The sequence below is a fragment of the Salvelinus sp. IW2-2015 genome, linkage group LG8 (assembly GCF_002910315.2).
Source record: "Salvelinus sp. IW2-2015 linkage group LG8, ASM291031v2, whole genome shotgun sequence".
Lineage (NCBI taxonomy): Eukaryota > Metazoa > Chordata > Actinopteri > Salmoniformes > Salmonidae > Salvelinus > Salvelinus sp. IW2-2015.
This window is the reverse complement of record NC_036848.1, coordinates 40,196,442-40,266,441: the sequence shown is the minus strand read 5'-3', so window position 1 is coordinate 40,266,441 and position 70,000 is coordinate 40,196,442. Positions and strand designations below refer to the sequence as shown.

At 43.5% G+C, this 70,000-nt stretch overlaps 2 protein-coding genes across 2 annotated transcripts; one reads left to right on the top strand and one right to left on the bottom strand.

The window, feature by feature from the left end:
* Window positions 1–4,249: 4,249 nt before the first annotated feature.
* Window positions 4,250–8,218, bottom strand: foxj1b (forkhead box J1b). The gene is made up of 3 exons (XM_023993357.2): window positions 7,918–8,218; window positions 7,088–7,749; window positions 4,250–6,336 (listed from the first exon to the last, which is right to left on the bottom strand). The coding sequence occupies exons 2-3, from the start codon at window positions 7,676–7,678 to the stop codon at window positions 5,491–5,493; spliced, it is 1,437 nt and encodes a 478-aa protein (XP_023849125.1). The 5' UTR covers window positions 7,679–7,749; window positions 7,918–8,218; the 3' UTR covers window positions 4,250–5,490.
* Window positions 8,219–24,135: 15,917 nt separating this feature from the next.
* Window positions 24,136–61,271, top strand: ubald1a (UBA-like domain containing 1a). Its single transcript, XM_023993356.2, has 3 exons — window positions 24,136–24,400; window positions 25,043–25,102; window positions 59,262–61,271. The coding sequence occupies exons 1-3, from the start codon at window positions 24,293–24,295 to the stop codon at window positions 59,598–59,600; spliced, it is 507 nt and encodes a 168-aa protein (XP_023849124.1). The 5' UTR covers window positions 24,136–24,292; the 3' UTR covers window positions 59,601–61,271.
* The last annotated feature ends 8,729 nt before the right edge of the window (window positions 61,272–70,000 follow it).

Below are 70,000 nucleotides of genomic sequence, written 5' to 3'. Positions count from 1 at the left end.
CTCGTGTGTGTGTGTGTGTGTGTGTGTGTGTGTGTGTGTGTGTGTGTGTGTGTGTGTGTGTGTGTGTGTGTGTGTGTGTGTGTGTGTGTGTGTGTGTGTTGTGTGTGTGTGTGTGGTGTGTGTGTTGTGTGTGTGTGTGTGTGTGTGTGTGCGTGTGTGTGTTGTACGTGCCTGCATGTGCATGCGTGTGTTTGTACATAAAGTGTGTGTGTGCATGAGTGTCTGTGTGTGCTCTCTCAGGCAGGCTCTACCTGTCATAGCTTAGTCATCTAATCAGCTCAGCCCAGGTTTGTCATCATGCAACCAGAGTCCTGCAAACCACCTCTGCTACAATCTTCTAACTCTCCAAGACCATGTTGATGTGGTTACTGTAAGGTAAGCTGAGGGAAGACACCTGATGTTTGGCACATGGCATATTCACACCCCACACAGGTGACCAGTCAGTTCATGCATATTTAACCAACAGGTGATTAGTTTAACTAAGGCCTGACAGATAGAGTTACACACTACACAGTCACCCTTATGTAATCAGAGGTGCTTTCCCAACAATGGAGTGAGATCATAGAGGTCATGATCAGGGTCAGAGAGATGTAAATGATTTAGACTGGCCTGTTTTTTGTTAGGAGCGCTTCTTATGCTACTGATGATGATGGTGGGGATGGATTGTGTATGTATATGTGTTACGTGCCTGCGATGTGTGCGTAGGCAGAGCCCAGTATAAGGTGTACCGTAGCTCTCCTGGTGTGCCAGATGCCAGGCTTGACAAAGCAAAGCCCAGCCAATCAAATAAGAGCCCTGAGCAGTGTATGTGTAATCTGAGAGAGAGAATGGAGTGTGTGTGGATGGCGGGGAGAGAGAGGCTCAGTGTAGGGCCTTCAAGAGGATAACACAGTTGGTATATAGAAATACAGGCACACACATTGAATCTTTATTGAACTAGGCAAGTCATTTAAGAACAAATTCTTATTTACAATGACGGCCGACCCCAGACAACGCTGGGCCAATTGTACACCGCCCTATGGGACTCCCAATCACAGCCAGATGTGATGCAGCCTGGATACAAACCAGGGACTGCAGTGACGCCTCTTACACTGAGATGCAGTGCCTTAGACCGCTGCGCCACTAGGGAGCCCCACACATACACACATTCTACTGAATTTGTATTTTGCAAGAGACTTAAGAAGTATTATACAAGCATTCATTTCATTGTCTTGATAATATCCACCATGACAGTCTCCACTATGACAATCTCCACCATGACGATCTCCATCATGACAATCTAACCATGATTGACAATGTATCTCTGTGAAAAGCCAAAAGAAGTGTCTCAAGAAAGGCGATTTGACCAGTCTGCTACTGCTACACTCTCCAGTCAAAGCCCATCTACATCAGTTCTCATGGTCTACCTGTTTAGTTTTACATTATTCCTTCATTTAGAATGTTGGTTGCTTTGATAGTTTTGTAGTGCAGAGTTCATTCCGTGAATAGATTGAGAATCTGAATTCCAGAGGGACAGAGAGTGAGAGAAAACCTCCCAGGAGATGTATGTCTGAGGAGTGGAGAACGAAGAAACTATACAGCAGACACAATGCGGGATTTGGACAGTCTGGGCACAGACTTGTTCTCTGCTCTGCTGCTTGGCATGGGGCAGTGTGTGTGTTTGGCATGGGGCAGTGTGTGTGGCAGAGGTCCAGGAGGACTGTGTCCCTCTGGTCCCTCTTGTCCCCCACGCCTGTGCCCAGTTTACCCACCCCAGACATGCTGGCCTCTGGCTGGCCTCCTCTCTAAAGCCAGCAGCCTGTAGTCTCACAGGCCCCCCGCCCTTCTCTCCCCTGAGCAGCCAGTTTAGTCCCATAGTACCCAAAGATCATAGTGACCACAGGGAACAGAAAGGAATGCCTTTCACTGACATAGGCAGTAGCAACACACACCAATACCCTCTGGAAAACAGTCCGGGGGACTCCCTGGAAAATAGTGGCAATTTTTCCTGAGTGAACATCAGTTCACACACTCAAAAAACACCAACCACCAATACACACATCACTAAGGCACATACCAACTCCATCCTACACCACAGTCCATTGCACTGCCTCATCAGACTATAGGCCAGTTATGAGACCTGACTGGACTGATACTTTGCACAATTTGATAGACAGAGAGGATCTTCTACAATGAGCGAGCACTATAAGCTATTCATGAGATTCATGAAAATAAATGTCATGTCTCTCATTTCAAGCTCTCGGTTCTGCAGCATATAGATAACCCCATAACTACTACTATACAGTGGTTCAACGGTGGTACCCAATTCCAAATCGACCCCCAGTCCCTAACTGCTAGGCACTTGAGTAGACCTGAAAGTATTTCATAGGTATATTCATAATATGTTAATAGTTTCACCTTGACCCCTATTATACTAGTTGGTGTTTTTTTCACCATTTTGCTTCCATCGTCTATATCCTATAGTTCAGGTGCCTAGAGTAGCTAGGGGTTGATTTAGAATGGGTGGTTGTCCTCTTTGATCGAAGAAGAAGTTATAAGACACAGCCCTTGTTAATCATGGTCACATAGACAGAATGGTTAATTGCTTCAGGAAAGCTTTTGGGTTTAGCTTAACAATAACATCCCTAAACCCCATTCAAAACAGGCTGCTGAGAGTTTTACATGTAATGTGTTCTGGACAGACAGACACATGGACACACGTAGACATGTAGGCACACACACACACACACACACACACAAACACAAACATACACTCTGACTACAATTTTGGACACAACGACCTTGTAAGAGCACGGTCTTTCATAATGTAAATCATTGTATCACAGGAACACAGCAAAGCACATGGATGAAAAGAGCAAATATTGTCAAATGGAACAAATGGAACCTAATTTACATGTCATACATAAACATCAACCTATTAGAAAGATCATTGAGGTGTATTTCCTATCTTAGCCACTCCCCCCACTTCTCAAATTCCCTCCTCCTGTCCTGTATGTGTTAGGGAGGTCTGTATGCAGCCCGCTAATCAGGGTTTGTCCATGGAGTGCCAGGGGGGCTATAAAAACACACACACACACACACAGTGCCAGAGAAGCTATAAAGTAGCGTAGCATTAGCCCACTGTGACAGGCGAGTCTTGTTCCTGGTCTTGCAGTCACAGCGTCCGCGTGCTGGGCAGCGCTGGTCTCAGAGCCAGGGTGAATAGAGCTGCAGAATCCTGCCTCCATAGAGATAAGGTTATCTATTCAAACATGGGAGCCAATATTTAAACCTCACACACACACACATTTACAAACCCCCCCACACACACACACATACATACACATAGACACACACACACATCAAGGCACACACACAGCCTCACCACCATCATCATTATCATTAGAATAAGCAGGACTCCTGGGAGACTGGAACATAATAACTGGTACAGGCTGGTATGTAACTGATATAGCATAGTTATCATCAGCTCTCAGGAAATTGTGAAATCACGTAACCTCACGATTCTGTCTCTTTGCACAGTCCCTGCTGTTTCTAGGAATCTGAGATATTTGGCTGATCCCAAAAGATCTTTACTCCTGACCTCCAACTGCAGGGAGGGAGAACCAATGGGATTGGATAATCCACATTTTTCTCCCCTTTTTTGGATTTTTCAATTAAAAAGAGATTTGAAGGGAGAAACCATGTGTGTATGGCACAGACGTAATATCCTTGAAAACTGTTGCTCTTAGTTCAAACCAACCTGGTTTGAGAGAATGTTCTCTGGATATAGACTTGATCGACATAACTGCTGAGAGACATTCATCTTTCAAATGAAAGAATACAGCAAAATTAGACAGCTGGAAATAGAAAATAACCTATATGCCGTTCTTCATGCTCCAACTGCAAGAGACTTCTTTGTTTAGCATCTGAACTGAGAGAGCAAGGTTTCCTTTCACATTATATTCTATAAACTTTCCACCTGTACATAATGCTCCTGTACAACCTCTATTCACCAGCTCATAACCTAACCTAGCACTGATCCTGGCCAGATCACATCGACCTACCATACTGGCAGAGACCCAACAGAGTTATAGGTATTTGTTCAATGTGATGTTGCAATTCTGAGAGACCAGGCTAGTCTGGGCCTGAGCAAGAATTAGATATTATGTATCGTCTCATCTATGAACAAGCTGTTCTTGACCCTTATTGACCAATGGATTGCATCTTTGACTTTCACATGCAATATGGCAAACGAATGAGATAAAACATCTAAATTGACAACATTTATTGCATTGAGGCATGATTGCATTTTTAACAACTTATAAGAGTARAAATAAAAACAACAGAATGACATTGAAGACATTGTATAAAGGTTGATCTGATCTTCACAATTGACTCAAGAAAAGCAACCCTTTCTAGAGCACAAGCCTTTTCATTGTTTCATCTGTGTTCCCAAACAACATACCATTTTAAATGAATCATCTTTCAAAAAACWAAAACAGTCCATTGTTGTTCATTTGTATATTTATCGTAGTTTGACGTAATAAATCAAAAATCTGTAATCATTATCACAAAATGGAAGCCAATCACCCAGTGAGAGAATTCAGATTTCCTCAGTATATCCTGAACAGACTCATTAACAGAGTTCAATCAAATGTAAGATTGGCAGAAAACTTGAAAACTTGAACAAAACCGCAAGTGCCTACGAAGGCTGTGGTGTTGCTGTCAAATGATGGTGTGTGCACGCTGAATCTGTGACATTGCATGTTTTATGGAACAAGGGCAAATAAGCATTCTGATGCACAGCAGAAATATTTTCTATCCTCAAACATACCTGTTGTRACTCAAAGTGCATATGCTTGGGTATTCTGATTGAGGCATTTCAGTTCATTTCTGTCCCTCTTTCTGCTTTGCCATAGCCTATGACTCAAGACACATGGCCATCTAGGCTCTTATCGCAGACTCTAATCGATATATATATATATATTAAATTGATTAGTTGAAAAACACATTGAAATTGGATCAATAGGTTTGACTATGACCCAACACWAAGTACTGCATTTGACTTCATTGCCTTCTCTAGTCAGCGATCAAACCAGAAACATAGATATTCATAAAGTCATAAACATACAGCATAGATCTCTCAAAAACATAATGCAAAAACAAACAAGAAAAAAATACATTTTATGTATATAATATTTCATGATGCTAATGTAGAAAAATAGTAGTCTGTATGTAGGTCTGCCCCACAAGCCAATAGAGTGCATATCTGTTTGGAGTGTGGAGCACATAYCAGAAGGTAACACCAATAGTGTTTCATTGTCTTGTGAAACGAATACAACATGCTCCTTCAAACCACAACAGTCTGAAGGAACTGCATGGACAGGACATGAATGACCAGCAGTCTCCTGAATCCACTGTCCCAGCATTTACTATAAGGAAATCGTGGCTAGGGCCTGAATCGCTTGGTTAAGGGCTGGCGTAAGCATTGGTTCAACAGTGGTTGGTCTGTCACAGGTAGGCCTCAGCCCTCTCCCAGGGTTGTATCTCTGAGAAGAATCCTTCACACAGACCAAAGTCCTGATCCAGAGTCTGAGGGATGGCCTGCACTTCCTCCTTCATCTCCTCCCAGGGGTGCACCTCCTGCTGRTCTGGGAACAGAGTCACCTCCTCAAACTGGTGCAGGTGGGTCTGTAACAACTGATCCTGGTTCAGCTGCTGCTGTTGAATGTAAATGTTCCCTATGTTACTACTATTACATCCCACTGAGCCACTCAGCTCCATGTAGCCATAAGAGTCATGGGTCTGGGTCTGGTTGTCCCCCTCTCCACACCACCTCCCCAGCCCGACAGAGTGCCTCTCCTGCAYGGTCAGATCCAGCTCGCAGCCCAGGGAGCTCAGAGCAGTGTTGATGTCCAGGTCTTCGAATGTACTGCAGTTTCCACTGAGGACATCGTCAAACACAGATACAAGGTCAAAGTCTCCCCTCAGAACTACATCTGCGCTGTGTGCCTCCGTGGATAACAGTGGGGATTTGGGTGTCCGCGCCATCTTGCTGTTTTGCTTTGGAGAAGGTTGTTTACGCTTGTTGCCGGCTCCAGCTCCTTGGTAGTGGTAGCCATCTTGGCCCCGCTGAGTGGCTCTGTGGTAGCCAGTTTCCTGGTTGTGTAGGAGCTTGCTCTGCCTGTCGGTGTTGTAGTGGCTGGAGGACATTCTCCTTCTCTTGAAGACTCCGTTGACGAACATGTCAGCGTACTGAGGGTCGATCTGCCAGAAGCCTCCTTTCCCTGGTTCATCCTTCTGCCGCGGAACTTTCATGAAGCACTTGTTGAGCGAGAGGTTATGGCGGATAGAGTTCTGAGAGGGCGAGGGGAAAAGAAACAAATGTGTTAAATCCATGTTAAATGTGTATCTAATTTAATATAATGTATGAATGATGTGTGTCAAATAGAGAGAGGGAGAAAGAGATAGAGAAAGGCATTTAAGGGAGAGGCGGAGGAGGTATTGTTGTTGTTTGTGTAGGAAAGCAAATGCACCTAATGAGGCTTTCTAGTGTAGAGTTCTGTGCATTTCAAACATGATCAGCCGTGCTTGGCTGCCAAGGGAGCTCTCACAGGGATCCTCATTAACACACACACACACACACACACACACACACACACACACACACACACTACAGGCAACAAAACACACCAGCCCACACCACACCCCACACACAACACACCACGACCCTCCCTGGAGCAGTATAGCACTTGTGCTTGGCCCCCTGAGAAAGAAGCCTGACAGAGATTTCTTGGAGGGTAGAAATTGCAGAGATGTTCTGTGATTTGAAATGTAAATCAAAATGAATATGACTAGGCTAGTCAAGCTGTGTCATACATAATAGAATACAGTGCAAGTTACTGTTAGACTGGATGATTATGAGAAATAATAGGATAAATGTGTTTTAAATGTATGTTGTATAAGTGCATTAATACTCTTACAACAAAACAACAGGTTTAATATGCATGTGGCAAACCTTCTTCTCCCCCTTCTCCCTCTCTCTTCTCTCCCTGTCACCATTTAGCTAATCAATAATAGAGAGACAGAGGAGAGCCGGGTCATTTACCTGCCAGCTGGGCTCAGCATGTCTGTAGTAGCAGAAGTTGTCTGTGATCCAGTTATAGATGGTGGAAAGAGTCACCTTGGGCTTCTTGCTGGCCTGCATGGCCATACAGATGAGAGAGGCATAGGAATAAGGCGGTTTGACTTTGGGGTTCGTTTTAAAGTCAATCTCCTCTGGTGGGATGATCTGCGTGATGTGGTGGTTGAGGTGAGGGTATGTTGTGGTTTGGTGGTGTGGATAATTCACCAAACGCGCATCGGTGGAGTTACTGCCAGAGGTAACGGGGCTCCCGAGGCAGAGAGGCATCCCGGTAGCGGCCGTGTCTCCGGCTGGAGGGCTAGACGGGGAGTCGGTGCCCGGGGGGTACAGGCGCTGGTGGTAGGAGACCAGGTGCTGTGAGGGGCAACCGGCGCCGGTGCCGGTGGATCTTTCTGAGTTAGTGCTGAGGATGGAGAAGTTCTGAAGCCAGTGGAGGCTGGTCAGGCTGTCGTCCAGGTGCACTGACCCGGCTGCGGTGTCCTGGTTCTCTGGCTGTAATTTCAGCCATTTCTCCTTAAACTTGGAGGCGATCTCCGGACTCATCAGGACAGGCATTCTGAGCGTGACGCACGAGACGGTCACCCGCAAAAATGTGAAAATTTTGTAGGACTGTTCAATGAGATGTCCTGCACAAAACAAATACAAATTTGAATTTGATCCACTACCCCCATTACAGTATTAAAAACACACCATAAAAAAATTGACTATTTGGCTCAACATGCCAAACGTGTCAAAACGTGATTCGAAAATGTAATAAAAAGGATCATAGTACAGCAGATAGCCTATATCCTTACCTCAATGACAGGTCAGCGATGATGCTCGGGAACAGTTTGCACCTGTTGCAACCGTCTGTCGATCGGTCCCTGTGCTCTATTCTCAAAGGACTCCAGCAAAGCACTATCCTCTGAGCAACAAGAGTAGAGGGGGAAGGCTCACCAAAGTAGGATCCAGCTGTTCATTTAAAAATCCATCAGATTATTTCATCCATTTCAGTCGTTTTTGCATAATCCTAATGATTTAATTCCCGGCCAGTTGCTTTACGGAATGATACATGAAAAAGTCTGGGTGCTGTTAGGTTTTTCGACGCTCATAATAAAGGTGGAGAGACTGCCCACAAGCCCTTTAAACGTCTTGGAAGTCTCTGATTGGCTGTTTCCTTTCTCTCCAGGTTTCACTTGGCTTGTCAGACACGGCTGACGTTCATGGGGATATGAGGAGCGCGCTGAACTGCATATTCAACCTCGGAATTAATGTAGCATACGCATAATTATATKCACAGTAGGCTAGCCTATGTTAAAGGGGGAATCTGAAGTTGCTATATCAATTTGTGGACGTATAAATGATATGTAGGCCTACCCATGGATTCTAAAAGTATATACATACATGCCTCATGAGCTTAGTTCAACTGTAGTAGCCCCTCAGAACCAAAAATATAAGCTTGTTTTACTCCAATGTTGGTAAACAAAGTAAATGTTAACAAACGCTATATAGCCTCAAAACATGGTTAAAACTATAATTGTGATATCATGGATGGTCAGTCCTTGCATCCATAGCTCTGTCTATGAATTTGAGAGTGGTTTCATTTTTCTGCCCAAGCTTTTTACCGAAACAGGGGCGGGGGAAAGCTTTCTTGTAGTTCTTGTAGTTAAAATTGATTATTGCCCCTTTAAGGTTAAATCTCGGAATACAAAAATAACCACAAAATCCACAACACTTGGCCATCTCGTTCTTCTTTCCTAAAGGCTATTGTCCCGACCCCAAACGCAATCCATAACCTGTTGAGAGCGATTTGGCGCGACAGTCCTCCCATGGAGCGCTGAAACGTCGCGCCACAAGTCCCGCGCTTGTGCTGCACTTTACCCTCAGCATTCCATACATTTGGTCCACATTTAACTAACCCCTTGTTTACTGTAAGCTATCAAATAGCTCCATTCAACTGCAGAGGGAAATATGAGAAGAAATTCCTACACAAGTGCATCAAAATATAATAAAGTATAGGAATCTGTTTGTTTTTGTTTAGTTTAATTTACATACCATGTATATTAGTCTTCAAACAACATCGTGGTTTTGAAATAAAATACAAAATGACTCAAGTTGTACAATTCAAATTGTATTTGTTACCTGCTTTGTAAACAACAGGTAAACTAAAGGGAAGTGCTTAGCCTACTTACGGCCCTTCCCAACAATGCAGAGAGAGATTAAGATAAATAATAGAAGAACAAGGCAACAGTAAACCTGTCATCCCCAACGAATGGGCAAATTGAGATACCTGAAATGTGTCAGTGTGTGACTAGAGATTATCCTTGACATTGACCAGATACTCAAGTGGCCTCTCTAACAATGAAAATAAATGTCTTTAAAAATGGAAGGCAGTTACCCTGGGTACCAGTCTCTTTAGCTAATCCACCCCCTGTACTCCATGTCATGTGCCAAAGAGACTGGCCTTTTTGCCATCTTCAAATATGAACATTTTCATTAATGAGCTCGATGAGAACAGAGGATTTGATTAAGCAATAAAGCTTGAGGGGTTGTGGTATATGGCCAGTATACCACGGCTAAGGGCTGTTCTTATGCACAGCGTAACGCAGAGTGCCTGAATACAGCCCTTAGATGTGATATGTCGGCTATATACCACAAACCATAAGGTGCCTTATTGCTATTGTAGACTGGTTACCAACATAATTAGAGCAGTAAAAATAAATGTTTTGTCACACCCACGGTATATGGTCCGATATACCACGGCTGTCAGCCAATCAGCATTCAGGGTTCGAACTACCCAGTTTATAATCAATTGAGTGAAATCTGTGGTATATCAGACCGTATATGGGTATACATCAAGGACCATTTCCATTTGATTTGGTCTTGTAAAGGTTCGGGTTTGAAGGTAGATATACACATAATATCTGTCTTGGAACAATTGACTTTGTAATAAGATAGTTTACCAAACTCTTCAAGCAATGACAGGAGGACTGGAATTTAGTATGAGGGGTCTTGGAGATAGAGCAAGACATCATTTGCATATAATGATGCAATATGGTATTCTTTTCCAATTGTAATTAATTTAATTTGGCCATGTGCTCTAAACATGGCGGAAAGGGGTTCTATGACCATAGCAAAAAGTCCTGCACTGGCCAGACAGCCTTGCCTTGTCCCTCGAGACAACAGGAAGGGGGGTGAATATTGGCTGTTGTTTTTTACTACAGTACTGCCATTGGTGAATTATAAAGATTTTGAATCCATGAGATAAATAAGTGGATTAAAATTAAACCTTGACAATACAGACATAAGGTAATTCCATTCCACTCTCAAATGCTTTTTCAGCCTCAAGGGACACTACAACATTTGGGGTCTTAAGATCATTAGCATGAAAAAGAACTTAAATTTAAACTTAAATTATCAGAGGAGAGACGACCCTGCAGAAAACCAGTTTGGTCTGTGTGGATGTGACGGTAGGCGCAGAGTTAATATTTTAGCAATCAATTTATAATCAACATAAAAGTGACTGGTCTATGGGAGAAGCACAATGTATGATCTTAATCTTTATTTTTTCAGTAAAGTAATAGCTGCAAAATGTAAAGTATGAGGAAGCTGTTTTTTACTCTAGACAGACCTTGATCATAGGGAGAAAAAGAGGCATCAACCACTCAGAGAATTGTCTATAGAATTCTATAGGTAACCAATCTAATCCCAATGCCTTTCCATTTTGGAGGGAACCCATAACATCTGATAGCTCCTCAGTAGTAATGTCTTGATCTAAATTTAGCCTTGCTTCTTCAGGGCTAGGCCCCTTTTTTCTCCACTTCCTGTCTGAATGACATGCCCAAAGTAAACTGCCTGTAGCTCAGGCCCTGAAGCCAAGATATGCATGTAATTGGTACCATTGGAAAGAAAACACTTTGAAGTTTGTAGAAATGTTAAAATAATGTAGGAGAATGTAACACAATAGATATGGTAGGAGAAAATCCAAAGAAAAACCAACTAGAATTATTATTTCTTTGAGACCAACCTCTTATAAATTCAAGAGAAAGGTCATATTGAAAATTAGCTCCCTGGATGGAATTCATATGGCTTCCACAGGGTGTCAGCAGTCTATGTTCAAGGTTTCAGGCTTGTAACTTAAAAAATGAATAAGAAATATCAGTTTTAGCAGAAGGACACAGTCTTGGAAATTCGTGTTTGCGCGCGCTATGAAGACATTACGCACCTGCTAAAATCGGTTTCCTATTGAACATACTTCTTTCCGTAAGAAATATTATAGTTTCATTACATTTTAGGGTATCTGAGGAGTAACTGGAAATGTATTTTGACTTGTTGAAACAAAGTTTAGGGGTAGAGTTTCGGATTCCTTTCTCTGCGTGTTGAACGAGTGGATTACTCAATCGATGGCGCCAACTAAACTGACTTTTTGGGATATAAAGAAGGATTTTATCTAACAAAACGACACTACATGTTATAGCTGGGACCCTTTGGATGAAAAATCAGAGGAAGATTTTCAAAAAGTAAGTGAATATTTAATCGTTATTTGTGAATGTATGAAACCTGTGCCAGTGGAAAAATATTTTGATTTGGGGCGCCATCCTCAAACAATCGCATGGCATGTTTTCGCTGTAATAGCTACTGTTAATCGGTCAGTGCAGTTAGATTAACAAGAATGTAAGCTTTCAGCCAATATAAGACACATATGTACATAAATGTTTAAAAACCATATTATTTACGTGAAATGCGCACCCTCCAGTTTCACCGGAAGTTGTCCCGGGACCCCTAGCCCTAAGTTATAAAGTTGGTATATTGATATCTTTCAGGAAGGTATTAAAGAGTCTAAGTTACATTGCAAACTAGATGAGTACAAGTCTTCATAGAATAGTCTAAACGTTTCATTAATTTGAAGTGGATCTACTGTTGATTCTAACACTGCCATTTTTTTTTAACACTGCCATTGTAATGAACACGATGGGAGACAGAGAGTTGGTTTCAAGCGCAGGGCTCAGCAGGTGTTTATTGCAAAGGACCACAGGAGGAGGCAGGTAGCTGGGTCCAGGGGCAGGCAGAAGGTCATACACAGGGGATCCAAAAAGGCAACAGTACAGGCAGGGAAAAGGCTAGTAACGTCATCCGGGAGGTCACACTGTAGGTTGATAACAGGAAATCCGATAGACTAAAGTACAGGCAGGGAATAGGCAAAAGGCATCGTTAGTGAGGCAGGCCTAAATTACAATACACAGGAGGATTAAATTACAGTTACATTTTTTTAAATATATAAAAAATATTTTAAAAAACAGATCTCCGAATAGAAGTGTGTCACAAAACAACAATACCTCACAATGATGGGATGCAAAGAACTGAACTAAATAGTGTGTGATAATGACATACAGGTGTGTGAACAGGTGATCAGAATTCAGGTGATTGGGATCTGGAGAGTGAGCTGCGTTCAGGGGATCTACATGATTGAGAGTGTGAGTTGGAAGCAGACGTTACAGCCACCCTTTCTTCTGTTTCTTTCTTTATTTGCCAAGCCAGTAACTTGCCAGCCATTTCACCTTGTTCTACATATCTTTGTTTTGTTTTTAAAATAGATAGTTCTATAGAGTGAGTATTTCAAGGTGTTGTATCTCATATTTTAATTCTCTAGTTGGCGAAGTGTGATAGATTCTTTAGTAACCGAATGGAGATTCTCCAAGTGTTTTATCTCCTTTTCAATGTATTTGAATTCATCTTTTGTTTTCCTTTTTAGAGAAGAAGCAAATGCTATGTTGTTCCCTCTAAAGTACGCTTTCAGGGTATCCCAGACCTTTCAAGGCATACTGCTGTGTTCCTGTGCACTTCAAATGAACATAATCAATTAATTCATGATTTGCTAGTAGTGATATGTTGAATCTCCAAGACTTTGGTGTCACAGGAGGTTCGGCAAATTCAATTGCAAAAAACAGGACAGAGTGGCCAGATAGGATTCTAGGATAATAAACACAATTTGAAATCTTGGAGAAAAATGTTTTATGGAACAAAGAACAAATGTATTGTTGAATAGGATTTGTGTACACTAGAATAAAAAAGACCCTTTCATTAGGATGTTGTGCTCCATACTTCTTGAAGTCCCAAATCTTGAGACATATTGGACAATGATTGGACATTAGTTGATGATTTATCAAAATTGGCATCCAAAATACAAATAAAATCCCCCCCCCACACACTTGGGGTCATCCTGATTAGGGAAGTAGCAGTTTAGTAAGATGACCTCAGACTTAATTTATTCTGGGGAAAAATACATATTTTGTCTAATCAGGATGGCAACACCTCTAGTGTCGGATGTAAAAGAGGAATAGAAAACTTTCAACCCATCCAAGTCAAAGTTGCTCATGAGCAGGTGGTAAGAGATGAGTCTCTTGTAGAAAAGCTGTCTACTCTCTTTTTATTCAAATAACACCACATTTTTGTATTTTTCAAAGTGCTATCCAAACCATTGACATTATGGCTCACAAAGTTGTATTTGAGCATTTCATTTTCAACTTCATAATCATCTTAGGAGTGACATAATAAACACAGGAAAGACAAACAAAATAACAACACAAGACAACATAACACAATAAGCACATATAACAAGCAAGACATGAGGGGTAAAAGTGTCCCCCCCCCCCACTCACAATTGCAGCTCTCTAAGAATGTCCCCCCTGTACAGATGCAGGGTTGTGGCATAACAAGGTGCTTAGCATCCGTCTCCTAATGTAAAACATGAATTAGTAGAGAAATTAGCAGTCTAAATAAAAACATTTGTATTTTATTTAAGTGCTATATTATTAGCGAATACAAAAAAACATTATGCACAAATGCTGATCTTAGGCTGGCTGCTTGAGATGTTCATTCATGTCAGTGTTCTTACGAAGCATCCCAATGAGCAGCGCCTGCATGGCTTAATTCAATATTTTTAAAAACTCGGCAAGGGAAAATTGTCAATTTACTTTCCCAGTTCACTCCCACCCCATTTGTATAACGGCCAATTAGCAAAAGGGAAACTCTACTAGATATTGTATAGGCCTAGATTATTTCGATTGTTATAACCATACACTTAACAGGGCTCCAAACAAAACAAAATGATTTCATTCTTGGCAGATCATCCGTTCAAACACAACACGTCTCAATGATTAGACCAAATCTCAGTCCATTAGAACAAGTCGGAGTGGTCTGCTCTGCTTGATTCCACAGAGCGGCGCAATGTTCATAACCAGAGAATTGATTGTCCATTATGGCCCCCCCAAATTATAATAATAGCAACCAAAAATAGAAATAGCTTGTTGATCATTTGGCCCTATCAACAGACAGTCGGCTCAGATTGAATCTACAGAATAATTAGATCTATCGTCTGATAGGTCATTAGCCTAATTAGCTAATACAACAAAAGAAAAAGCATTTATGCCGAACACAGCCAGTGGCAATTTTAGCATGTAAATCTTGGTTGGGCAAACTCAATTTTTTTGTTGTTGCTGTATGACAGCAAAGTCACTACACAACACAACGCAACACAACACAACACTAAACAATACATGAATTGCACTATAATGTGAAAAATGGTGCCCACAAACTGTTAGGGCCTACATAAAGCTGTCCCAACAGCAGAGATTTCTTTTCAGCACCATGGAGTGAATCCTTACCACCGCTACACCTGCCTAACAGCGCAGCTAAGACTAACATAGTCAGCATAACTATTTGTTCAGCACTTTTGAAATGTACAGCGACAGAATTCAGAACATGGACTGTTCTTACAGTATTCTCCCTGTACACCAAGTCAGAACTGTAGGATATATAAAGGAGGCATATAAACAGACAATGAAAGCTCTTACAATATTCGATGATTACATTTCTCTAAACAGGCTATATGCTACATGTGCACCACCAAATTAGAACAGTAGGCTAAGTTATGAGGGGGAAAGGGACCAAATTATTAGGGTGAGGCACATGGGCTACTAACAGCTTACTACACAACATACACTTAGTATTACTTTCTTAGCTACAGTATACATATCTTCCTGGCATATTACATAATTTATGCAGCAGCATACAATACATTTTTGGACTCACCATTGTGCTGTACTCACTTGTACAGTACTCACTTGTACAGGAAGGTGGTGCGGCGGTCCTTCTTGTGGCCAGATTTTGTGATGCTACTTGATCATCAAAGTCTGGCATTCTCTGGATTTATGGGGCTTTCAAGACAACTGGGAACTCTGAAAAAAACAAGATTGAATCACGACATCAGTGATCTTCAGGTCGGAGCTCTAGAAAGACGCCCGAGTTCCCGACTTGGAATTCCGAGTTGGATGATCGTTCAAAATGTATATTCCCAGTCGGAGCACATCTCTTCCCGAGTTCCCAGCTGTCTTGAACTCCCTGAAGTTTGAGATTTCCCTGTTCCGAGTTTCCAGTTGTTGTGAACGCGCAAAAAGGCATGCTGGATTGACAGCATGGCCAATATATTCAACCTTTTCTGGCCCATGGGGTTGCGTGTGAATATTTATCCTTTTAACATGGAAAATAGACCAATTAAACCCAGACTTGGACCACACAGCCTCTCCACTGAATAGCAGGGGAAGCAAAACAGTGATTGCTTTGCAATGTTTGCAGTTAGCCACTGATTCCTTCCAAACCACTCATTGTTGAATTTGCGATTTCGTACTTGTTGTGTAATGTTTATGTCCAATGGCCGATGAGCACCGATACGTTAGTTTTATCTGTGGCCAATGACCTTGAGCCTTCTTGGATGGACACTTCTAAATGTAAATCTATGGCAGCACCCAAGGGGGCTTAAACTTTCTAGCTCTCCCTGTAGATTTTGTGGTGAGGTAATGTCCCCATGAGTGACAGAACACTGAGCCAATCACGGCACAACTAGAGATGTACCTACCCCTATGCTCTGTATTTTCCGCTGACTGCCTCTCCACCACAGAAAGCACAGAGCTAGGCTGTTTGTATGCAGCTTTATTAACTCAATATATWTTTTTTTAACATTATTTGCAAACTGATATGTGACACGTATTAATTCCAAAATAACATGCAATAACAGGCTCAGCCCATTCTGCCCTGAATGACGGGTCGCCACTGGCTGTAGCCGAAGCCTACTTGAATCTTAAGAAGCTGCATAACCCACAAATGAGAGCACCCAAAAATAAAACACATATTTTCATCAGACTGGAAGTGGAGCTAGGCTAATGTCCAAATTATCAGACGGGAGATGGACGGAGCTGTTGCTCATTGGGCCAAGAATTGGTTTGAATACAATAGTGATTCTTGGTGTCTTTGGAGTCTCTGAAATATATTGTGATGTCCCGGAAAGTGACAATCAGCCTGCAGGGAAATAGCAGCCCATATCTGACTTTTGTATCCCGCAGGTGGGTACGCACTTTGTTGAACGATGCCCGGTTTTTCATCAGTTCAGCAGAGACATCCGCGTAGATGTGCACTCTCTGGCCCTGGTACTTCAGATTGCCAGCAGCCTCACTAGCCAGCCGCACAATGGTCCGCATCGTCTGACGATTTCCTCTGAGAATTTAGCATGTTTAGAGTAAATGGAATGTCATCACGTGACCAAAAAGTGGTCCACACACACACCAACACAGTCGTGAAGAAGGCACGACAACGCCTCTTCGCCCTCAGGAGGCAAAAAAGATTTGGCATTGGCCCTCAGATCCTCAAAAAGCTATACAGCTGCACCAGTGACAGCATCTTGACTGGCTGCATCACTGCTTGGTATGGCAACTGCTTGGCATTCGAGCACAAGGTGCTACAGAGGGTAGTGCGTACGGCCCAGCACATCACTGGGGCCGAGCTCCGTGCCATCCAGGACCTCTCTACCGGGTGGTGTCAAAGGAAGACCCTAAAAATTGTCAAAGACTCCAGCCACCCAACTCATAGAATGTTCTTTCTGCTGTCAAACGGCAAAAGGTACCATGCACCAAGTCTGGAAGCAACAGGACCTTGAACAGCTTCTACCCCTAAGCCATAAGACTGCTAAATAGATAACCAAATAGCTACCCTGACGATCTGCATTGACCCTTTTTTAACTAACTCTATTGACTCACCACATACGCTGCTGCTACTGTTTATTATCTATTATGTTGCCTAGTCACACATACAGTTGAAGTCGGAAGTTTACATACACTTAGGCTGGAGTCATTAACACTTATTTTTCAACCACTCCACAAATTTCTTGTTAATAAACTATAGTTTTGGCAAGTCGGTTAGGACATCTACTTTGTGCATGACACAAGTCATTTTTCCAACAATTGTTTACAGACAGATTATTTCACTTATAATTCACTGTATCACAATTCCAGTGGGTCAGAAGGTTACATACACTAAATTGACTGTGCCTTTAAATAGCTTGGAAAATTCCAGAAAATTATGTCATGGCTTTAGAAGCTTCTGATAGGCTAATTGACATAATTTGAGTCAATTGGATGTGTACCTGTGGATGTATTTCAAGGCCTACCTTCAAACTCAGTGCCTCTTTGCTTGACATCATGGGGAAAACAAAAGTAATCAGCCAAGACCTCAGAAAAACAATTGTAGACCTCCACAAATCTGGTTCATCATTGGGAGCAATTTCCAAACACCTGAAGGTAGCACGTTCATCTATACAAACAATAGTATGCAAGTATAAACACCATGGGACCACGCAGCCGTCATACCTCTCAGGAAGGAGACATGTTCTGTCTCCTAGAGATGAATGTACTTTGGTGCAAAGAGTGCAAATCAATCCCAGAACAACAGCAAAGGACCCTGTGAAGATGCTGGAGGAAACAGGTACAAAAGTATCTATATCCACAGTAAAATTAGTCCTATATCGACATAACCTGAAAGGCCGCTCAGCAAGAAAGAAGCCACTGCTCCAAAACCGCCATAAAAAAGCCAGACTACCGTTTGCAACTGCACATGGGGACAAATTTCGTACTTTTTGGAGAAATGTCCTCTGGTCTGATGAAATAAAAATAGAACTGTTTAGCCATAATGACCATTGTTATGTTTGGAGGAAAAAGGGGGAGGCTTGCAAGCCGAAGAACAACATCCCAACCGTGAAGCACGAGGGTGGCAGCATCATGTTGTGGAGGCGCTTGGCTGCAGGAGGGACTGGTGCACTTCACAAAATAGATGGCATCATGAGGGAGGAAAATTATGTGGATATATTGAAGCAACATCACAAGACATCAGTCAGGAAGTTAAAGCTTGGTCGCAAATGGGTCTTCCAAATGAACATTGACACCAAGCATACTTCCAAAGTTGTGGCAAAATGGCTTAAGGACAACAAAGTCAAAGTATTGGAGTGGCCATCACAAAGCCCTGACCTCAARCCTATAGAACATTTGTGGGCAGAACTCAAAAAGCGAGTGCGAGCAAGGAGGCCTACAAACCTGACTCAGTTATAGCAGCTCTGTCAGGAGGAATGGGCCAAAATTCAACCAACTTATTGTGGGAAGCTTGTGGAAGGCTACCCGAAACGTTTGACCTAAGTTAAACAATTTAAAGACAATGCTACCAAATACTAATGTAAACTTCTGACCCACTGGGAATATGATGAAAGAAAGAAAAGCTGAAATAAATCATTCTCTCTACTATTATTCTGACACTTCACATTCCTAGAATAAAGTGGCGATACTAACTGACCTAAAACAGCGAATTTTTATTGGGATTAAATGTCAGGAATTGTGAAAACTGAATGTAAATGTATTTGGCTAAGGTGTATGTAAACGTCCGACTTCAACTGTATCTACCTCAATTACCTAGTACCCCTGCACATGGACTCGGTACTGGTACCTAATGTATATAGCCAAGTTATCGTTACTCATTGTGTATTTATTCCTCTTGTTATTATTGTCCCCCACGATGAAATCGGTGAGGGAACTGTGGATCAGTCTCTGTCTGTCAGTTCGTACATTAGTCACACACGATATCTCAGACAGCACTGGCCCGATTTTGAACAAACTTGGGTAAATGATGCGTCTTGCCATAGAGATCCGGCATTTACAAAATTACACAGATTGGCCCAAGGTGAGAGCTATAGTAAATAATTTATTTGTCACACCAGACAGGAAGACACGAAGCAAGAGGGATAACTGGGCCCAACATCTCTCTTCCACAGCATGTGGCGTTGTTTCTTTTTTTCGCTTACCAAGCAAGGTCAATGAGAGTGCCCGAATATGGTAAACAAACATTTGTGGCTTATTTGATGGAATAGAAGTTTTGTAGTGCTTAGGTTGTTATGAATGTAGTGATACTGATAAGTTTACAATTTACAAAAAAACAGAGGAAAAACCCTGTTTCCATCTATTGCCTATTGAAAACTACCTCAGCTCCTCTCATAGAGATGCACTGCCACTCTGTGGAAATAAAGTGTACTGCAGCTGAGACTCACTTATTGATTATTTTAATTTGAGCCAGTTTGCCACAGCAGGAAAATAATCCTGTAGAGACAGGAAATGTGAATTATTATGTGGATAATAAATTAATGTACATTTTTGTAGGGCTTGATACATTTTTCGTAAGGGAAGATTAAGTCTAAAATTTCAAAGTGGAAATTACAAACTTCAGAAGCCTTTTAAAACCTCAAATAAACTTCAAGTATTATATTTCCTGTTGCAGGACAGTTCTCCTGCAACAGGGTGATCAAATTAAAATCCTGCACCTCTACCCAGAGAGATGAATCAATCTGTATTGATATGAAAGAACTGGACAGGTGAAAGAAAATTCCTGGCTTGTACAGTGCATTCGGAAAGTATTCAGACCCCTTGACTTTTTCCAAATGTTGTTATGTTCAGTGGTGGAAAAAGTATCCACATGTAATTCTTGAGTAAAAGTAAAGATACCTTAATAGAAAATTACTAAAGTAAAAGTGAAAGTCACCCAGTAAAATACTACTTGAGTAAAAGTCTAAAAGTATTTGGTTTTAAATATACTTAACTATCAAAAGTAAATGTAATTGCTAAAATATACTTAAGTATAAATAATTTCAAATTCTTATATTAAGCAAACCAGACGGCACCATTTTCTTGTTGTTTTTAAATTTACGGATAGCCAGGTGCATACTCCAACACTCAGGCATAATTTACAAACAAAGCATTTGTGTTTAGTGAGTCCATCAGATCAGAGGAAGCAGAGATGGCCAGGGATGTGCGTGGCCATTTTCTTGTTCTGCTAATCATTCAAAATGTAACTAGTACTTTTGGGTGTCAGGGAAAATGTATGGAGTAAAAAGTACATGATTTTCTTTAGGAATGTAGTGAAGTAAAAGTAAAAGTAGTCAAAAATATAAATAGCAAAGTAAAGTACAGATACCCCCAAAAAACTACTTATGTAGTACTATAAAGTATTTATACTGAAATACTTTACACCACTGGTTACGTTATAGCCTTATTTTAAAATTTATTAAATTGTTTGTTTCCCCCTCATCAATCTACACACAATACCCCAAACTGGTTTTTAGAACATTTTTCAAATGTATAAAAAAATATATATCTGAAATATCACATTTACATAAGTATTCAGACCCTTTACTCAGTACTTTGTTGAAGCACCTTTGGCAGCGATTACAGCCTTGAGTCTAATTGGGTATGACGCTACAAGCTTGGCACACCTGTATTTGGGGAGTTTCCCCCATTCTTCTCTGCAAATCCTCTAAAGCTCTGCAAATCCTCTAAAGCTCTGTCATCAGGTTGGATGGGGAGTGTCGCTGCACAGCTATTTTCAGGTCTCTCCAGAGATGTTAGAATGGGTTCAAGTCTGGGGTCTGGCTGGGCCATTCAGGGACATTCAGAGACTTGTCTCAAAGCTACTCCTGCATTGTCTTGGCTGTGTGCTTAGGGTCGTTGTCCTGTTGGAAGGTAAACCTTCGCCCCAGTCTGGGGTCCTGAGCGCTCTGGAGCAGGTTTTCATCAAGGATCTCTCTGCACTTTGCTCCGTTCATCTTTCCCTCGATCCTGACTAGTCTCCCAGTCCCTGGTGCTGAAAAACATCCCCACAGCATGATGCTGGCACCACCATGATTCAGTGTAGGGATGGTACCAGGTTTCCTCTAGACGTGACGCTTGGCATTCAGGCCAAAGAGTTCCATCTTTTGGCAAACTCCAAGTGGGCTGTCATGTGCCTTTTACTGAGGAGTGGCTTCTGTTTGTCCACTCTACCATAAAGGCCTGATTGGTGGAGTGCTGCAGAGATGGTTGTCCTTCTGGAAGGTTCTCCCATTTCCACATAGGAACTCTGGAACTCTGTCAGAGTGACCATCGGGTTCTTGGTGACCTCCCTGACCAAGGCCCTTCTCCCCCAATTGCTCAGGTTGGCCGGGCGGCCAGCTCTAGGAAGACTTTGTGTTTCTAAAGGTATGTCTATTTTTATTTTTAATAAATTGGCAAACATTTAAAAAAATCTATTTTTGCTTTGTCATTATAGGGTATTGTGTGTAGATTGATGAGGATTTAATTTAATTTAATCCATTTTAGAATAAGGCTATAACGTAACAAAATGTGGATAAAGGGAATAGGTTTGAATACTTTCCAAATGCACTGTACGTGCATGTAGATCAATGCAAATGAAGTATAGGGCATGAGCAGAGGAAACCACGTTAGACTATTGAGATGCTCCCTATTGTGGTTTCAGCACCTTCAAACAGATGGCCCCAGACCACAGCCAGCGATAGATCAGGCATTTTCTAGAGGTTCACACAGATTACGGATCATAACCTGACCTGACCCAACTCTCCCTCATGCACTTGACGGCTTTACAGTGACCTGTCCTGTAACCCTGTGACCCTGTTGCTCAACCCTGGACCATGTGTACACTCTATGGCAGTTTCCCTTTCTTAATCCCTGGACTGGTTACACAACATACACAATCTTTGCACTTTCACAGACCTAATTTAGCCTCTGATGTAGTTTCTCTGAATCTCTGTATGTTGGCCTTAGAATCCTATACTAATGCCTCTCCCAAGAGTCTGGACCTTATGACACAGAACAGGGTGGTTGGAACCCCGAGCTGGCTGTTCCCCCTCATTTGTTACATTGGTGGCAGTGGTGGGATAATACTACAGTCTCTTAATCATTACACTATTAATAGTGGACATTCATGTACTAAGGAGCCTTTGGTCCATGCACCATCCAGGACTGTATAAGACTGGATAGCAGAGGGGGTTCACAATCAGTAGGCCTAGCTGCCTGTACAGATCTGGGGCAAAGTAGAGCCCTGAATGCTGGGTCAAAGGAGAAGTGGGTCACATCACTGCATGTAAAAACTGAGATAAGCCAATCCAGCTGTCACATGCTGCTGTCTGTCACGGAAGGAAGGAGGCATTACATGGTTTCAAAATGCTTCCAGGTTCGTTTCAGTTCATTCACAAAGGGCACTGGTGAAACAGGGTAAATGTTTGACCAGCTGCTCTTATTGTTGTGAGAAGCAGCCGCAGTGTTTCTCAAGAGAGGCCTATGGCATACAGTACGTGTACAGTGTACAGACAGGGGTCTATTGTAATAGATGTCTTATAATCTATCATTATGCACCTAGTCCTGCATGATGACTAGCCCACTTTCTTTCAGGAAACTGAAATCATGCCAGGGTGTTTAATTATGATGTCGTCAAAGGGTCTTCATAAAGGTAAGCAGATCAAACAAAAAGGGAATTACAGTACTAAAAGAGGCAACATTTTCCATATTCATAGAGAGTCCAAAACTTATATTTTGGGGTTTGGCTGTGCTCTAAGGATGGCTACAGAGTAATAGAAATCTATTTTATTTTGAGCTCTGACCTAATGCACTGCTCAAAAGGACCATTTCACCAGCAGGTGTCTCTATTCCAAAGCCTAAATCGTGCGCACAAAAACACACACACACACACACACACACACACACACACACACACACACACACACACACACACACACACACACACACACACACACACACACACACACACACACACACACACACACCACACAACACACACACACACACACTTCTGTTTTAAAGTCCCCACAGAGAGACTGCCCATAAGCACACGGCCAATAACAGGATGTTTACAGTGTCCAGTTTCCCACAATCCTTGGCAGTTTATTGATGGTATTGAGGATTCTATTTACACACAGTCTACTCCCTGTGGCTACAGTGCTATTTTCCTTTCACTCTGCATCCCCATCAATGCAATTTTAAGTACAGGCAACAGGGCCTGTTGTTATTGAGTATTCTTACGAGAGCTAAAGGGGTCAGCCAACTAGAGGCTCAATGCATAGAGTTGCATGGTGAATGGACAGAGAGAGAAAAAGCAGTAGGCCAGTGGAAACACATATTATAAACACAAATTATTCATAGCACACAACACTGAGAGATTAATTTCAAATGACAGCAGGATATTAAACACATTGTTTATAAACATGCCATAAATTATTTAGTGAATGTATATTGGTAATATAGCTTGTGCTGTGTGGTTTTGGCTGCAATATTGACCTCACTGCGCAGACATGACGCGTCTGAATATACTTTAAATACACCCGCCTGGAGACTGTCGATAATGTAACTCCGTGAAATGTAATTGGTGGTGGAAGTTTTGTTTACCATATTTGGCCAGATAGCGACACAGCGCGTATGGGAATTGGACAGGAGTGGCCGTCATTCACAAATTCAGTCCCCTAGGACCACTGTATGTGCTAGAAATTTACAAACAAAGCGTTGGCTCACGGGACTTGTAGTCCAAAACAAATAAAAATAAGACATCCTTATTTTGGGGGACATGGTAATCCTCTCCTATTTGATATTACTTAATATAATTATTCTATATTATATTTTCATGAACATGTGAACTGTCTAAATTCCAAGCTTTTCCATATTGTTTTTGCACTGTACTGACCATCTTGTCTTGTGATTCGAGAGAATGGAATCATTTCATCAGCGGCGCTCGTGTTGTGGCAGGACTTTTGTGGCATACATATCCCATTTGCACGGCTCTGTCTTCATTGGCCACCGACTGGTGTCACTCAAGGGGGCGCTACTTACACTACTGATCAGTGCTCTTACAGTAAATATTTGTGTTTGCTCAACCGGCTGTAATGGTGGATGACTGAGACAGAAAAGAGAGGAATAAAACCACGAAAACGAAGTCCAGACGCAACACTACGAGCCGCGAGTAGGAATAAATCTTCGTCGCAAAATGGAGGAACTCAAACACCAAGTAATGATAAACCAGTTCGTCTTGACAGCAGGTTGTGCGGCAGATCAGGCGAAGCAGCTTTTGCAAGCGGCACATTGGCAATTTGAGGTAAGGGGTTTACGATCAGTAGCGAGATGGCTAGCTAATGTTTATGTCTGACTGCCACTGTGACAGACAGTACTTTTAGTTTTGACTGTGCTGCGATGTTCGTTATTATCATGGCTGACATTTGATGTTGCATAAGAACATTAGAAAATAGAGATCAGTATCAACACTTTTAAACTCAACTTCTAGCGTCTATTTATTTGTGTTATATATAATTGTTCTGATGTATGTATGTTATAAATATCCATAGTATCCATGAAGTAAGGCTGGACTGGGAAAAGTTTACCCGTTAGAATTTACTCTATAGAGATTAAATATACTAGCTATAGCTAATCCTGTTCCCATGCAGCGGCTAGGTGAGGCTAGAAAATGCTATTATGCAATGAAGATAAATGTTCGTTTGTATTGACTGCACGTGATTGTTTAGTCTGAACATAACAGTGGAATATATTTTTCACATCAAATTTGATTCAGCTCCATTGTTTATGTGCTGAATGTTTTGTAAACACAAACTGTTGTCTTACCTATATTACACAATTCTCTACACAATTTGTATTTGTATATATTTATTATTTAAATACATTTTCTATGTAGTAAAGGCTAAATATAATTGATCAAATTATATTGTATTTTTGTATGTTTTAGACTGCCCTCAGTGCCTTTTTTCAAGAAACGAATATTCCATACGGTCACCATCATCAGATGGTGAGTATGGGCTCTCTATTAGAATGCAGTCAACTCTTCACCCTAATGTTTTTTAATATGATGGTGTTATTACAATATTATTACTAACTGTGTCAATAGTACCGATACGCCTTCTCTTAGTTCAATAATTACTTAGAAAACGATGCGTAAAGACCCATAATTATGATGATGTAGAAACAATAACAAAGCACATGTCGGCCATGTTGTGGAGTCGGGGTTTCCATAAATAAACACATGAGGCAAGCGTTTAGCAGCAGCAGCCACGTTTGGTTCAGCCAGCACAGCCTGCGTTCGATTAGAATGTTGATGATTTTGGAATGGAAAGAGGGATGTTGAAGATGGATTCGAAGAAGATGTCAGTGATATGTGTACTGCATAGTGGTGGATACACGTGAACGGATTCCACATTCTGTGTGCCCCAAACACCATGTCCTTGTGTTTCTGGGGAAATATTTCCCGTTAAACGAAGGCTGATGTTGTATTCCATTTGTCTGCCTATTTGATTACATCATTATGAGTTGTTATAACGGTATTACATACATAATGTAGTGCAGCTGTGATGTTTTAGGAATAGTGTAAACAAAATATCAAGCATAAAATTGGCAGTCAGTCTGTCAACATTGCCTGAATATTATAGAACACTTGTTATGGTTTTGCACGCCCTGCACTGCCTACTCAGTGGCACATACGCCTTTGTGTTGAGCTGCATGGCATGGCAGCATCTAGCAACAGCTGCATTCTGGAACACACATATAGGCTAAATAAAGGATTTGGGGAAATGTTGATCAGTTTGGAGCTGAGCGGAAACTCATTCATGTGTCTGTCCAGATTCTCTCGTGTCAGGTGGCCTCACCATGCTAGTGGACATTTTAGTGTTCATGCTGGTCTGTGAATGCAATGATTGGTTTCAGATACGTTTTATGTGGGCGCATGTTGCTCAGAGTACAGTGTATTCATACAACATTGTTCAAGCTGGAGAATATAGTGTTTTACCTGCAGCTTTTGTGATTGAAAATAAAACACTGTAAGAGTGATAAAATCAAGACTTGATCAAATCAAATCAAATCAAATTTTATTAGTCACATACACATGGTTAGCAGATGTTAATGCGAGTGTAGCGAAATGCTTGTGCTTCTAGTTCCGACAATGCCCCCCGCCCCCCATAAGTATAAAAAATAACCAACAGTAATCTAACCTAACAATTCCACGCTATACCTTACACACACACACAAGTGTGAGGGATAAAGAATATGTACATAAAGATATATGGATGAGTGGTGGTACAGAACGGCATGGCAGATGCAGTAGATGGTATAGAGTACGGTATATCATATGAGATGAGTACTGTAGGGTATGTAAACATAAAGTGGCATAGTTTAAAGTGGCTAGTGGTACATGTATTGCATAAAGATGGAGATGCAGTAGATGATATAGAGTACAGTATATACATATGAGATGGGTAATGTAGGGTATGTAAACATTGTATTAAGTGGCATTGCTTAAAGTGGCTAGTGGTACATTTTTACTAAATTTCCATCAATTCCCATTTTTAAAGTGGCTGGAGTTGAGTCAGTATGTTGGCAGCGGCCGCTAAATGTTAGTGGTGGCTGTTTAACAGTCTGATGGCCTTGAGATAGAAGCTGTTTTTCAGTCTCTCGGCCCTGCTTTGATGCACCTGTACTGACCTCGCCTTCTGGATGATAGCGGGGTGAACAGGCAGTGGCTTGGGTGGTTGTTGTCCTTGATGATCTTTATGGCCTTCCTGTGACATCGGGTGGTGTAGGTGTCCTGGAGGGCAGGTAGTTTGCCCTGGTGATGCGTTCTGCAGACCTCACTACCCTCTGGAGAGCCTTACGGTTGTGGGCGGAGCAGTTGCCGTACCAGGCGGTGATACGCCCGACAGGATGCTCTCGATTGTGCATCTGTAGAAGTTTGTGAGTGCTTTTTGGTGACAAGCCGAATTTCTTCAGCCTCCTGAGGTTGAAGAGGCGCTGCTGCGCCTTCTTCACAACGCTGTCTGTGTGGGTGGACCAATTCAGTTTGTCCGTGATGTGTACACCGAGGAACTTAAAACTTTCCACCTTCTCCACTACTGACCCGTCGATGTGGATAGGGGGGTGCTCCCCTGCTGTTCCTGAAGTCCACAATCATCTCCTTTGTTTTGTTGACGTTGAGTATGAGGTTATTTTCCTGACACCACACTCCGAGGGCCTCACCTCCTCCCTGTAGGCCGTCTGTCGTTGTTGTTGTGATCAAGCTCCACTGTAGTGTCATCCGCAAACTTGATGATCGAGTTGGAGGCGTGCATGGCCAGCAGTCGTGGGTGAACAGGGAGTACAGGAGAGGGCTCAGAACGCACCCTTGTGGGGCCCAGTGTTGAGGATCAGCGGGGTGGAGATGTTGTTACCTACCCTCACCACCTGGGGGCGGCCGTCAGGAAGTCCAGGACCCAGTTGCACAGGGCGGGGTCGAGACCCAGGGTCTCGAGCTTGATGACGAGTTTGGAGGGTACTATGGTGTTAAATGCTGAGCTGTAATCGATGAACAGCATTCTCACATGGGTATTCCTCTTGTCAGATGGGTTAGGGCAGTGTGCAGTGTGGTTGCGATTGCGTCGTCTGTGACCTATTGGGTCGGTAAGCAAATTGGAGTGGGTCTAGGGTGTCCGGTAGGGTGGAGGTGATATGGTCCTTGACTAGTCTCTCAAAGCACTTCATGATGACGGAAGTGAGTGTAGCGAGGGCGATAGTCGTTTAGCTCAGTTACTTAGCTTTCTTGGGAAACAGGAACAATGGTGGCCCTCTTGAAGCATGTGGGAACAGCAGACTGGGATAAGGATGATTGGAATATGTCCGTAAACACACCAGCAGCTGGTCTGCGCATGCTCTGAGGACGCGGCTGGAATGCCGTCTGGGCCTGCAGCCTTGCGAGGGTTAACACGTTTAAATGTTTTACTCACCTCGGCTGCAGTGAAGGAGAGCCCGCAGGTTTTGGTAGGGGGCCGTGTCAGTGGCACTGTATTGTCCTCAAAGCGGGCAAAAAAGTTGTTTAGCCTGTCTGGGAGCAAGACATCCTGGTCCTCGACGGGGCTGGTTCTTTTTGTAATCCGTGATTGACTGTAGACCCTGCCACATACCTCTTGTGTCTGAGCTGTTGAATTTCGACTCGATTTTGTCTCTGTACTGAGACTTAGGCCTGTTTGATTGCCTTGCGGAGAGAATAGCTACACTGTTTGTATTCGGTCATGCTTCCGGTCCCCTTGCCCTGGTTAAAGGCAGTGGTTCGCGCTTTCAGTTTCACGCGAATGCTGCCGTCAATCCACGGTTTCTGGTTTGGGAATGTTTTTATCGTTGCTGTGGCGACATCGTCAATGCACTTCCTAATGAACTCGCTCACCGAATCAGCATATTCGTCAATATTGTTGTTGGACGCGATGCGGAACATATTCCAATCCGCGTGATCGAAGCAGTCTTGAAGCGTGGATTCAGATTGGTCGGACCAGCGTTGAACAGACCTGAGCGCGGGAGCTTGTTGTTTGAGTTTCTGTTTGTAGGCAGGAATCAACAAAATGGAGTCGTGGTCAGCTTTTCCGAAAGGGGGGCGGGGGAGGGCCTTGTAAGCGTCGCGAAAATTAGTGTAGCAATGGTCCAGTGTTTTTCCAGCCCTGGTAGCACAATCGATATGCTGATAGAATTTAGGGAGTTTTTGTTTTAGATTAGCCTTGTTAAAATCCCCAGCTACGATGAATGCAGCCTCAGGGTGTGTGGTTTTCCAGTTTACAAAGAGTCAGATAAAGTTCGTTCAGGGCCATCGATGTGTCTGCTTGGGGGGAATGTATACGGCTGTGATTATGATTGACGAGATTCCCTTGGTAGATAATGCGGTCGACATTTGATTGTGAGGAGTTCTAGATCAGGTGAACAGAACGACTTGAGTTCTTGTGTGTTATTATGATGGTCACACCACTTCTCGTTAATCATAAGGCATACCCCCCGCCCCTCTTACCGGAAAGATGTTTGTTTCTGTCGGCGCGATGCATGGAGAAACCAGCTGGCTGCACCGACTCCGTTAGCGTCCCTTGAGTTAGCCATGTTTCGCGTGAAGCAGAGCACGTTGCAATCCCTGATGTCTCTCTGGAATGCTACCGTGCTCGGATTTCATCAACCTTATTGTCAAGAGACTGGACATTGGCGAGTAGTATGCTAGGGAGTGGAGCGCGATGTGCCCGTCTCCGAAGCCTGACCACGAGACCGCCACGTTTTCCCTTTTTCGGCGTCGCACAGGGTCGCCGGCTGGGATCAGATCCATTGTATTGTGTGGAAGGCAAAACACTGGATCCGTTTCGGGAAAGTCATATTCCTGGTAGGAACGATGGTGAGTTGACGTTAATCGTATATTCAGTAGTTCCTCCCGACTGTATGTAATGAAACCTAAGATTACCCGGGGTACCGATGTAAGAAATAACACGTAAAAAAACAAAATACTGCATATTTTCCAAGGAACGCGAAGCGAGGCTGCCATCTCTATCGGCGCCGGAAGTTGATAACATCTATTAGCTGTGCAGAAACAATATGTCTACCCTCCAACCTTTATTTAGCCTATATGTGTGTCACCTGAAATGACTTTAATTTAGTAAGTCAACATAGGCTCAGATATGGGTGAACCTGGGTTGTACACACGTCTTTGTGTACAGTAGCCTGTATCATATCAGTGGAGGGTATTTCATATCGCTGTATCCATAGAGACAGAATAAAGAACTTTTCAATTTCAATACAAAACAGCTTGCCCTCTGTCTCTGTGTTTCCCTATGTAGGCCTGTGTAAGACTGCTAAACAAGACTGCTATATAGCCAATCAAATGGCTACCCAGACTACCTGCATTGACCCTTTTTTGCATTAACTCTCTTGCACTGACTCTATGCACACATGCTGGACTCTACCCACACACTCACACATACTTACACTGACACCCCAACACACACACTACATACACTAGTGCTGAGTGATTAGTGCTTTTTGAGGTTGGGTTGGTTTTTGTTCGATTATTTTTTTAAATAAGAATGGTTTTCAATTTTGGTTTCAAATAATTTTTTTGAACATTAAATGCATTATGAAATAATGACTTTAAAGGATTTTAGAGATTTTTTTATTAGGGATGCACGATATATCGGTAAGCATATCGGAATCGGACGATATTAGCTAAAAATGCCAACATCGGCATCGGCCCGATGTCTAGTTTAATGCTGATGTGCAAAACCGATGTGAAAGCTGACGTGCATACCTGTATAACGTAGGTAGATGATGCAATGACGCCACAAAAAATACAGAGCTACACGTGCAACACAGCATTCCTAACCCAGCCCACAATGTCTTCTGTGTGGATCTATTTTGAAATTTCAAAGGAAGATGACAAAAAGGCCATATGCAACGTTTGTGCTGCTATTATTTCCAGAGGAGAGGCGAAAGTGAAATCTTTCAATACCACAAACCTAATTAGTTATTTGAAAGTGCATCACCCCCAGACGTTCAGAGACTACCTATAACAAAAGCAGAAAAAAACGAAGCAAACACTTCCAACAACTAAACAAGTTCAAGTTGAACTTAAGAAAATTTCAGCAAGACAACTCAAAGGCGAAATCCATTAACGCCAAGATAATGGAATTCATTGTCCTTGACAATCAACCGTTCTCTATCGTGGATGATGTTGGCTTTCGCCAACTGGTCGAGCACCTCGAGCCCCGGTACACACTACCAAGTAGGCGCTATTTTTCAGATGTTGCCCTACCGGAGTTACACAATATTGTTGAAACCACATCCATGAGCTACTTGCTATGGGCGTCACTGCTATTAGCTTCACGACTGACATTTGGACCAGCGATTTCAGCCCCATGAGCATTCTGAGTCTGACAGCATAGTGGTTCAACGAGGATTTAGTACTGAGGAAAGCCGTATTGCATGCTTAAGAATGTGCTGGTTCTCATACAGCTGCTGCCATTTCAATGGCATTTAAGAACATGTTTGAAACTTGGAAACATGAACATACTCCTAGCTCCATTCGATCAACTGACTCCAGAAATAAGCTCAATCAACTGTGTCTGTAGCAGACGTGATACCCCCTGTCATGGCATTGAAACGCCTGCTCAACAAAACTGCAGACACAGACCGTGGGGTTAAAACTTGCAAAAGTACTCTACTAGAGGCTGTGAACAAGCGATTCGGTGGCCTTCCCTCTGAGACTCTTTACGGTGTCGCCATCATGCTCGAAGCTAGGTACAAGGACCGCTACTTTGATGCAGACAAGAAACAGGGTTACGTGAAATCTTACAGACACAGCTGGACAATATGGAAACAGACACTGTGACCGTGCGCACTGAGGAAGAGGACCCACGACAGAAGAGGTCACGGACAGACAGAGCTGAAACTTCACTGCTTGACATGTATGATGAAATCCTGGTTGAGAATGAAACAACTGATCAAAAACCACTGAGCAAACGAAACAGCACAGCAAGTAAGTGAAAGAAATATGTTTTGATTATGTTTTACTGGTAATGGGGACATACATACTGTAAATGCCAACAAAATAATTTTTGGGTCAGTGTGTGTGTATGTGTGTGTGTGTGTTTCAACTATTTAACTGTACTAGAATGCTTGAAAGGACTCAAGAATTTTAAATATTGGTTATCGGTATCAGGTTTTTTGGCAAGGAAAATATTGGATATCGGTATTGGCCTAAAATATCGACATCCCTATTTTCACGAACTGTCTCTATTCCCTCTCTCCTTGTTGTGTTGTGTACATTCCCCTCTCATGCGGCCTATGCAATCTGTGTTTATCTAACCTAATGCAGCTGGCATAAAAGTGTATCCATTTTTGTTCGAGCCGGAAAGAACAGGCGCAATGGATTATGGTCATTGTGGTACCACGTTTCTGAGCTAAAATAGGTTGAATATTTGCTCAGTAAAAATGACAACTCCCTTCATCCCAACATACAACATTGTTCTTGACTTTCTATTGTGAATTATTTGATTTCTCTCTAGAAAAACTCACAAAAAAATGACATTTTGGTTCATCGCACAGCACTAGCCCACACACACATAACATGCACACACATGCATACTGACGCCACACACTCACACACACTCACACTCACAGGCTGCTGCTTCTTTTCGATTATCTATCGTGTAGCCTACTTTACCCCTACCTATATGTACATAGCTACCTCAGTTACATCATACCCCTGCACATCAATACTCCCTTTATATAGCCATGTTACTTTTACTCGTTGTTGTTATTCGTTATTCACTGTGTATTAGATCCTCGTGTCACTATTTCTGTATACATATATCTTTATTTTTAACTCTGCATCGTTGGAAAAGGACCATTATGTAAGCATTTCACTGTTAGTCTACACCTGCTGTTTACGAAGCATGGATCAAAAAGGGGCTTAGGTGTTGGGCATGGCAAGGTGAGCGATCGGCCCACCTGCGCGGCTGAATGTTAGAGATCATTTTAGAGGCCCCCCATCTTGGCAGTGTAGAGACATTTTTCAATTTTTAAGCCAATTTCCTGCAATTGTACATATTTCTCCATGGAGCTGAGAGAAATTTTTGCAGTTTTAATGCAAATTTCCTGCAATTCCACACATTATGCCATGCAGTTGAGAGAAAATGTTGTCGTTTTAAAGCAATTTTCCATGGCTAATTGCTGTATTCTAGATATACTGCTAAATTCATTGTTTTTGGAATTTACAATTGTACATTCTCAATAATTATATTATAAAAAATAAATAGGTCCATTATCTTTTCTACATACTTTTTATCTGGTTTTAGTAATTTAAGTTTACACTGAAAGCTTTTTTCCATCCCAAAAATGAATTTCACTGTTTGGACTTAGGTGACTTGGAAAAAACGCCCGCCCAAGGATTTCAATGGCAGAAAAATCCCAGTGTGTGTGTGTGTGTTAGTCTACTTCATGGCAGGCTGCAGCCATTGCCAATGCCAACTCCCTGGAGCTTATCAGCGTAGCTTGGCTATAGAGACTTAATCCACTTTGCTCCAGTATTTCCTCCGACTGGCACATTTTATTGTGATTGACAGACCTGATGGATGCAGGAAAAGCTCAGCGCCATACATTTCTTTAGTCTATGCTCATGAATTCCCCTAAAATGTTCATCCTCAGTATAATGAGATGATAACTGTTCCAGACTATACTATAAAATATTCTCCTTATCAAGTCTAAATTGTATTATGATTTACCCTAGAATCAACACATTCTACCCATGAGTTTTTTCAGCCAGAGATGACCAATTTAATATCAACCATCTCCAGTAGCGGAATGCAGCTCCCCCCTCTTTCTTCTTGCATTATGTTGTGAAACATGGTAGATTTAGCCTAGCGAAGAATAAAGAAAGCCAGAGGAGTGCTGCAAAGCCCTGCCTGTTCCCTGGCACAACATAAACAAACGTTAATCTTTGCACAGACACGTATTTGAGGTGTGTGTGTGAGAGAGGGAAAGGGATGGTATGTGGGAGTATGTGTGCTTGTGTTTGTACACAATATTATTTTAGAGAGCATGACAGGCTTCAAATGAGTCATGTGGCTATGGGTAGAATACTAATGAAGCATCCTCTAATTGACAACACAAAGACTAAAGGCCGTGAAGCAGAGCCTTTAATGTGGACTTTCTCTTCTCTGAGCCTGTTCATATTGATATAAAGGGCCTAGGGACAAGCATTGTGTCTGTCATTAAAGTGAGAGTTAGCCTAGCCATGGTGGAGTTAGGAGCCGACTACTCAGTGAGGAGCTTGCATGAGTAATGGGCCTAAGTAGGATCAGCTTTCCCTCCCTAAATCCTAACCTTAACCATTAGGAGAACTACAGACCTTCCAGATCAGTGGCGAGGGGAAACTTACTCCTAAACTTGCCATACTCTTGTCTGGGTAGTCCCCCTGCCCTCCATGCTGCCCTTCCTACCCTCCTTCCTGCTCCCCCCTGCCTCACCTTGGCTGTCTCTTCCCCCCGGCCCAGTGTTAATTTCATCAACAATAACTATGACAAAAAATACTTGTCAATAACCTATTTTTTTCTGACTAAAACTATGACGATAACGAGACACGATGCCCTGGGAAAAAAACAGTAACTATTACAAATGACTTTTTATTTTAGTTGATGAAAATGTGATGAGATGAGAATTCCACGTGAGTCTAATGGACATTTCATTTGACGTGAAGCTTATTTTCGTCTGTTTTGTCCAGTCCTAAGCAGGCATGCAGAATATTTCATGCAGTCTCCTCATTGGCAGGATTTACATCTTTCAGTTGCGCGGTCTGATTGAGCTGATCTGCCCTGCTCCCCCGCACAGCTCCCAGGCAATCTTTTGAACTGATGCGAAGCCTGGACACTTGTAACTAACCTCAACTAGAAACAATGTTTACTCTCTTTTACTTTCATGTAGTCTATTTTTGCTTTGATCACATTAGAAGCTCTATATAACTAAAACTAAAGAAGGATGAAATTACAAAAATGTGACTAAAACTAAAAAGGTATTTTTAGATTGAAACAAAATCTAAAATAGCTGCCAAAATTAACACTGCCCCTGCCCCTCCTGACTCCTAAGCAGCCGGCCTGTGCTCGGCCATGTTTAGATTTGCCTCTTTGTTGTGTCTCGTCGGCTCTCCCCTCAGCGGTTTCCCTCTCCACACACTCTCTGCCCATACAAACAGTGCCACCGCAACACATTCCAACAGGAAGCCAGGCTCCGGCTTCCCCAAAATGGACTCTTTCAGAGCAGCAGGGGCCAGTTAGGCTGCGGACACAGAGCTAACTATCTGGCTGTGTTTTGGTAGAGCCTCGACAGAGGCCATAGTGTCGGGAGTATGAGAGTATGAGCTGGGAGACTTTCTGAATGGGAGGTGGTCAAACCACTGACTCAGTGAAGTGTGTGTATGTATGTGCACGTGCGCATTAATGTGTGTGTGTCTGCTATTCAGAGCGAACGCTATTTGTATTCACACGAGAAACAAAATCACATGCATATAGTTACCAGAAACTACTCCTCATTCCTCCATCCATCCCTCTCTCCCCCCCCATCCCTCCATCCCCTCCCTCACAACCTCAGAGTATGCATAGTGCCAGGAAATAATCTTTCAACTACTCTTAACATGCTCTGCTGTCCAATCCTTTCTTGACTACGTCACTGTATCCAGACGATAGTTAGCCAGCAACTGTGAATGCCAGCATTGTAAAGAGTGGTTCATTTGACCTCAAAATGACATATGGAGCCTATCGGTTTGTTCATTGATCATCTAGACCTGCCCTAGACCAACAATATCACACCAGACATGAATGAACAATGACATCCTTGTCTGCACACTGTATATTTGTGTTTGAGTGAGTCATTTCCACTGGTAGTCAAATCCACAGGCTTATGTTGTTTTAGTATTAGCCTTTATAAACTGTATTTCCTGGTTGTAAGTGTATCTAGTTGTCTAGGTTAGTTATCGGTCACATGGGTTACATGTGCTGTAGTGGAAGTCAATCCACTTCCTCTTCCCAGGTCATATGATGCTTCATTCACTTTACTACAGTTGTAAGGCCCAGATAGAGGTATAGATCAGAGACGTTGCTTTCAGTACCCCTCTCCAGCAAAGCAGACAGTCAATAACTAACACACACACACGCACTTGTTTTTCTATCTTTGTGGGGACCTACAATTGATTTCCATTCAAAATCCTATTTTCCCTAACCTTAACCCGTAACCCCAAACAAAGATAAATGATATAAAGAATGATAGTTAAAGACTCTGGAGCACCTTAATTAAATGAAATTCTAGGCAAAAATAAAATAAGATTTAAAAAAAAAATGATAAAGAACACCTTACAGGGACTGTGAAGAGACAGGCATTTTTATATATTTTATATGTATTTTACATTTATGTAGTGTTATGTGTATTATATTTTATTTGTTGTGTTTAGTTTCCTGTTTGGACCCCAGGAAGAGTAGTAGCTGCCTTGGCCCCGGCTAATTGGGGACCCTAATAAAATACAAAAATACCCTAATTGTAATTTTAACCCTAACCTCAAATGTAGCCCTAAACCTAAACCCTAATCATAAAATAGCCTTTGTCCTCGTGGGGACGAGGTAGAATTTTCTTGTTTTACTATCCTTGTGGAGCAGGGTTTCCGTTAGCCGGGAATAGCAGGCTTTTTGTCTATATTTTATTTTTGAGAAGCCGATAAATAAAACTGGCGCAGCCAATTCTCTGTAAATAATAGTCAATGTAAATACATTTGACTGGTTATGCTTATCGGACTATAGGTTCATTTGCATTCATTCACATTTAGTGGTACAGAACTTTTCTGGAGGAACCAGAACTCATTATTTGTTATATTATTATGTGTGTGTGATCATTTATTTTGGTAATACAACCCACGCAAAAGAATACAGTTGTTTTGAAGTTATTTCCAATGTTTTAAGGGTTTATGAAAAGTATATGTGTTACAGGTGTGTACTGGAGGCGAAGTCAGATGCAGGAGAGCAGAGTGTAGTTATTAACAGGCACACTTTTTATTCCGGTCCAAACGAAAGCACATAAGTACATATAAAGTGCCCAAAACACGGAACATAAACAAAATTCTGGCGCGTAACAATACCCACGTAACATCAAAACAATTTCACACAAAGACATGGAGGGGAACAGAGGACTATACATTCAGTGTGATAGGGAATGAAAACCAGGTGTATGTGGAACAAGACAAAACAAATGGGAATATGAAAAATGGAGCGGCGATGGCTAGAAAGCCGGTGACGTCGATCGCCGAACGCCGCCCGAACAAGGAGAGGAGCCGACTTCGGCGGAAGTTGTGACAGTACCCCCCCTTGACGCGCACCGGCCTCGCCCCCCCCCTTGACGCACACCGGCCTCGGGGACGACCCGGGGGGGGCGAGGCGCAGGGCGATCCGGTTCCACATCCAAAACATCCGCAACCGGAACCCAGCACCTCTCCTCCAGGCCATACCCCTCCCACTCCACGAGGTACTGAAGGCCCGACGCCTCGAATCCAGGATGGAACGAACGGAGTARGCCGGGACCCCCTTGATGTCCAGAGGGGGCGGAGGAACCTCCCGCACCTCAGATTCCTGGAGCGAACCAGCCACCACCGGCCTGAGGAGAGACACATGGAGCGAGGGATTAATACGGTAATCAGAGGGAAGCTGTAACCTGTAACACACCTTGTTCACCCTCCTCAGGCGGAGGGGCAGGTTTCGGGTCGAGAGCCACATGAGCCTCACTGCGGTGACGGTCCGCGCTGGTCTTTCGGCGCAGCGCGGCTTGCTGGAGGTGAACATGGGCGGCCTCCCATGTCTCCTCCGCGCGCCTGAACCAGTCGTCCACCGCAGGAGCCTTGGTCTGACCCTGATGCCACGGCGCCAGAACCGGCTGGTACCCCAATACGCACTGAAAGGGGGAGAGGTTAGTGGAGGAGTGGCGAAGCGAGTTCTGCGGCATCTCGGCCCAGGGCACGAACGGTCGGTCCTGGCAATAGGACCGCAGACACATGCCCACATCCTGGTTGACTCTCTCTACCTGCCCGTTACTCTCGGGGTAAAAACCCGAGGTGAGGCTGATCGAGACCCCCAGACGTTCTATGAACACCTTCCAGACTCTCGACATGAACTGTGGACCCCGATCAGACACTATATCCTCAGGCACCCCGTAGTGCCGGAAGACGTGAGTAAACAGGGTTTCCGCAGTCGTAGGGCCGTAGGAAGACCGGGCAGAGGGAGGAGATGACAGGACTTAGAGAAATGATCCASAACGACCAGGATCGTAGTGTTTCCCTGTGAAAGAGGAAGATCGGTTAGGAAATCCACTGATAGGTGTGACCAAGGTCGTTGTGGAACGGGTAAGGGATGTAGCTTACCTCTGGGCAGGTGTCTCGGAGCCTTACACTGGGCACACAGCGAGCAGGAGGAAACATAAACCCTCAGGTCCTTTGCCAAGGTGGGCCACCTGTAATTCCCAGTCAGACAGCGCACCGTCTGACCGATCCCTGGATGACCAGCGGAGGGTGACGTGTGGGCCAAATAGATCAACTGGTCACGGACAGCAGACGGAGTGTACATACGCCCGACGGGACACTGGAGGGGAGCGGGCTCTGTACGCAACGCCTGCTCAATGTCCGCATCCAGCTCCCACACGACCGGCACTACCAGCCAGGAGTATGGGAGTTTGATCCATGGGCCGCTCCTCTGTGTCATACAGCCGGGACAGTGCGTCTGCCTTCATATTCTGGGAACCTGGTCTGTAGGACAGGGTAAACACAAAACGGGTAGAGAACATGGCCCACCTTGCCTGATGAGGATTCAGTCTCCTCGCTGCCCGGATGTACTCCAGGTTGCGGTGGTCAGTCCAGATGAGGGAAGGGTGTTTAGCCCCCTCAAGCCAATGTCTCCACGCCTTCAACGCTTTAACCACAGCCAACAACTCCCGGTCCCCCACATCATAGTTACACTCCACTGGGCTGAGCTTCTTCGAGAAGAAAGCACAGAGCACGGCAACTATCCCAGCCTCGGACGCGTCCACCTCCACTATGAACGCCAAAGAGGGATCTGGATGGGCCAGCACGGGAGCCGAAGTAAACAGAGCTCTTAGCTGCCCAAAAGCCCTGTCCGCCTCAGCCGACCACTGCAACCGTACAGGACCCGCTTTCAGCAGTGAGGTAATGGGAGCAGCCACCTGGCCAAAACCCCTGATAAATCTCCGGTAGTAATTGGCAAACCCTAAAAATCGCTGCGCCTCCTTTACTGTGGTGGGAGTCGGCCAATTACGCACTCTCCATCTCCACCCCTGATGTGAAAATGCGATTCCCTAGGAAGGAGACGGCCTGCTGAAAGAACAGGCATTTCTCGGCCTTTACATACAGGTCATGCTCCAACAGTCGTCCATGTACCCTGCGCACCAAGGACACATGCTCGGCGCGTGTAGCGGAGTATATCAGAATGTCATCGATATACACCACTACACCCTGCCCGTGCAGGTCCCTGAAAATCTCATCTACAAAGGATTGGAAAACTGATGGAGCATTCATAAACCCGTACGGCATGACGAGGTACTCATAATGCCCTGTGGTAGTACTAAACGCTCTCTTCCACTCGTCTCCCTCCCGGATACGCACCAGGTTATACGCACTCCTGAGATCCAGTTTAGTGAAGAAGCGCGCCCCATGCATTGACTCAATCGCCGTGGCGATAAGAGGTAGCGGGTAACTGTACCTCACCGTGATTTGATTGAGACCTCTATAGGCAATGCACGGGCGCAGACCTCCATCCTTCTTCTTCACAAAAAAGAAACTCGAGGAGGCGGGTGAAGTGGAGGACCGAATGTACCCCTGACGCAGGGATTCAGAGACATATGTCTCCATAGCCACCGTCTCCGCTTGCGACAGGGGATACACGTGACTCCTGGGAAGCGCAGCGTCTTCCAGGAGATTTATTTCACAATCCCCCCGTCGATGAGGTGGTAATTGAGTCCCTTCTTTTTACAGAAGGCGAGAGCCAAATCGGCATATTCTGGGGGGATGCGCACGGTGAAGACCTAGTCTGGACTTTCCACCATGGTAGCACCAACGGAAACCCCTATACACCTCCCCGAGCACTCTCGCGACCACCCCGTGAGAGCCCTCTGTTGCCAGGAAATGGTGGGGTTATGATGAGCCAACCAGGGAAGGCCTAGTACCACGGGAAACGCAGGACAGTCAATGAGGAAGAGACTGAATTTCTCCTCGTGACCCCCTTGCGTCTCCATGGCCAGYGAGATGGTGGCCTCCCTGATTAGCCCGGACCCTAATGGTCGACTATCCAGAGCATGTACCGAGAAAGGTCTAACTACAGGAATAATGGATATCCCTAAACTAAGGGCTAACGCTCTGTCGATAAAATTCCCAGCTGCGCCTGAATCGACGAGCGCCTTATGCTGGGAATGCGGGGAAAACTCAGGGAAACAAACAGGTACAAACAGGTGGTCAACAGAGGACTCTGGATGAGTGTGTTGCAGACTCACCTGGGGTGACGCCAGAGTGCCCTGCCTGCTGCCTCGACTTCCAGAGGGACCAACACGGCACCGACCGGTAGTGTACCCTCTGCGGCCACAGATGGTGCACGTGATGGCCCCTCCTCCAGCCTCCCTATGCACAGCCCCTCCCAACTCCATGGTCACCGAAGCAGAGGTGCTGGAAGATGGAACCGACAGAGCCCCCTCTGGACGTCCGCGGGTGACCAGCAGGTTATCGATAGTGGTCGATGAGGGCCCTGTCGTTCCAGCCTGCTCCGGCGGCCAAGGTCCGGAATTCCAGGGCAAACTCCTGGGCGCTCTTCGTCCCCTGCCTCAAATGGAAGAGTCCTTCCCCGGGGTGAACTCCTCGAAGTGGTCCAACGCCGCGTCTCCTTCTCCCCACACGGCGTTTGCCCACTCCAGAGCTCTCCCCGAGAGGCATGGGACAAAGGCGGACACTCTCTCCCTTCCCGAGGGAGCTGGGTGAACGGTGGCCAGGTATAGGTCCAGTTGTAAATGGAACCCCTGGCACCATGCTACCGTCCCATCATACTCCCTGGGAAGGGAGAGACGCATCCCACTGTGACTGGATCCGGACGGGACGGGTAGAGGTAACCCGGTTGCGCTGGTTGAGGCACTAGAGAGACTTCCTGTCTCTCCCAGCGGTCCATGGTCTGGACAACGCAATCCATCATGGCCCCAAGATGATGTAACATTGCCGAGTTTTCCTGGACGCGCTCCTCGACTCCTCTAAGCGGGGTACCTGCTCCTGCTAACTCCATGGTAGGTGTGAAATTCTGTTATGGGTGTGTACTGGAGGCGAAGTCAGGTGCAGGATAGCAGAGTGTAGTTAACAGGCGCACTTTTTATTCCGATCCAAACAAAAGCACATAAGTACATACAACGTGCCCAAAACACGGAACATAAACAAAAGTCTGGCGCGTAACAATACCCACATAACATCAAAACAATTTCACACAAAGACATGGAGGGGAACAGAGGACTAAATACATTCAGTGTGATAGGGAATGAAAACCAGGTGTGTATGGAACAAGACAAAACAAATGGGAATATGAAAAATGGAGCGGCGATGGCTAGAAAGCCAGTGACATCGATCGCCAAACGCCGCCCGAACAAGGAGAGGAGCCGACTTCGGCGGAAGTCGCGACAGTATGTCCATCCTGAATTTTACACGCATCCTTTGTATTGGTGTAGACTTGACGGACCAGATGGGACTCATTCCCTCCCAAACCAAAACGAGAAACCAATATTTTCTCTGGTAGGCACAACCTACCTGGCACCCCTATAAACAATAACCTCAAGTCAAAACCGTTACAGCGTGTGCACAGTATATTCGTTATGTATCTTATTTATCACACACGTACAGCATACAGATACAGAGCCTTTGAGCGCAGAATCTGTCAGACAGCGCGAGAGCTGCTTCTGCAGCATCTCAAACAGTAAATGCATAGGCAACGGAAGGCAGCCTTCATCAGCTCGTCACACACCACTTTGCAATGAGTTGGAGGCAGTATGCATTTTGAAAACATATACCTAATTATTTGAAACCGGAACGTTTTACTACATATTATGAGGCATGTCTTACCTTGCTTCAAAGTAGCTTAGCCTATCTGTGGAGGCAATTATTTTATATCAACTTTCATTGTCCAGTAGCCAAAGGCACAATCCTAGTCATATAAGCAGCCCATGCTAGCGTTTTCTATATTTCCAATGGATATTTTCATGTCTGTCACATGAAACCGCTCGCATGTGCTTTTGACAACAGTGTTTTCCCGCTAATTGCATTATGGAACAAACAGTCGCGAGTTGCCTACTGCCTTGTGTGTATTGCTGCGCTTTATAATGTGAAGAAATAATAGTTTATCAACATTTTAAGCTAAACATTCTGATCTGTTGCATCAGACTCATTGCTTATAAACGTTTTTCTTATATGTAACCTAGGCCTACTGGTTGTGTGAATTTGGGATCTATCGTCCCCCAACTGTCCCAGAGTCTGGTTTGGAATAGGCCATTTCTTTCTTGGCAAGCTGACCAACAGATTAGGTAAACATTTCTACTATGTTGGATAGTAGATTTTCATAGGCTAGTGATTTTGCTGTTAGTTACTCATCTTGTTGGCTGAAGAAAAGTAAATGTGGGCAGTTATTTTAACATCAGTGTGCATCAGAATTAGGTAAGGACCGCACATTGCATGTTCTGTTCATTTGAATGACCATCATCTAAATGTGATTTGTGTCATTCTGAGCACCGTGGGTGGACACCCTAATCAGGTTATGCACCCAATGCATATGGGTCCGGTAAATTTCAAAAATGTCCGGTAAATTAAAATGCTGCCGGTCAAATGTCTTGCGCCACATTTTCCTAACGGAAACCCAGTAGTGGGAACTTTGGGGGATTTTAGGTCCCCACGAGGATAGACAAACAAGAGCACACACACATAACTGTATTTTGAAGTCTCCATTACGCTATAACTGGTTGTGTGTCAGATGGTAAGAGATGCACAAGCACAGTCATAAATCATCACAACATGGCTGACTGTACTGTTGCAATGGCTGCAGGGAGAGAAATTGTCCTATCCCTTTCTGTCTGCCTGGCCCTGGACCATGGTCAGTTTATCACCAGGGCAGGAGGGAACAAGGGAGAGAAAATAGAGGAGAGAAGTGAGGTAGCAAGTCAAGAGATGAAATGGAGGAGAGAAGTGCGGTAGCAACAGTGGGAAGAAATAAGGAAAGGAGAAAAGGGGGAAGAGAAAGTGGGAGCACTTAGTTTCCCAGCAGGGTAGAATAGGGTAATAACAGGGTAATGATGATGAATTATTTGGAGAAGAGAGATCATTCTTTTCAGTTGATAACACAGATCAGCTTTGTGTCTATGGCAGTCTGTCTGGCTGGTGAAACAAGTTACACTTTTTCATTGGAATTAACTGAAATCCAATGTATTTTTCCCGTATTGAGAATGTGCAGTGTGCCCCAGGTTTGTGTGAGTGTATGACTGTGTGTATCTGTGTGTGTGTTCTCGCTCATAGTTCCGAATCCTAGGCCTACACCTGTTTAAATGAAATAAAATGTTGTTGGTTGTGTACACATATTTTTCAGATGTTATTGCGGGTGTTCCTAGCTCCAACAGTACAGTAATACCTTACTATACATGAAACCCCCCCCCACCCCCCCATGCTCAACAGTTTCCCGTGCGTATCAAGAATGGTCCGCCACCCAACGGACAGCCAGCCAACTTGACACAACCACTGGGAAGTATTGGAGTCAACATGGGCCAGCATCCCTGTGGAACACTTTTGACACTTTGTAGTCTCATGCCCCAACAAATTGAGGCTGTTCTGAGGGCAAAAGGGGGTGCAACTCAATATTGGGAAGGTGTTCCTAATGATTTGTACACTCAGTGTATATGTATATTATGGTGTGTATAGACATTATGGACAGTATATGAATAGAAAAGGTATACAGCATTAGTTATATAGGATGAGCCTTGACTAGAATACAGTATATACATATGTAGTGGGTAAAACGGTATGCAAATATTATTAAAGTGACCAGTGTTCAATAACAATGTACATAGGGCAGCAGTCTCTAAGGTGTAGGGTAGAGTACCGGCTGGTAGCCAGCTAGTAACAGTGACTAAAGCTCAGGGCAAGGTACTGGGCGGAGGCCGGCCAGTGGTGACTATTTAACAGTCTGATGGTCTGGAGATAGAAGCTGTTTTCTCTGTCCAAGTTTTGATGCACCTCTAATGTCTCCACCTTCTAGATGGAGAACAGCCCATGGCTCGGGTGGCTGAGGTCTTTGATCTTCTTGGCCTTCCTGTGACACAGTGCTGTAGATGTCCTAGAGGGCTAGTGGGCTGACTGCACCACCCTCTGGAGACCCCTGCGGTTGCGGACGGTGCACGTGCCGTACCAGGCAGGGATTCAGCCCGGCAGGATGCTCTCAATGGTGCATCTGTTGAAGTTTAAGGTCTTAGGGGCCAAGARAAATTTCTTCAACCTCCTTAGGTTAAAGAGGCGCTGTTGCTCCTTCTTCAACACACTGTCTGTGTGGATGGACCATTTCAGGTTGTCAGTGATGTGCACGCCCAGGAACTTGGAAGCTTTTCACCCTCTCCACAGCTGCCCTATCAATGTGGATGGGTGCGTGCTCCCTCTGCTGTCTCCTAAAGTCGACAATCAGCTTCTTCATTTTGTTGACTTTGAGGGAGAGGTTGTTTTCCTGGCACCACTCCGCCAGGGCCCTCACCTCCTCCCTCTAGGCTGTCTCGTCGTTATTGGTAATCAGGCCTACCACTGTTGTGTTGTCTGCAAACATGATGATGGAGATGTGCGTGGCCATGCAGTCATGGGTGAACAGGGATTACAGGAGGGGGCTGAGCACACACCCTTGTTGAGGACCAGCGTAGTGGAGGTGTTGTTGCCTACCTTGACCACCTCGAGCTTAGTGATGAGCTTGGATAGCGCTATGGTGTTGAAGGCTGAGCTGTAGTCGATGAACAGCATTCTTACATAGGTATTCCTCTTGTCCAGATGAGATAGAGCAGTTTGCAGTGCGATAGCGATTGCATCATCTGTGAATCTGTTGTTGTGGTATGTAAATTGTAGTGGGTCTAAGGTGTAGGTGATATGATCCTTAACTAGCCTCAAAGCACTTCATGATGACAGAAGTGAGTGCTACAGGGCCATAGTCATTTATTTCAGTTACCTTTGCTTTCTTGGATACAGGAACAGTAGTGGACATCTTGAAGCAAGTGGGGACAACAGACTGGGATATGGGGAGATTGAAAATGTCTGTGAACACTCCAGCCTGCTGGTCTGCACATGTTCTGAAGATGCGGCTCGGGATACCGTCTGGGCCTGCAGCCTTGCGAGGGTTAACACGCTTAAATGTCTTACTCACATTGGAGAACAAAAGGACTTGAGTTCCTGTACGTTACCACAATCACACCATGAGTAGTTAATCATAAAACATACACCTCCACCTTTCTTTTTCCCGGAGAGTTCTTTCTTCCTGTCCGTGCGATGTACAGAGAACCTCGCTGGCTGTATGAACGGGGACAATATATGCAGAGAGAGCAATGATTCCGTGAAACAGAGTATGTTACAGTTCCTGACGTCTCTCTGGAAGGAGATCCTCGCCCTGAGCTCGTCTACTTTATTGTCCAGGGACTGAGCATTCACAAGTAATAATTTCGGAAGCAGTGGATGGTATGCACGCCTCCTGAGTTGGACTAAAAGCCCATTCCGTAGCCCCAGGGATGAGTGGAAATGCCTCGGGGGGGGGGGGCAAGAACAAGGATCCAATTCAGGAAAGTCTGGTGAGTTGCTGGTGAGTGACCGGCGATCTGATATCCAAAGTTATTTAGGACTGTAGGTAATAATGCGAGAAACGTTATTACCTAACACACACCGCGCCATCTTGTGATTCAGGCCACGCAGTGTATATAGTATTTCCTTGTGCCTTTCTGTGTGTGTGTCACAGTGCCAGGCAGTCAGCCACATCAGAAGAGCCTTGGCCTGAGCTCAGCATGTTCCAGCGTGCTGCCCTGCGTGTTTCCAAGAGCACCGCTTCCGAGAACACTGGGCCTGGCTAACCACACCTACACACACACACACAGGCACACACACGCTGGCTGGCTGGCTCAGGCGCCACAGCGAGTGAGGACACGTGGGGGAGTGCGAGAAGCAGATGTGTTCATGAGAAGTGGTGTTCGCTTTGGTTACACACACACACACACACACACACACACAACACAACACACACAACACACACACACACACACAACACACACACACACACAACACACACGTGTGCACGTTTAGTTTTTTGCCCTAATACTACACAGCTGATTCATATGATCAAAGCTTGATGATTAGTTGATTATTTGAATCAGCTGTGTAGGCTAGGGCAGAAACATTGAACCTTGAAGTCCACCTGTGGTAAATTCAATTGATTGGACATGATTTGGAAAGGCACACACCTGCCTGTATAAGGTCCCACAGTTGACAGTGCATGTCAGAGCAAAAACCAAGCCATGAGGTCGAAAGAATTGTCCGTAGAGCTCCGAGACAGGATTGTGTCGAGGATCTGGGGAAGGGTACTAAAAAAGGTTCCCAAGAACACAGTGGCCTCCATCATTCTTAAGTGGAATAAGTTTGGAACCACCAAGACTCTTCCTAGAGCTGGCCGCCCGGCCTAACTGAGCAATCGGGGGAGAAGGGCCTTGGTCAGGAAGGTGACTAAGAACCCGGTGGTCACTCTGACAGAGCTCCAGAGTTCCTCTGTGGAGATGGGAGAACCTTCCAGAAGGACAACACGCAGCACTCCACCAATCAAGCCTTTATGGTAGAGTGGAAAGACGGAAGCCACTCCTCAGTAAAAGGCACATAACAGCCCGCTTGGAGTTTGCCAAAATGCACCTAAAGGACTCTCAAACCATGAGAAACAAGATTCTCTGGTCTGATGAAACCAAGATGGAACTCTTTGGCCTGAATGCCAAGCTTCACGTCTGGAGGAAACCTGGCACCATCCCTACGGTGAAGCATGGTGGTGCCAGCATCATGCTGTGGGGATGTTTTTCAGCGGCAGGGACTGGGAGGCTAGTCAGGATCGAGGGAAAGATGAACGGAGCAAAGTACAGAGAGATCCTTGATGAAAACCTGCTCCAGAGCGCTCAGGTTCACCTTCCAACAGGACAACCCTAAGCACACAGCCAAGACAACGCAGGAGTAGCTTTGGGACAAGTCTCTGAATGTCTTTGAGTGGCCCAGCCAGAGCCCAGCTAGAACCCGATCGAACATCTCTGGAGAGACCTGAAAATAGCTGTGCAGTGATGCTCCCCATCCAACCTGACAGAGCTTGAGAGGATCTGCAGAGAAGAATGGGAGAAACTCCCCAAATACAGGTGTGCCAAGCTTGTAGCATCTTACCCAAGAAGACTCGAGACTGTAATTGCTGCCAAATGTGCATCAACAAAGTTCCGAGTAAAAGGTATGAATACTTATGTAAATGTGATATCAGTTTTTTTAACGTAACAAAATGTCTGAATACTTATAATCCAAATGCACTGTATGCGCACAGTCTGCCCCCTCTCTCCATCTTGCACTGGCTTGCCATTCTCTTTAACTTCACTAATAATGCGAGTGTGTTTTCGGTCGTTGGTTTGTTTCATGTAGAATATCCCAGCTTTTTCATTGATGATAGGCCCAGCTTTACTGAAGTTGCGAGACATTGCAAGCCAAGAAATTGTGAGATGCAGCATTCCATTGAGAGATACAGCTTTTGATTACCAATAGATAGGCGTAGGTGCTGACTCTCTCTGCCTGGTGGCTGACCTGCCTATGTTTTTTGAAAAATTAGCTAAAATTTGTAGTTTTAGTAAGTGGCTCCCATTTTGGCTGTAGTGTTTGTTGCGCGTTCCGGTGAGGGCGCGTACTTCGTTATTTATCTCCGGTAATGGTCTCCGGTATTCTCCGTCTTAAATTGTATCGTTTATTTACATATTAGGGTACCTGAGGATTGATTAGGAACGTTGGTTGATATGTTTGGAAGAAGTTTATTGGTAACTTCGGGATTCATTTGTATGCATTTTGAACGAGGGAAACCGGTGGATTCCTGAGTCAAGCGCGCCAATGAAACTGACTTTTTTGGGATACAAAGAAGGACCATTTGTTATGTAGCTGGGACCCTTGTGATTGCATCCAGATGAAGATCTTCAAAAGGTAAGTGATTTATTTTATCGCTATTTCTGACTTTCGTGACGCCTCTGCTTGATTGGAAGATGTATGTAATGCTTTTGTGTGCGGGGCGCTGTACTCAGATAATCGCATGGTGTGCTTTCGCCGTAAAACCTTTTTGAAATCTGACAAAGCGGCTGGATTAACAAGAAGTTAAGCTTTTAAATGATGTATGACACTTGTATTTTCATGAATGTTTAATATTACGATTTTTGTCATTTGAATTTCGCGCTCTGCAATTTCACCGGATGTTGTCGAGGTGAGACGCTAGCGTCCCAATGATCCGTAAGAAGTTTTAAACAGTAAGAAAAATCTGCCATTTGTCACATCCCTAGTTTTCATAGTGTCTGGTATTGTCGTTTTCACAAGTAATGTGCTCTCCTGTTTCTAGATATGACTACTGTATATTCATCACCCATTGTTGATCTGCTGTCTCTTGTTTTGCCCAGAGTATGGTGCCCATTGTCATGCACACTTGAAATAAGAAATACACCCCGCTTGGGGGTTAATCTAGGAAGGTTAATCAACAGCCATGTTGAGTCCAGCGATCATTCAGCCATCACATAGGGAGGAGAGGTGGGGGCAGCAGAAGACCGATCCACTCCTGCATATGATCATAAGCAGTATGATTGTCAGAGCACAGTGAGAGCTGCAGTGTGTGAACAAAGAACACTGCAAATGTGCTGCATAGTAGAACTGAGCACTCCTACTTTAAACATTGAACAGATACAGTACTCTCCTCCCTCCTCTCCCCCTCTCTTTATCTCTATACCGTTCTCTATCTCATGTCTCTCTCTCTCGTTCCGACCATTCAGACACCGTTGCCAGTCTGTGCATCATCATGTCTTATCAGGTTGTCTGACATTTTACGGTGGTACACAGAGACTCATCAATTATTCCATTACCTACCATATAATTCCATTAACTACCATAATATTATATGAACTACAGGACGTCCTAGTCACCTAGTCCTAAGGGTTCCTGATAGTCAGAGGAAGCATCCCAATAGTCTAAAGTTAATTATATTGCTTATCTCCTTTCCTGTAATTGCACTGACCTGAAAGGACTGGACAGGTGAAAGCAGTGCTGATGAAGGAGAGGAGACAAGGAGCAGAAGCTACTCTGTTCAGAAGAGCATCACCCACTCAAACAGACCATCCTGCTTCAGTCAATGTCTCTGAAACAACTAGAGGTCGACCGATTAATCGGAATGGCCAATTAATTAGGGCCGATTTCAAGTTTTCATAACAATCGGTAATCGGCATTTTTGGACACCGATCTTGGCCGATTACATTGCACTCCACGAGGAGACTGCGTAGCAGGCTGACTACCTGTTATGCGAGTGCAGCAAGGAGCCAAGGTAAGGTGCTAGCTAGCATTAAATGTATCTTATAAAAAACACACGGTTGATGATATTACTAGTTTATCTAGCTTGTCCTGCGTTGCATATAATCAATGCGGTGCCTGTTAATTTATCATTGAATCACAGCCTACTTTGCCAAACGGGGGATTTAACAAGCCCATTCGRGAAAAAAGCACTGTCGTTGCACCGATGTGTACCTAACCATAAACATCAACGCCTTTCTTAAAATCAATACACAAGTATATATTTTTAAACCTGCATATTTAGTTAATATTGCCTGCTAATATGAATTTCTTTTAACTAGGGAAATTGTGTCACTTCTCTTGCGTTCTGTGCAACAGAGTCAGGGTATATGCAGCAGTTTGGGCCGCCTGACTCGTTGCGAACTGTGTGAAGACCATTTCTTCCTAACAAAGACAGCCAACTTCGCCAAACGGGGGATGATTTAACAAAAGCGCATTTGCGAAAAAAGCACAATCGTTGCACGAATGTACCTAACCATAAACATCAATGCCTTTCTTAAAATCAATACACAGAAGTATATATTTTTAAACCTGCAAATAAATTAATGTTAGTAGGCAATATTAAACTAGGGAAATTGTGTCACTTCTCTTGCAGGGTATATGCAACAGTTTGGGCCGCCTGGCTCATTGCGAACTAATTTGCCAGAGTTTTATGTAATTATGACATAACATTGAAGGTTGTGCAATGTAACAGCAATATTTAGACTTATGGATGCCACCCGTTAGATAAAATACGGAACGGTTCCGTATTTCACTGAAAGAATAAACGTTTTGTTTTCGAAATGATAGTTTCCGGATTTGACCATAGTAATGACCTAAGGCTCGTATTTCTGTGTGTTATTATATTATAATTAAGTCTATGATTTGATAGAGCAGTCTGATAGAGCAGTCTGACTGAGCGGTGGTAGGCAGCAGCATGCTCGAAAGCATTCATTCAAACAGCACTTTCGTGCATTTGCCAGCAGCTCTTCGCTGTGCTTCAAGCATTGCGCTGTTTATGACTTCAAGCCTATCAACTCCCGAGATTAGGCTGGCAATACTAAAGTACCTATTAGAAGTTCCAATAGTCAAAGGTATATTAAATACAAATGGTATAGAGAGAAATAGTCCTTTAATAACTACAACCTAAAACTTCTTACCTGGGAATATTGAAGACTCATGTTAAAAGGAACCACCAGCTTTTATATGTTCTCATGTTCTGAGTAAGGAACTTAAACGTTAGCTTTCTTACATGGCACATATTTCCCTTTTACTTTCTGCGCCAACACTTTGTTTTTGCATTATTTAAACCAAATTGAACATGTTTCATTATTTATTTGAGACTAAATTGATTTTATTGATGTATTATATTAAGTTTCAAATAAAGGTGTTCATTGTTCATTTAGTATTGTTGTAATTGTGATTATTACAAATATATATATATAAAAATCGTCCGATTAATCGGCAACGGCTTTTTTGGTCCTCCAATAATCGGTATCGGCGTTGAAAAATCATAATCGGTCGACCTCTAGTCACATCACAGTGCAATGACTTTGGAACAGAACTCTTTATTGGACAGAATGGAATTTGAAAACAATCCTGCACCATTCTCCATTATGCTGCTGCACATTCCACCGCTTATTGCAAGGCTCTCGCAAAATGTTTGAATATTTGTTTAATTGTTTATTGAGCGAGGGACGTCATTGGACAGGGATTCATGCCGTGTTACAGTACTAATCGGAACTACGAAACTCTGAAATTTCCTAATTGATGACTGATTGAAAGTTGCAAGTGTAAAAGTACAACCAGTTAGCAAGTTTGAAATGTCAGAGTTTCCTAGTTCCAACTAGCATGTGAACACGGCATTGCTCCCTAGTGGCGCAGCGGTCTAAGGCACTGCATCTCAGTGCTAGAGGCGTCACTACGGACCCTGGTTCGACAAAGCTCTCCCTCACCCTCCATTTGCCAAATCTGACTATAATTCTATCCTCCTAATTCCGGCTTAAAAGCAAAAACTAAAGCAGGAAGCACCAGTGACTCGGTCAATAAAAAAGTGGTCAGATGAAGCAGATGCTAAGCTACAGGACTGTTTTGCTAGCACAGATTGGAATATGTTCCGGGATTCTTCCGTTGGCATTGAGGAGTACACCACATCAGTCGATGGCTTCGTCGATAAGTGTATCGATGACGTCGTCCCCACTGTGACCGTACGTAAATACAGTTGAAGTCGGAAGTTTACATACACTTAGGTTGGAATCATTAAAACTCGTTTTTCAACCACTCCACAAATATCTTGTTAACAAACTATAGTTTTGGCAAGTCGGATAGGACATCTACTTTATGCATGACTCAAGTAATTTTTCCAACAATTGTTTACAGACAGATTATTTCACTTATAATTCACTGTATCACAATTCCAGTGGGTCAGAAGTTTACATACACTAAATTGACTGTGCCTTTAAATAGCTTGGAAAATTCCAGAAAACTATGTCATGGCTTTAGAAGCTTCTGATAGGCTAATTGACATAATTTGAGTCAATTGGAGGTGTACCTGTGGATGTATTTCAAGGCCTACCTTCAAACTCAGTGCCTCTTTGCTTGACATCATGGGAAAATCAAAAGAAATCAGCCAAGCAAATCAGCCAAACAATAGTACGCAAGTATAAACACCATGGGACCACGCAGCCGTCATACCGCTCAGGAAGGAGGCGCGTTCTGTCTCCTAGAGATGAACGTACTTTGGTGTGAAAAGTGCAAATCAATCCCAGAACAACAGCAAAGGACCTTGTGAAGATGCTGGAGGAAACAGGTACAAAAGTATCTATATCCACAGTAAAACGAGTCCTACATCGACATAACCTGAAAGACCGCTCAGCAAGGATGAAGCCACTGCTCCGAAACCGCCATAAAAAAGCCAGACTATGGTTTGCAACTGCACATGGGGACAAAGATCGTACTTTTTTCCTCTGGTCTGATGAAACAAAAATAGAACTGTTTGGCCATAATGACCATTGTTTGGAGGAAAAAGGGGGAGGCTTGCAAGCTGAAGAACACCATCCCAACCGTGAAGCACGGGGGTGGCAGCATCATGTTATGGGGGTGCTTTGCTGCAGGAGGGACTGGTGCACTTTACAACATAGATGGCATCATCGGGAGGAAGGAACATTATGTGGATATATTGAAGCAACATCTCAAGACATCAGTCAGGAAGTTAAAGCTTGGTTGCAAATGGGTCTTCCAAATGGACAATGACCCTAAGCATACTTCCAAAGTTGGCAAAATGGCTTTAGGACAACAAAGTCACTTTAACTCTACCTACATGGATGTACATATTACTTCAATTACCTTGACTAACCGGTGCCACTGCACATTGACTTTGTACCGGTACCCCCTGTATATAGCCTCGCTATTGTTATTTAACTGCTGCGCTTTAATTATTTGTTACTTTTATTTTTTACTTAAAAACTTTTGGGGTAGGGGGCAGTATTTTCACGTCCGGATAAAAAGCATGCCCAGAGTAAACGGCCTGCTACAAAGCCATAAAAGCTAGAATATGCATATTATTAGTAGATTTGAATAGAAAACACTCTGAAGTTTCTAAAACTGTTTGAATGATGTCTGTGAGTATAACAGAACTCATCAGGCAGGCAAAACCCTGAGAAAAAATCCAACCAGGACGTGAGAAATCTGAGGTTGGTCGATTTTCAACTCAGCTCCTATTGAAGATACAGTGGGATATTGGTAATGTTGCACTTCCTAAGGCTTCCACTAGATGTCAACAGTCGTTAGAACCTTGTCTGATGCCTCTACTGTTTAGTGGGGCCGAAGGAGAGGATTGAGTCAGGTCTGCCATGACCTGAACATGCTCTGACCATGCGCGTTCACGTGAGAGCGAGTTCCGTTCCATCGCAATTCTGAAGACACAGGATTACTCCGGTTGGAACATTATTGAAGAATTATGTTAAAAACATCCTAAATATTGATTCAATAGTTCGTTTGTCATGTTTTTATGGACTGTAATATAACTTTTTAAACTTTTCGTTCGTACTTTCCGCTGGACCTGCCCGCGCATCGTGAGTTTGGAAAGTGTACTGAACGCTAGAACAACAAGGAGGAATTTGGACATAAATGATGGACATTATCGAACAAAACAAACATTTATTGTGGAACTGGGATTCCTGGGAGTGCATTCTGATGAAGATCATCAAATGTAAGTGAATGTTTATATTGTTACTTCTGACTTCTGTTGACTGCATAATATGGCGGCTATATTTGTGTCTTGATTGGGCTCTGAGCGCCGACTCAGATTATTGCATGGTTTGCTTTTTCCGTAAAGCTTTTTTGAAATCTGACAAGGCGGTTGCATTAAGGAGAAGTGCGTCTAAAATTCCATGCATAACTGTTGTATCTTTTAGCAACGTTTATTATGAGTATTCCTGTAAATTCATGTGGCTCTCTGCAAAATCAAAGGATGTTTGTGACTTCTGAACGTAAGGCGCCACGGTAAACTCAGATTTTTGGATATAAATATGAACTTTACCGAACAAAACATACATGTATTGTGTAACATGAAGTCCTATGAGTGTCATCTGATGAAGATCATCAAAGGTTAGTGATTCATTTTATCTATATTTCTGTTTTTTGTGAATCCTCTCTTTGGCTGGAAAAATGGCTGTGTTATTCTGTGAATAGGCACTCACCTAACATAATCGTTTGGTTTGCTTTCGTCGTAAAGCTTTTTTGAAATCGGACACTGTGGCTGGATTTACAACAAGTGTATTTTTAAAATGGTGTAAAATACATGTATGTTGAGGAGTTTTAATTTTGGGATTTCTGTTGTTTTGAATTTGGCGCCCTGCACTTTCACTGGCTGTTGAAGAGGTGGGACGCTAACGTCTCACGTACCGTAGAGAGGTTTTAACATGTTATTTTTCTTAAAACTACATTGTTGGTTAAGGGCTTGTAAGTAAGCAGTTCACTGTAAGGCATTCGGTGCATGTGACAAATACATTTGGATTTGATTTGATTCCAGGCTGGGTCACAACTGGCCGTGATTGGGAGTCCCGTAGGGTGGCGCACAATTGGCCCAGCGTCGTCCGGGTTAGGGTTTATTTAAAAAAATGTTTTATTTAACCTTTATTTACCTGACTTGCCTAGTTAAATAAAGGTTAAATAAAAAAATAAAAAAATAGCGGGAATGTGGGTGGAGGGAAAGATAATGATGGTGAAAGGTGAAGTTACTCCTAGACACTGATCTATGGTCAGTTTGATGTTTTCCCCCTAATGATTAGTATTAGGATTCGGGGAGGATAACCTGATCCTAGGTCTGTGCCTAAGGGCAACTTCTACCCAGAGCTGTGTGGTTATTTAGTTAAACTCTAATGGATCTGTCTGCAGGTGGTGACGTGAAACAGCTACCGGAAGGAGAGACAGAGACCTTTGTAACATGTGGTTGAATCATATGCAGGGCTACAGCATTCATGTGATGTTTCAAGGCAGAGGGGTAACGTTTGAACCCCTCCAGTCTGTGAATGCAGGCTGGATAGTTATAGGGAGGAATATCTGCTTCTCCTTACAAATTCAATACAAATTGCTCCCTGTAAACATGGTTTTACTCAGGAATGTCGTCGGTCAGACTGGAAATGACTGCTCATCAGTCTTGCAAGGAGAAGCACAGAGAGAGCAGTGAGGAGTGAGCGACTGAGGCTTAAGCTTCACCAAAGTGGAGGGCTGGTTGGACAGACAGACAGGCAGGCATGTCTAGAGCGGTGCAGAGTGAAACTTCAGATTGGAGTCCACAGTAAACTGCACTCAGTAAACAGATCTGTAGAAAGTTAATGACAGATGTGTCTAAGCTTGCTCTAGTCCTATCCATCACCACCAGGTCTGTCTTCCTCATAGCAACGGACCGTCCCCAAGGCAACGCCTCAGTGTTTGCCGTGTTTAGAACACACTCTTAGAACAAATATTCACCAGTTCTCTAAATAATGAATGCTGGTAACATGCATTTCTCTTAGTTTAGGTAACATCCATGTCCCCCTGATTCCCCTTACCGAAAAAACTGCCTTCTGAGGGGTTGGGTTAAATGTGGAAGACACATTTCTATTGAATGCATTGTTATGTAGCTGATTAGGTATGCCTTTCCCTTCCCCAAATACGCATGTATGAATGTATGTGCTTTTCTCATTTTAAATGCACATGCCACCAGTCGCCTCAGCCAATCGGATTTGATTCTTTGCCCGCACGCACTGTCCCAGCAGCCTTTGAAGTATTACCTGACTGTGTCCTTCACAGACAAACACCTCCTAGTTTTAATCTGCTGCCAGCCTAATCAAGCTACTATGGTTTTACAGCAGGCGCTAATGCTGCAGTCTGCACAGCCCTAGCCTGTGTGTGCGGCCTGGCTACCGCTGATATGTGGGAATAAACTGTACATATAGTTTCTCTGAGCATGTGCTTCATCTTAGGCTATATTGACATTGTTTGGGACTGCACCGAAAACATCTAGGCTAGGCCTGCTTCGTTTTTCTTTGGATAAACAACAGCAGCACCTAGACAATGACTGCTAGGTTGAGGGCACAGAGACTAGACCTCTACAGTGTGCTGTCTACACAGAGAACAGATCTTTTCCCCAATGGAGCAATACATAATCACTGTCTGTCCTGTTGTGTGCGTGCGTTAGAGCTGGGCAATATGGACAAAAATCCATATTGCGATAAATTGTCTGAATTGATGCGATAACGATAAATAGAATGATAAGTTTATAACGTTAATGTGCATCACAGTTTTTTCTAGTAATTTGATGGTTGTAGCAATCAATTGTCCTATTAACAATCATCCATGTTAGCAAACTTGTTTAATTTCAAACTTCACATTTCTTTATTATCGGCTACTTATTGTAATAAAAAATATCAGCAAAAGTAATCGGTATGGCCGGTGTCGTACATTTTTCGTTTCATCGTCCCAGCTCTAGAATGTGTGTGTGTGTGTGTGTGTGTAGGACGTCGGTGAGTGTATGTGAGTGAGTGTGAAGGGCATATGTGAGCTCAGCAGTAAAACAATCTGGGGTGGTCCGTTTAACGGTGGCTGTGTTAGATATCTGAGTAGAGTAAATAGGGAGGAAGTAGAGGGGGTAACCATGAAGGACAGGAATTTACCACTCGCTGCAGGGTGTCTCTTTACACATAGGACAGGAAATAGACCGTAGACATGACACAGCACTTCCTGTTAGAGGGCAACAGAGACATGCTCACCCTTCATAACATGCCGCTCATCGGGGCTAAATCTGGATGCATACATGACACATTCTCAAAATGAGCATTCATCACGCGCTGGGCTTTTCTTACACTAGTTTTGTTCTTTGGACCTTGTTTACCTGCTGTTGGGAGTTAAAGGCTGTGTAATAATGGCTTGTTGTAGTTCCAGGTCTTTAGACTAACTTTTTCAGTTGATAGCACCAGCACATGATTTGGTCGCACCAATTTTTCACCGCTACTTGGCAATAATAACTGTCTCATAATGTACCTGCATTCCATACAGAAGCAGGCTAATAATGACTATCCATCTTTTAAATTAGCATGCCCTTGCAGGGCTTGACATTCAGGTACATTTGGCAGTGGCACCCAGGGCCATCAGAAAGCTACTGGACCAAATGAAAATAATACTTGCCCGGGAAAGCGGATGATGCGTGCATAATTTAAATGTTATCTGAGCAAGTGCTGAGCAAGTAGCCTATAATGACTTACCCTCCATACACAAATAATTACATTTTAACTTGACAATATCATAATTACATTGATTGCACAATCTCAAAAAGGGTGTTATTGTTAGCGTTTTTAAACAGACACTCTACAGTTGTAGAGCCCTTAAAATGTGTTTGATCTTTTCATAAATTCAGTTTTTGTAGTAACATTTTTCTAGGTTTACGAGGTATTCGGTCTCAAAATCACACTTTTTTTTTATAGAAACACTACAAAATCTGGATGTTCTAAATCCAAACAATGCTTAAGGAGACCACTTTTAAGGTCGGGAAACATTACAAAAAAAATGTGGAGTGTGTTGTTGCCCTTTAATTCAATTGTGCGCTTAGCTAGAGACCTTGTGTTTAGCTAGCGGTGTTTCGTACTGTACAATGTGTGATGGCAGAGTTAGCAAAACAAATGCCCCGCGATTGATACAAATCATCATGATATCATTCTGCCAGGTAAGCAGGCCTACCTTGCCATCAAAATGTACTGTAATTGGGAAGTTTTTTTGAGAAAGCATTTAGAAATGTTCATTCAAACAGCGCTGATGACTGAATTGAGCGTCGCAAAGATTTAACCAAAAAAGTGAACCAAAAACAAACTTTACCAACAAAAAATATTTCACTGGCACCCCAGTTTTGAGCCCTCCTTCAGAAGTAGACAGTAGGTCTATGGGGCTGCCTGTGTAACAGCTTGTTGTTGTGGTCAGCTATAAACAGTAGGTCTATAATAATAGGCCTATCTATGTGGAGTAAAGGAAACTGGCCCTGGACCAACCAGGCCTCTTGGAGTGAGATCATTTTTGTTTTTGCCTCAACACTTTGAGGAGTGTGTTCTGAAAAAGTGTTTAAGTCTACCTGACCTGGCTTCTGACCTGCAAGGAGGTGCTGGTTGGCTGCTCCATGTTGTTTTTGGCTGGATAGGGGGTTGTACTGTATATGGGGGAGTTCTTTCTGACATTGTTGTCTTCACCCATACCACCATCGTCGTCACTGAAGGAGCTACTACCAGAGACGGGACCGTGACAATCAGGTGATCTGCTAACATGATGTGAGGTCATGGAGGGTCACCTTGTTAATAGGGACATATAACACTGAATGAGTTTCCAAAACCTTTCAGAGAGTATATMTATGTGATCAAAGCCATTCCCAGTGGTCTAACTGCACTAATGAAAAACAATATTAGCTTTGATGATGATCACAGAGCTTATCCAGAACTCAGCCTGGAAGGCGTGGGCTTACTTGAGAAATCTTGTAACAAATACATAAGACACGTTTCCATTCAAAGAACCAATTTATGCCTAGGAGGTAAAACAAATACCTTACAAATACTGTATACCAAACAAACTTAAGGAAGTGCTCTTTTAAGATTTTGRATCCATGTAATTCCATGTTGTCCAAATTTGTTGATGTTGATATGTGTTTTCTGCAAAAAAGAAGGTGAAAATCTGACACACTAGGTTCTACTGTATGAGTGTAAGTCTGTGATAGATTTCTGGGAAAACCTTGCAGAATACATATTTAGCTTTTATAAAACTACACATGTTTTTGACATGAAGGTTATACTATGCTACTATTGCGATGATGACAAGACCATTGAAATTATTGTGATTTTTTTTATTTATTCTAGTTGCCAAATACATAATCAATACACAAATACACAATCAAAAATTCCAGAATTCTATACCAAAATGACAAATATTTGATTTAATTGAATCATCATCTCTACTTCATAACAAAAATAATGACATCTTCTTGAATCATTATGAGATCATGTATTTAAAGTCTGTTGTTTTTACCTGTGTGTTTTGTTTTGTGTTAGACATGTTTGATTTAGTGATGTAAGTTGTTGATTGCTGATAATATGTAGAATTCATATTTTTGCCTGATATTTGTAATGTGTACAAAAAAACAACACAAAAAAAACGTTGTTAGGAACAGAACAAAGAGGAGGAACAGAGAGGAGGAATGTCATCAGGATCCTCAGGGAGAGAGAGGACGGGATCCCCCTACATTCCCCTCTCTGTTTTGGACTGACCTTATACAGGCTTAGATATACAGGCATCCTCATCCTGGATGTAGTGATGGTGTGAAACAAACTGGATGCACGGCAGRGATAGTGTGAAACGTATAGTGATAAGTGTGATAATGATAGTTATATCACATTGTGTGATGTATATGGATGTGCTCCTCCATATGTCTTCTCTCCCCCTAACATCTCTCTCCATCTCTCTCCTCCAGATGTGCACCCCAGCCAACACACCGGCCACCCCGCCCAACTTCCCTGATGCCCTCACCATGTTCTCCCGACTCAAGGCCTCGGAGAGCTTCAACAGTAACAGCCCCATGGCCTCCATGGCCACCTCTCCCCCTCCTCCACACGGTTGCTGGGGCGTGCCCCCACTCCCCATGCCCATGAGCGGCCCACAGGGTCAGGGACTCTGGACTCAGGGGCAGCCCCCTTCGCAGCCCCCCTCTAACCCCACTGTCTGGCCCACTGGGGTCACCGTTAACCCCCACCAACACCAACACCCAGCCACCGAACAGAAGGCGAGTGTGGCCATGGAGGCCGAGAGATGAGGGGCCAGGACTAGACGGCCCTGGAGGGAGGGAGGGGAGGGGAGGGGAGGGGAGGGGGATGAGTGATGAGGAGAGGAAAGTGAAGGTGTGTCTCTTTCCAATTGAGGATGGTAGGGTGGAGATAGAGACAGCTACACAAACCAAGAAAAACCAAGCAAGTACTAAACGTGGACAATTCAAGAAGTGGAAACAATGCAAATAAGAAATCAAATGTTTTTTTTTGTTTTTTAAGAAGCGCACACACTTAGTAATAAGAAAGAGAGCAACTGAAATCTTTGTTTAGAAAAAAATATTCTCTCAGTAAATGCATAGATAAGAGAAATGTATGGAACAAAAAATCTTCAAGTCCAAGGATTATACTTCTGATGTTTTCTGAGACAAGGACTTAAAAGGCAGCAACTGTTTCTGCTCTTTCTTTTCTTCTCTTCTTTTCATCTGTGTTTTTCTCTACTGGGAACATGTTATAAAGAGTGTGTGTACTGCATGGAGAGAGAGGATCTGGCAGTGCAGTGTTTATACTCTACTCATCATGAACGTGTTTGTGTGTAACCATCTCTCACACACACACGCACAGCAGAGCAGAAGAAACAGCGACCTAGTTTTCATTACCCATCATAAGGTGGGACTCTTCTTACCTCACCTAGTCGTCACCTGACTTCTTTCAGCCTATCAGGGATTCTCAACTGTTTGACAACGCAGGACATTTTTTTTAAACCAATTGTGATTTTTCAGCTCTGGTATTTGCTCATGTTGACGGTGATATTGTGCACTGCTATAGCTTTTCTTTCCAACGAGGGGTGATGCTTTGCTATTAACCTAGTCTGGAAAATAGAACTGTCCACTGCAAGGTTTCTGCAGATTTGGGTATTATATAAAAATCACGGTTTGATATATTATAGTTGAATATGTTTTTTTTTCCTTGGTGGGAGGATTTGCGAGTGGGCGGGATTTGTTTAGGTTGTGTTTGGGAAGAGCTGATCGGTGAGGGGGAAAAAATATCTACAGAAAAAACAGACTACTATACTATTTGTAAAGTAGAACTTGCCACTTTGCATGATGTGCTCATAATGTATACTGTCTTTTGTAGCAAATATACATGAAACCGAGATGTGTTTCTGTCTGTGGGGACAGGGGATACTACATTTGAACCAGTATTTTACTAGGCACGTCAGTTAAGACCACATTCTTATTCACAATGACGGCCTATATGTTTTTTTCCATTCCCTCTGGTATATCATTTCTATTGCAGCATTATACAACTGGTCATCCCGTGTACTGTGATCCTGCCTATAGCAGGCTATGAAAGGCATTGATTCAAGGCAATATTCACATGCATTCAGTTCTGTTGTCATTGGGTTATTTAAATTGAATAAAGTATATAAAATAAAACCTAGCTAGAAATATCTTTTTCTTTTTTTAGGAAGAAAAATAAACTAGGAATAACTTCTTTGGACAATATAATAATGATTATGAGTAAACCATCTTTAAATTGACTAAAATAATGTTTCWGTTCATCCCTTATCCACCATTTTGTTTGAATCCGGGCGTCTCGGGATGGTTTCCCCCTGTATGACTGTATTGATATACCATTTCCACAATATTTGTGGACTACCTGATAATTAACTTATCATTTTTTGTGTTCCTAAATAAATATTGTATGTTGACCTTCAAGGTATGATGTATGTCTCTTTAGTTGTGACTGAATTTACTCTAGCCGTTAGCTGGTGGGTGAAAGAGAGATGGAGATTTAGAGACGAGAGGGGTAGAGAGAGATTGATATTTACTGAACAAAAATATAAATGCAACAATTTCAAGATTTTACTGAGTTACAGTTCATATAAGAAAATCAGTCAATTGAAATAAATTCATTAGGCCCTAATCTATGGATTTCACATGACTGGGCAGTGGCGCAGCCATGGGTAGGCCTGGGAGGGCATATGCCAGCCAATCAGAATTAGTTTTTCCCCACAAAGAGGGATTTATTACAGACAGAAATACTCCTGTTTCATCAGCTGTTCAGGTGGCTGGTCTCAGACGATCCCACAGGTGAAGAAGCCGGATGTGGAGGTCCTGGGCTGGCATGGTTACACATGGTCTGCGGTATTTAGTTCAGTTGGACGTACTGCCAAATTCTCTAAAACAACGTTAGAGGCGGGTTATGGTAGAGAAATTAACATTCAATTATCTGGCAACAACTCTGGTAAACATTCCTGCAGTCAGCATGCCAATTGCACGTTCTCTCAAAACTTGAGACATCTGTAGAATTTTGTTCTGTGACAAAACTGCACATTTTAGAGTGGCCTTTTATTGTCCCCAGTACAAGGTGCACCTGTGTAATGATCATGCTGTTTAATCAGATTCTTGATATGCCACAGCTGTCAGGTGGATGGATTATCTTGGCAAAGGAGAAATGCTCACCAAAGCATCACCGGGGGCAAACTACCCGCCCTCCATGACACCTACAGCACCTACAGCACCCGATGTCACAGAAAGGCCAAAAAGATCATCAAGGACATCAACCACCCGAGCCACTGCCTGTTCACACCGTTCACTACCATCCAGAAGGCGAGGTCAGTACAGGTGCATCAAAGCTGGGACTGAGAGATTAAAAAACAGCTTCTATCTCAAGGCCATCAGACTGCTAAACAGCAATCACTAACTCAGAGAGGCTGCTGCCTTCATTGAGACCCAATCACTGGCCACTTTAATAAATGGATCACTAGTCACTTTATACAATGCACTCTAAATAATGCCGCTTTAATAATGTTTACATATCTTACATTACTCATATCACATGTATATACTGTATTTTATACCATCTATTGCACCTTTGCCATCCATATACTTATCTGTACATATTCTAATTCACCTCTTTAGATTTGTGTGTATTAGGTAGTTGTTGGGAATTGTTAGATTACTTGTTAGATATTACTGCCCTCTTGGAACTAGAAGCACAAGCATTTCGCTACACTCGCATTAACATCTGCTAACCATATGTATGTGACAAATAACATTTGATTTGATGCAAATTTGTGCACKMAATTTGAGAGAAATACGCTTTTTGTGCGTACGGAACATTTCTGGGATCTTTTATTTCAGCTCATGAAACATGGGACCAACACTTTACATGTTGCGTTTATATTTTTGTTCAGTATAGATAGAGAAAAGAGTTGGAGGAGAAAGAAAGGGAGAGTCAGCTTGGGTGAACCGAAATGTGTTAACAGTGGCACAGAGAGATGGATGAATCCTAATTATCACGCCTGGCTACTCAAGCGAGGAAAAGGAATTTAATCCACCAGACCAGTGTCAGACAGAAAGACTCCTAACTCCCGTTTAACCAGTAGGCTACCGTCGGTCTTCTTGTCCCTCAATACTGGTCTGACAACTATGCTGACTGGGCACTGATGACTATGTTTAGGCTCTCCTGCATGTGAGGTCATCAAGGCTGTGGGGAGGGGGAGGGGATGTGTGTGGACGTGTGTAGGCTCTCGTGACAGACTGGTAATGTGCAAGATTAGGTTCTGGGTTCTGAGATTCGTTTGTGTGAGTTTTTCTTCCTCACTACCACCTTATTAGAAAGAGCCACATACTGTAGCAACGCTGAGCTGTAAGTATTGGATGAGATACAACAGATCCAACAGACGGAAAGAATGACACATAAAAAAGGGAAGGTGTGGCGTTCGACAGAGAATAGATTAAAGAGTAGGAGAGAGAGCGTCATTTGATTTGATAGAGGGTTTGATCAAGAAGGCAGCCATCCCTCCTTTTACCTCCCAGAATAAAAGAGTTGTACGTGTAAACACAAACACCAGCTGTTTCCAACACACACAAGACGCACACTCATAAACAGACACACACAAACACATCCGTCCTATCGTCATAGTAACGGTGAGGTCACTGAGTTTTTCCTCAGCTCACCGCTGCCTGCTTCACACTCCTCAGCAGGAAATGAGAGAGAGCGCCTTTGATTCCTGTGTGCCCTGCCCTTCCCAACCCAGCGTTGTGTGTGTGAGTGATTCAAAGCACTGCCAACTTGGCACTGGGCTGCGGCTCTGAGCCTGTGGGAGCAGGCATGGGACCCAGCCTGACTAACATTACCCAGAGTATTCTGTCTCGCACACACACACTGTTGTGTTTAGAGCACCACAGAACAGCACAGCCTGGTACAGTATGGTGCAGTGGAGGCAGTTGGCCAAAATACACTCACATGACAATGAGACCTGAAGACTTACATCAAGGCTTTAGCTCAGCGTGCTAACACGGTACTGAGTCACGCAGACCAGACCACCCAGGTTGGATACCTGTTTAGTTGGTTGCTATAGAAGAGTAGGCTATGGTGTAGATTTTCCATGACACAGCCAACCACATTACACAGCACTGCTCACAGAAACTCAATACAGCATATCCAATGTTAGTCTAAAACCTTATAGCAACGCTTACAGGAAAATTGCATATAATCTAATAATGACAAAGTCAGTTTCATACATAGGCTTCTCTTATTCAGCGGGCAAACCATTTGCAAGGCCACCAATATTAGAAAGCAGCCTTCGAGTCCAACCACTCTAGTCAGGAATGCTGGACTTTAGTGTACGCTTTCACTGGAGCTGGCACTGGACCACACTGAGATAGCTGTTTCAGGCGCAAATTGCCCTTCACCACAGATCTAGGATCAGCCTACTCACCCCTAATCCTAGGGTGGGAAACGCAAAACTGACCTTGGTGTCTAGGGGTAATTTCATCATATGCTGAGTAGGCCAGCCAGGCAGGAGAGATAAAGGGAGATAAGAGGAGAGCAGGGGAGAGTATCAATCAAATCTATTTTATAAAGCCCTTTTTATATCAACAGTTGGCACAAAGTTTTTATACAGATACCCAGCCTAAAACCCCAAAAYGCAAGCAATGCAAATGTAGAAGCACAGTGGCTAGAAAAAAACCTGGAGAGGAACCAGACTCGAAGGGGTGGTCAGTGCTCTTCTGGCTATGACGGGTGGAGATTGTAAGAGTACATGGCTATTAAGGCCAGATCYTTCTTCAAGATGATCAAATGTTCATAGATGACCAGCAGGGTCAAATAATAATCACTGTGTTTATAGAGGGTGCAACCAGTCAGCACCTGAGGAGTAAACCTAGGTTGGTTTTTCTGAACTGAGCATTCAGAGGTTAGACAACAGTGAGAAAGAGAGAAGAGAGAAAGAGAGAGAGAGAGAGAGAGAGAGAGAGAGAGAAGGAGAGAGAGAGAGAGAGAGAAAATCTAGTAGAGGAGAGTAAAGGAAAGCAGGGGAGAGTAGAGGGGATGGTGGTATTGGGTGCGTTGGTAACCTGGCCCCCGAGTCTCTCCGGGTGAGGCTGAGGACGGTTGGTTCCTTAATAAATGTCCATGAGTTAGCAGGAAATGGGACAAAGGTTGTAACATGCTGGAAGGGAGGGGCAGGAGGGAAGGAGGGAAAGACAGAAATAAGACAAAAGAAAGAGTGTGAGTGTAAATAAGAGAGAGAAATAGACTGCACAAGAGAGCGAGAGGGAGAGATTAATCTAGATGGATCCATAAAAACCTATTACAACTCTCCGCTGGTCCATTCTAGTGTTTTATAGTGTTGAAACTCAGCCATAGAGAAGTCTACAGGGAGACATCTTTACTCACCTCACTGCCCTCACACTCACAGCAAATCACCGTTACAAACACTAGCCAGGATACCATTCAAATATACTTATATACTCTCATGAACAGATGTATAACTCATACACAAAAGATAGTACAATAGGTACAGTGCTTTATTATCCATGTTTGTTAGAGAGATGGACCTGTACATTTCACAGTGCAATGGCTATGTGCAATGTACTGTATGTAGCCTACCATGTGAATGAGATGCTCCATTTATTCTATACAGCAGTATCAGTAGCAACATTCAGCAGTAGCCTGTACTAACTGGCCTTGACATGCACCCTGTGAACCTACAGTAGCATGACAATGCCCCATGCAGCTCCAGCCCTTCCATGGTCCACTTCCTAAGTGGGGCACAAAAGGCTGGTTTATTGTGCCTCTGTTCTGTGGCGTGTCAGTACTGCCTGAGTAAACACATTAGCACGCCTCTTAACACTGCAGGCTGGACAGGGCTGGAGATGGACACACACCGAACACACACGTACACACACACACAGTGAAGGCCTAGACCTGTCTGAAGAAAATCAACTTGGCTCCTAAGACCGTCACGAACTTCCACATATGCACCATCGAGAGCATTCTGTCAAGCTGTATCACCGCCTGGTACAGAAACTGCATCCCCCGCAGCCGCAGGGCTGTGCAGGGCAGTGCCTGCACTCCAGGACATCTACAGCACCCGGTGTCACAGGAAGGCCAAGAAGATCATCAAAGACATTAGCCAGCCGACCCACGGCCTGTTCACCCTGCTACAATCTAGAAGGCAGAGACAGTAAAGGTGCATCAAAGCTGGGACCGAGAGACTGAGAAACAGCTTCTATCTCCTGACATTGCTCATTCTGATGTTGCTCGTTCTGACATCTAATTTATTGATATTTATTTGTGTGTGGTGCAATGGACCAGTCCAACACCAAGTATGTCCTACTGTGATGTGTCGTAGGAGAGACAGCTGCTCTTCTGTGTCCTGAATATGCTGTAGCAGAGGAGAGAGAGAGAGAGAGAGAGAGAGAGAGAGAGAGACACACTAGTGGCTGTGAGTCTCTTATGTGTCAGTTCTTTCATTCTCATGGCTTTACTCTGCTTAGTGCTACATGGGAAGTAACCTCAATGTTTTAATTCAGACAAATATTGAGAACACACACAGACACACCAACTGAGTAGATAGGAGTTTATTGATGAGAACTCAGAGGCTGAATAGGAACAGAATTCTGCGGCGTAATCCGGCCATGATGCAATCTTCCAGATCAGTGGTTCCCAAACTTTTTATAGTCTTGTACCCCTTCAAACATTCAACCTCCAGCTGCATACCCCCTCTAGCACCAGGGTCAGCGCACTCTCAAATGTTGTTTTTTGCCATCAATGTAAGCCTGCCACACACACACACTATACAATACATTTATTAAACATAAGAATTAGTGAGAGTTTTTGTCACAACCCAGCTCGTGGGAAGTGACAAAGAGCTCTTATAGGACCAGGGCACCATTAATATAATAATAATAATAATCAATAATTCTGCTCTTTATTTAGCCATTTTACAAATAAAACCTTATTTTTTKATCAAAAATGGTGAATAACTCACCACAGGTTAATGAGAAGGGTGTCCTTGAAAGGATGCACGTAACTCTGCAATGTTGCGTTGTATTGGAGAGAGTCTCAGTCTTAAATGATTTTCCACACACAGTCTGTGCCTGTATTTAGTTTTCATGCTAGTGAGGGCCGAGAATCCACTCTCACATAGGTACATGGTTGCAAAGGGCATCAGTGTTTTAACAGCGCAATTTGTCAAGGCAAGAAACTGAGCGCAGCCCAATCCAGAAATCTGGCAGTGGCTTCAAATTGAATTCAATTTTCACAGAACCGCTTGTTGCAATTTCGATGAGGCTCTCTTGTTCAAATATCTGTAAGTGGACTGGAGGCAGGGCATGAAAGGGATAACGAATCCAGTTGTTTGTGTCATCCWTTTCAGGAAAGTATCTGCATAATTGCGCACCCAGCTCACTAATGTGCTTCGCTATATCACATCTGACATTGCCCGTAAGCTTGAGTTCATTTGCACCCAAAAAAATCGTAGAATGATGGAAAGACCTGTGTGTTGTCCTTGTTAATGCAGACAGAAGAGCTCCAACTTCTTAATCATAGCCTCAATTTTGTCCCGCACATTGAATATATTTGCAGAGAGTCCCTGTAATCCTAGATTCAGATCATTCAGATGAGAAAAATCATCACCCAGATAGGCCAGTCGTGTGAGAAACTCATCATCATGCAAGCGGTCAGACAAGTGAAAATTATGGTCAGTCAAGAAAACTTTAAGCTCGTCTCTCAATTCAAAAAAAACGTGTCAATATTTGCCCCTTGAAAACCAGAGCACTTCTGTATGTTGTAAAAGCGTTACATGGTTGCTGCCCATATCATTGCATAATGCAGAAAATACACGAGAGTTCAGGGGACAGCATCCAAAACGTCGTTCAAGCTGTCAGGCATTCCRTTGYCAGCAAGAGCCTCTCGGTGGATGCTGCYGTGTACTCAAGTGGCGTCAGGAGCAACTACTTGCACGCGCYTTACCACTCCACTATGTCTCCCTGTCATGGCTTTTGCGCCATCAGTACAGATACAAACACATCTTGACTACCAAAGTCCATTTGATTGTCACAAAGTTGTCCGCATACTTAAAAATATCTCTCATGTTTCCTGATTTTCAGTTGTTTGCAGAAAGAGGATGTCTTCTTTAATTGACCCTCATAAACGTAACGGACATTTACCAGGGAGCTGTGCCAGGCCGTCACGTCTGTTGACTCATCCAGCTGTAACACGCTATTTAATTTCACTGGCATGTATGCAAAGCAGTAAACCTAGCTTATGTCCCATTCTCATAGCCTCAACCCTAACCCAGCTTCATGTTCACCATCCTAGCCCCAACCCTAAACCTAGCTTCATATCCACATCCTAGCCTCAACCCTAACCACACTAGTTCATGTCCCCCATCCCTAAAGCCTCAAACCCTAACCTAGCTTCATGTCCCAAATCCTAAGCCTAAACCCTAACCCTCGCTCATGTCCGCATCCTGCTTTCAACTTCAACCCTAGCTTCATGTCCAGACTTAGCCTCAACCCTAACCCCAGCTTCATGTCCACATCTAGCCTCACCAAACCCCTAGCTTCATGTCCCACACTAGCCTCAACCCTAACCCTAGCTTCATGTCCACATTAGCCTCAACCCTAACACTAGCTTCAAGTCCACATCCTAGCCTCAAACCCCCAACCTAGGCTTCCCCCATTCTCACCATTCTAGCCTCAAACCCTAACCCAGCTTCATGTTTCAAACATTTCCTTCAAACCTACCACTAACCCACCCTAAGCTTCATGTCCAACATTCCTAGCTCAACCCTAAACCAGAGCTTCATATCCACAATCTAGCATTTCAACCTAACCAGAGCTTCATGTCCACCATCCTAGTCTCAACCTAAGAACACTAGCTTCATGTCCACATCCTAGCTCAAGCCTAACCCCTGCTAATGTCAGTTCCTATAGTCTCAACACCTAAACACAACAGCTTTCTTGTTCCCAACATTCCTAGCCGTAAACTAAACTTTTTCTCTTTTCATGTTGTTTCTGGATATTTCATTGTTTTGGCAGAAGAGGATGTCTTCTTTAATTGACCCCTCATAAACGTAACGGACATATACCAGGAGCTGTGCCAGGCGCCGTCACGTCTGTTGACTCATCCAGCTGTAACGCATATAATTCACTGGCATGTATGCAAAGCAGTAATTGTTTCAAAACATCTCCTGCCATGTCACTGATGCGTCGTGAAACAGTGTTGAAGGCATTGTCTGTACAGTGTTTTTGGCCTTTTCCTCCAGCATTGTCCCAGCCATATCCGCAGCAGCAGGAAGAATTAAGTCCTCCATAATAGTATGGGGCTTGCCTGTCCTAGCCACTCGGTAGCTCACCCTATAAGACGCTTCTAGCTCCTTTTTATTAATGGTATCTGTTGCTTCTATACATGTCTTTCTTCTCGCTCAAAAAACTCTGGTGGCTTATTTTTCAAATTGTCATGTTTCATTTCTAAATGTCTGCGCAAGAGTCAATGTTTCCCGCGAGAGAGTAACGGTTAATGTGATTGGATGTTAATTATTTGACTAGGCTACCTGTATTTGACATTGTGTTCTTATTTCGCTGAACACGAGACACTTAATTGTATTTTTGGCAGTGAAACGAGGCTACTCAGGCCAGAAAAAAATCTCACCCAAAATATAAATGTACTGTTTGAACAACAACAAAAAGCGAATCACATTTTTATTTGGCGTACCCCCGATGATATTGTGCATAGCCAAGTTTGGGAATACCTGTTCCAGATGAGTGTATCACATTAATTCCAATCTCCTTTGAAAGACCCAATGCAACATCTACAGTCTAATGGGTTAGGGTATAGGTTATTAGTCTAGTCCTAACCCTAGCTTCTGTTCCACATCCTAGCCTCAACTCTAACCCTAGCTTCAGGTCCACATTCTAGCCTCAACCCTAACCCTATGCTAGCTTCATGTCCCCATCCTAGCCCCAACCCTAACCCTAGCTTCTGTTCCACATCCTAGCCTCAACCCTAAACCTAGCTTCTGTTCCACATCCTAGCCCCAACCCTAAACCTAGCTTCATGTCCACATCATAGCCTCAACTCTAACCCTAGCTTCAGGTCCACATTCTAGCCCCAACCCTAACCCTAGCTTCTGTTCCACATCCTAGCC

Excerpts from the sequence above, each read along its gene's own strand:
- ubald1a (XM_023993356.2), top strand. The coding sequence starts at position 24,293 with ATGGAGGAACTCAAACACCAAGTAATGATAAACCAGTTCGTCTTGACA. Across the intron at positions 24,401-25,042 it reads CGGCACATTGGCAATTTGAG|ACTGCCCTCAGTGCCTTTTT; the intron begins GTAAGGGGTTTA and ends TGTATGTTTTAG. Across the intron at positions 25,103-59,261 it reads ACGGTCACCATCATCAGATG|ATGTGCACCCCAGCCAACAC; the intron begins GTGAGTATGGGC and ends TCTCTCCTCCAG.